At 44.3% G+C, this 68942-nt stretch overlaps 4 protein-coding genes and 1 pseudogene across 9 annotated transcripts; 3 read left to right on the top strand and 2 right to left on the bottom strand.

Annotated features, from left to right (window-relative positions):
- Window positions 1–23768: 23768 nt before the first annotated feature.
- Ppm1g (protein phosphatase, Mg2+/Mn2+ dependent 1G) lies at window positions 23769–51881 on the top strand. Its single transcript, XM_075955627.1, has 10 exons — window positions 23769–24068; window positions 46243–46312; window positions 46589–46674; window positions 47005–47137; window positions 47960–48375; window positions 49203–49349; window positions 49789–50023; window positions 50319–50448; window positions 50693–50795; window positions 51271–51881. The coding sequence occupies exons 1-10, from the start codon at window positions 23949–23951 to the stop codon at window positions 51472–51474; spliced, it is 1644 nt and encodes a 547-aa protein (XP_075811742.1). The 5' UTR covers window positions 23769–23948; the 3' UTR covers window positions 51475–51881.
- On the bottom strand, window positions 42098–42478 carry LOC142839485 (cytochrome b-c1 complex subunit 7 pseudogene; annotated as a pseudogene).
- Window positions 51882–52374: 493 nt separating the features above from the next.
- Window positions 52375–55826, top strand: Znf513 (zinc finger protein 513). 2 transcript variants are annotated; one of them, XM_075955626.1, is made up of 4 exons: window positions 52375–52562; window positions 52813–52968; window positions 53973–54560; window positions 54655–55826. In XM_075955626.1, the coding sequence occupies exons 1-4, from the start codon at window positions 52508–52510 to the stop codon at window positions 55479–55481; spliced, it is 1626 nt and encodes a 541-aa protein (XP_075811741.1). In that variant the 5' UTR covers window positions 52375–52507; the 3' UTR covers window positions 55482–55826. The 2 variants fall into 2 exon arrangements, with proteins under 2 accessions (XP_075811741.1, XP_075811740.1); XM_075955625.1 differs by lacking the exon at window positions 52375–52562 and having other exon boundaries at window positions 52598–52968; window positions 54655–55618.
- Window positions 55827–55888: 62 nt separating this feature from the next.
- Window positions 55889–61426, bottom strand: Snx17 (sorting nexin 17). 2 transcript variants are annotated; one of them, XM_075955629.1, is made up of 15 exons: window positions 61214–61426; window positions 60746–60820; window positions 59768–59885; window positions 59126–59190; window positions 58755–58865; window positions 58561–58651; window positions 58325–58412; window positions 58023–58092; window positions 57687–57779; window positions 57399–57602; window positions 57020–57145; window positions 56825–56902; window positions 56606–56680; window positions 56478–56519; window positions 55889–56392 (listed from the first exon to the last, which is right to left on the bottom strand). In XM_075955629.1, the coding sequence occupies exons 1-15, from the start codon at window positions 61274–61276 to the stop codon at window positions 56279–56281; spliced, it is 1413 nt and encodes a 470-aa protein (XP_075811744.1). In that variant the 5' UTR covers window positions 61277–61426; the 3' UTR covers window positions 55889–56278. The 2 variants fall into 2 exon arrangements, with proteins under 2 accessions (XP_075811744.1, XP_075811743.1); XM_075955628.1 differs by having other exon boundaries at window positions 61080–61389.
- A 142-nt stretch (window positions 61427–61568) lies between these two features.
- On the top strand, window positions 61569–66867 carry Eif2b4 (eukaryotic translation initiation factor 2B subunit delta). 4 transcript variants are annotated; one of them, XM_075955008.1, is made up of 13 exons: window positions 61569–61686; window positions 62052–62095; window positions 62394–62529; window positions 62801–63007; window positions 63373–63455; window positions 63604–63695; window positions 63917–64031; window positions 64217–64293; window positions 64401–64503; window positions 64828–64955; window positions 65074–65251; window positions 66358–66538; window positions 66627–66867. In XM_075955008.1, the coding sequence occupies exons 1-13, from the start codon at window positions 61656–61658 to the stop codon at window positions 66824–66826; spliced, it is 1575 nt and encodes a 524-aa protein (XP_075811123.1). In that variant the 5' UTR covers window positions 61569–61655; the 3' UTR covers window positions 66827–66867. The 4 variants fall into 4 exon arrangements, with proteins under 4 accessions (XP_075811123.1, XP_075811122.1, XP_075811121.1 ...); XM_075955007.1 differs by having other exon boundaries at window positions 62798–63007; XM_075955006.1 differs by lacking the exon at window positions 61569–61686 and having other exon boundaries at window positions 61937–62095.
- The last annotated feature ends 2075 nt before the right edge of the window (window positions 66868–68942 follow it).

Raw genomic sequence — 68942 nt, 5'->3', positions numbered from 1 at the left:
CCTATTTTTGTTTGTTTTTTGTTTTGTCTCCTTTTTTGTTTTGTTTTGTTTTGTTTTGTTTTTCAAGACAGGGTTTCTCTGTGTAACAGTCCTGGCTGTCCTGGAACTCACTTTGTAGACCAGGCTGGCCTCAAACTCACTGAGATCCACCTGTCTCTTGTTTCTGTTTTTTGATACAAGATTTCTTTGCGTAGCCTTGGATGTCCTGGAACTAGCTCTGTAGACCAGGTTAGCCTCCAACTCACAGAGTTCTGTCTCTACCTCCCATGCATCACAACACCCAGCAAACACATTTAAGTGTTTCTTATCTATTTGAGTTCTTCTATTGAGAATTCTCTTTTTAGATCTGAACCCCCTTTTAAAATTAGATTATTTGTTTTAATATATAGTTTCTTGAGTTCCTTATATATTTTGGATATTAGTCCTCTAGGATGTGGAGTTGGTAAAAAAAAAATCTTTTCCCATTCTGTAGGTTGCTTCTTTATCTAATTGATGGTGTCCTTTGCCTTTCAGAAGCTTTCATGAGGTCCCATTTATTGTTATCTTAGAGCCTGTGTGAATGGTGTTCTGTTCAGAAAGTCTTCTCTTATGCCAATGAGTTCAAGGCCATTCCCCAGTTTCTCTTCCATCAGGTTCAATGTATCTGGTTTTACGTTAAGGTCTTTGATTCATTTGGACTCGAGTTTTGTGCAGGGTGATAAGTATGGATCTATTTGCATTCTTCTACATGCCGACATGTTTGACCAGCACTAGTTTGTGAAGATGCAATCTTTTTTTCCAGTGTGTTATTTCTGACTTCTTAATATGTGTGTGGATTTATATCAGGGTCTTCAGTTCAATTCCATTGATCAATGTGTCTGTTTTTAGGACAATACAATGCAGTTTTTATTACTTAGCTCTGTACTATAATTTGAAATCAGGAATGGTAAGACTTCCTGAAGTTCTTTTATTGTTCAGGATTGTTTTAGCCATCCTGTTTTGTTTTGTTTTGTTTTTTCCATATGTAGTTGAGAATTGTCCTGTCAAGGTCTATAAAGAATTGTGTTGGACTTTAATCCCAGCACTAGGAAGATAGAGACAGGCAGATCTCTGTGAGTTTGAGATCAGCCTGGTCTACAGAGTGAGTTCTAGGACTGGCTCTATTAGAAAACCCTGTCTCAAAAAACCAAAAAAAAAAAAAAAAAAAGAATTGTGCTAGAATTTTGATGGGGGTTTCATTGAATTTGTAGACTCCTTTTGGTAGGTGGCCATCTTTACTATGTTGAATTTACTCATCCATGGCAGGGGAGGTTTTTCCATCTCCTGATATCTTCGATTTCTTTCTTCAAGACTTGAAGTTTTAGGCCAGGTGGTGGTGGCACAGGCCTTTAATCCCAGCACTCGGGAGGCAGAGGCAGGAGGATCTTTGTGATTTCAAGGCCAGCCTGGTCTACAAGAGCTAGTTCCAGGACAGGCACCAAAAACTACAGAGAAACCCTGTCTCGAAAATTAAAAAAAAAAAAAAAGACTTGAAGTTTTTAACATACAAGCCTTTTGCTTGCTTGGTCAGAGTTACCGCAAAATATTTTATATTATTAAAGGCTACTGTGAAGTGTTGTTTCCCTAATTCCATTCTTGATCCACTTGTCATTTATAGATAGGAGGACTACCAATTTTTGTTGTTGTTGTTTACCGTGTATCCAGCTACTTTGCTGAAAGTATTTATCAGCTGTAGGAGTTCCCTGGTGGAATTCGTAGGGTCACTTATGTATAAGATTATATCATTTCTAAACAACGATACTTTGACTTCTTTTCCAATCTGTATCTCCTTGATTTCTTTCATTTGTCTTAATTGCTATAACTAAAATTTCAAGTACTATATTGAATAGATACAAAGAGAGTGGAGAACCTTGTCTTGTTCCTGATTTTAGTAGAATTGTTTTGAGTTTCTCTCCATTTAATTTGATGTTGGCACGGGATTACTGTAAATTGCCTTTATTGTGCTGAGGTCTGTTCCTTGTACCCCTATTCTCTCTAAAACTTTTATCATGAAGTGGTGTTGGATTTTGTCAAAGGCCTTTTCTGATCAGGTGGTTTTTTGTTTTTTGAGGGGGGTTGTTTGTTTTTTCAAGACAGGGTTTCTCTGTAGCTTTAGAGCCTGTCCTGGATCTCACTCTTTAGACTAGACTGACCTCGAACTCGTGGAGATCCATCTACCTGTCTCTGCCTACCAAGTGCTGGGATTAAAGGCGTGTGCCACCACTGCCCAACTTGTATTTCAGTTTTTTATATGGTAGATTATCTTTATTGATTTTTCGTATATTGAACCATCCTTGCACTCTGGGGTGAAGCCTGCTAGAACATAGTGGATGATCTTTTTTTATTTGATCTTGGATTTGGTTTGCAAGCATTTTATTGAGTATTTTTGCTTCTATATTCATAAGGGAAATTGATCTATAATTCTTTTTGTTGAGCCTTTATGTGGTTTCAGTATATGGGTAATTATGACCTCATAAAATTAATTGGGCAATGTTCTTTCTGTTTCTAATTTTGGAATAATTTGAGGATTATTGATGTTAACTCTTCTTTAAGAGTCTGTTAGAATTCTGCACTAAAACCATCTGGCTCTGGGGTTTTTTTGGTTGGGAGTTTTTTAATGACCTTTTCTATTTCACTAGGGGTTATAGGTCACTCAAACTGCTTATCTGATCTTGATTTGACTTTGGTAAGTAATACCTATTGAGAAAATGACTCATTTGTTTTAGATTTTCTAATTTGGTGGAGTACAGGTTTTAAAAGTTATGTCCTTATGATTCTTTGGATTTCCTCAGTGTCTGTTGTTATGCCTCCTTTTCTATTTCTGATTTTGTTAATTTGGTTCTCTCTCTCTGTCTCTGTGTGTGTTTGGTTTATAATGTGTTAGCTCCAGAAGTTCTCTGTTTAGTTTTTGTATGGACGACCTGTCCATTGGTGAGAATGTGGTATTAAAGTCTCCTACTATTAATGTGTAGAGGTTAATTAGTGTGGTTTCAAATGCAGTAGTATTTCTTTTACAAGCCTGGGTTCCCTTGTTTGGGGGACATAAATGTTAACAATTGTCATCTTGATGGATTTTTCCTTTGATAAATATGTAGGGTTCTTCCCTATCTTTTTTAAAGATTTATTTATTTATTATGTATACGACATTCTGCCTCCATGTATGCCGGCACGCTAGAAGAGGGCGCCAGATATCATTAAAGATGGTTGTGAGCCACCATGTGGTTGCTGGGAATTGAACTCAGGACCTCTGGAAGAGCAGCCAGTGCTCTTAACCACCGAGCTATATCTCCAGCCCCTTCCCTATCTTTTTTAATTAGTTTTGGTTTGATGTCTATTTTGGTGGATATTAAAATGGCTACACCAGGCCAGGCAGTAGTGACACACGCATTTAATCCCAGCATTTGGGAAGCAGAGGCAAGTGGATCTCTGTAAGTTCGAGGCCAACCTGGTCTACAAAGTGAGTTCCAAGACAGAGAAACTCTGTCTCAAAAAACCAAACCAAACCAAACCAAAAAAAAAAAACAAAACAAAACAAAACAAAAACCCGTACACCAGCTTACTTCCTAGGTCCATGTGCTTGGAATGTATTTTCACAACCCTTTACCCTGAGGTAATGTTTATACTTGATGTTGAGGTGTATTTCTTGGACACAACAGAAGGATGAATCCTGTTTTTTCATCCACTCTGTTCATCTGTGTCTTTTACTGGAGAATTGAGACCACTGATGCTAAGAGAGGTCAATGAGTGAGTGGCATTTGCTGGTTCCTGTTACTTTGTTGTTGGTGGTGGTGGTGTGTGTACACGTGTGTGCACTTCCCTTTTGATGTTGCTGCTGTAAGATTATTAATTTCCTTTTTTCTTCAAGAGTGTAGTTAACTTCCTTAGGTTGGAGTTTTCCTTCTAGCATCTTCTGTAGGGCTGGATTTGTAGATAGATATTGTTTAAATTTGACTTTATTATGGAATATTTTATTTTCTCCATCTATGGTGATTGAAAGTTGCTGGATAGAGTAGTCTGGGCTGGCATTTGTGGACTCATAGAGTCTGTAGAACATCTGTTGAACCCTTCTGGCTTTTAGAGTCTCCCCTAACAGGTCTGCCTTTACATCTTACTTGGCCTTTTCTCCTTGCAACTTGGAATAGTTTTTCTTTGTCCTTTATGTTTAGTGTTTGATTATTATGTGCTGGAGAGACTTTCTTTTCTGGTTCTATCTAGTTGGTGTTCTGTATGCTTCTTGTACCTTTATGGGCATCTCCTTCTTTGATTTAGGAAATTTTTCTTCTGTGGTTTTGTTGAAAGTTTTTTTTCTGGGCCTCTGAGCTGGAATTCTTCTCCGTCCTCTACTTCTATTCTGCTTGGGTTTGGTCTTCTCATACTGTCCCGGATTTTCTACATGTTTTATGCCACATTTTTAGGTTTGGTTTTTTCATAATGTCCCAGATTTTCTAGATGTTTTATGCCACATTTTTAGGTTTGGTCTTCTCATACTGTCCCAGATTTTCTACATGTTTTATGCCACATTTTTAGGTTTGGTCTTTTCATAATGTCCCAGATTTTCTAGATGTTTTATGCCACATTTTTTTTTTCTGAGACAGGATTTCTTTGTTTAACAGCCCTAGCTCTCCTGGAACTCACTCTGTAAACCAGGCTGGCCTCGAACTCACAGAGATCCACCTGTCTCTGCCTCCCAAGTGCGGGGATTAAAGGCGTGCGCCACCACTGCCTAACTACCAGAACATTTTTGGATTTAACATTCTCTCTGACCAAACCTCAACATCAAGGATAAACATTATCTCAGGAAAAAGGGTTGTGAAAATACACTTCTGCTATTGTATCTTCAGTGCCTGAAATTCTCTCTTGCATTCTGTTGGTGAAGTTTGCCTCCGAATTTCCTGTTTGAGCTCCTAAAATTTTCATTTCCAAAATTCCCTCCATCTGTGTTTTCTTTACTGATCTATTTCCATTTTCAGGTCTTGAAGAGTTTTATTCATTTTCTTTAACTGTTTGTTTTCTTGGATTTCTTTAAAGGACATATTCATTACCTCATTAAGAACCTCTATCAACTGCACATAGTTGGTTTTAAGGTCTTATTCTTGTGTTTCAACTAATTTGGAATATTCAGAGCCTGCTGTGATAGGATAGCTGAACTCTAGATAAGACATATTTCCTAACTGATATTGATTGTGCTTTTGTGCTGGTGTCCAAGTTTCTAGGTTTGGGATGATTATAGCTCTAGGTGCTGATTTCTGGGTTTTTCATTGTTGGGTGGATGTTTTGGTCATTGATTTCTGTTTCCTCCCTAGATTTTTCCTGACTCTGATGGCTGTGTGTTGCCTGTTTTCCTCTCTTGCTCAGCTGGTGTGCCCACAGGGAATACCTGCTGGTGTTGAAGGCTGGGATACTTGGATGAGTTTGGTCTCTAGAATCCATGTAAAGGGCTGGAGAGATGGCTCAGGGGGTTGTTGAAGGAGCTGCGGGCTGTGTTCCTGCCACCCGGCTCCCAGCCACTGGCTAGCTTTACCCGAAATAACAACACACAAACTGTATTCTTTTAAACACTACTTGGCCCATTTCTATTAATGTGTGTAGCACCACGAGGTGTGCTTACGAGGAAGATTCTAGCCTACGTCCATCCTGGGTAGGAACTTCATCGTGTCTGCCCTGGAGAACAGAAGCATGGTATCTTACCTCACTTCCTCTTCCTCCCAGCATTCTGTTCTGTTTACTCCACCCACCTAAAGGCTGGCCTATCAAATGGGCCAAGGCGGTTTCTTTATTAGCCAATGACCTTCCTCCATCATTTCCCCTTTTTCTGTTTAAACAAAAAAAGGAAGGCTTTAACTTTAACATAGCAAAATTACATATAACAAAACAGTTATCAAGCAAGAATTACAGTTACAATATTTACATCTATTTTATCTTTTATCATAATAATAGAAAACTATAACTATAACTAACCATTCTTCAACTCCATCAAAGACTCCAAAAGGATATAATATTACCTAAGCGAACAAGAAATAAGCAACTTCCAAACTCTAGAAATGACAGAGACATCTCGCTGCCTGGACAGTCACCCAAAGTTCCTCTGTACCGTTGGGGCATTCATCTTCAGCCTACAGGCACATAGTTTCCAGCATACAGTTCCATGAAGCAGGAAATTTCAAAGGCAGTTCAGTCACTTTCTGCTGTGTCCTGCAGAATGTCTCACAGACTCTTTCATGAATCAGGAAACCCGAAAGATCATCTCACCTTTAGGCAAGTTTAGCAGTCCTCTCTCTGAGGGTTCTCTGTGTCCAGTTTATGCAATAGTCCAGGCAAGAGCAGTTTCTTGCCCAAATGGCTATCAAACTCCATAAGGTACCTCTTTGATGCCCATCTTCTTCTTGAAGTAGATTGGTGCTGCCAGAAGCAGAGTGTCTCATTGTCATGAAAAGTTCTAAGTTATTAAAATATTAAATGTCATATTCTGTAGTCTTCAAAAGATATGAAGAATGCCTATCTAAAATATATCTATGTACAGTGTTTATATTTGGAGGTCATATTGTCCTCATTTATTGCACAGTTGTTCATTGTCTTAGTCTTTAAGTTAGATAGGTATTGAGAATTATATAGATCTAGTCATCTAAGTTTGTCATTTATAATTAGCCTAATCAGGTTCTTTAGATACATATAGATTATATTCAAAGAGCTGCAGAAAATGGCCTTTAATCTAACTCAGAGTTTCGTGGTAGTGAGACACAATTGCTCCTGACAACAATGATCTATTCCCGAGAGAATGTTGAGCACCAAAGACCCTCCACCTGGAGCCTTTCTTTTTGGCAGAACTGGCCTCTGGGCAAAGAAATGCCCATGCCTCAACCACTGACAGAGATACAGGGTATCCGTACATGGATAAAACAGGACTGTCATATCCTGCCAAGACAGGGTAAGATAGTTTGGAAAAGTTTCTTGCCTTTGAAAATGGTATGTCAGTTATGTTAGGCCGTAGCCAAAGTCGGTTGCTTCAACGCTACAAATGTGACTTTGGGTGATTGCCCAGGTAGCTAGTTGTCTCTGTGATTTGTTGCATAATACTATTTCCCTTCTCAAATCTTCGATGGGGTTGATGACTTGGCCAAGTTATTTATTATACAAGACTTAAGCTAGTTAGAATAGGATATTTGTACTTATTGTATATAATTTCATAGTAGGTTTAGAACTCTCTTACTTAAACAAAAGGGGGAGGTGTTGCGGGATCTCCTTCCGCTCCTTCAGCCAATAGCCACTGAGATGCCAGCTCACTGGGGCATGGTCTCTCTCCCTTTAAAAAAGCGGCCACTTCCCTCTGCACTCACTCTGGCTTCTGGTTCTGCTTCCGGCGAGTAGGCTCCATTCCTGATTGTGCAGAGGGTTGTTATCTGGGATGGTGATCTGTAAGTTTTTCCCCTTTAAATAAATAGCTTCTCTATTGGTCATAATTCCAAACTGGTGTGGGATTGTTTGTGATTTACGCCTAGTGGGTAAGAGCATTGTGTGCTCTTCCAAAGGTCCTGAGTTCAATTCCCAGCAACCACATGGTGGCTCATAACCATCTGTAATGAGGTCTGGTGCCCTCTTCTGGCCAGCAGGCATACACACAGACAAAATATTGAATACATAATAAATTAAAAAAAATATTTAAAAAACAAGAAAGAAAAAAGTATAGCTATATATCTCAGGATTTCAACATAATGTTTGAGGAATACAAACATTCAGACCATAGCAATAGGCAATAAACAAATAGCCATTTCTAAAAGAAAAAAAAATCCATGTAAAAGGAATGAATGAGTGAGTAAAGCCAAGTGTGATGGCACAGTGCTGGGGAGATAGAGACTAGAGACTAACATAATCAATAAGCCCTAAGTCCCAGTGAGAGACCCTGTCTCAAAAAAAAACAAAACAAAAAAACCAAAGCTGACAGTTCTTAACCTCCAGCCTACATACATACATACACACACATAAACACGTACACACACACACACTCATGCATGCATATACACACAGGAAAGCTGGAGATTAAGTGGTAAAACATAAGCCTGTGGGAAAGACTTCATATTTCAACTATGACATACATTAGGGTTTTTTGTTTGTTTGTTTTTGTTTTTTGTTTTTGTTTTTTTCGAGGCAGGGTTTCTCTGTAGCTTTGGAGCCTGCCCTGGAACTAGCTCTGTAGACCAGGCTGTCCTCTAACTTCCGAGATCCGCCTGCCTCTGCCTCCCGAGTGCTGGGACTAAAAGCAGACACTATCAACGCCCGGCTATACATTAGGTTTTGAATGGTGATCTTTTCCCAGGTAAGAGATAGTTTACCCAATACTCAGGATGCTGAGTGGCACTAGTGAGCATCTCTCCTACTGGGACATGCAATCACAGGACAGACAACTGGTACCCCACCACACACTGTACTGCTAAGATGCGATGCTTGGTAGATTAAGTGTATTAAGTGCCTTTTCAGGCCAGAGAAATGGTTCGGTGGGGTAAAGGCACTTGCCACCGAGCCCGACGACCTAAATTCAATCCCCAGACCCCAAATGGTAGAGAGACCACAGTCTACAAGTTGTCCTCTGATTTCCACACATATGTGAATGCGGCACATGTGTGAATACATGTGTAGGCACACACATGCACACAAAAGAAACACATAAAATGTAATGAAAAAATGGAATTAGGAGGGATCTTTAAGAGGTGCCTAGGGCTGGGGATGTAACTCAGCAGAGTGCCTTCCCAGCATACACAAAGCCCTAGATTCAATCTCTAGCAGCACATAAGCCAGGCTTGAGGGTGCTCTCAGGTAATCCCAGCATGTGAGAAACAGAAACAGAAGGGTTAGAAGTTCAAACTCATCCTTGGCCACACAGCAAATTCTAGGCTAGCTTGAAACACAGTAGACTCTGGCTCAAAATTACCCACTTGTTCCACACACAGTAACAAAAGAAATCTCTTAGAAGGTGTGAACAAAGGTGTAAAGTTGAAAACAGCCGTGAGTGGGGCTAGCAAGGCAGCTTGGTAGTCGAGAGCATATTGCTGCTCCTCCTACCTCAGATGGCTGACAACCACCTGGACACAGCTCCAGAGGGATCTGATGCCTCTGGCTTCCTTGGTGCCTGTACTCTTGTACATATACCTCACACGCAGACACAATGCATACCCAGAATTAAAATAATAAAAATTGTTATTAAAAAAGAATGACTTTGGGGGCTGGAGAGATGACTCAGAGGTTAAAAGCATTGGCTGTTCTTCCAGAGGTCCTGAGTTCAATTCCCAAGAACCACATGATGGCTCATAGTCATCAGTAATAAGATCTGGTGCCCTCCTCTGACTATGTAGGCATACATGCAGGTAGAACACTGTATACATAGTAAATAACTACATCTTAAAGAAAAAAGAATGGCTTTTCTTTTTAAAATTATGACTCTAGAGACTGAGAAAATACATTAGCAAATATAGTTCATAAACATGGGAGAAACAAGTTCTTTTTTGTTTTGAGACAGTGTCTCACTATGTAGCCCTGACTGGCCTCCAACTCATAGAGATCCACCTGCCTCAGCCTCCTGAGTGCTGGAATTAAAGGCGTGTGCCACCATGCCTGGTTTGAAAGCAAGTTCTTATAAAAATTAAACATAGGACTAACACATGATCTAGGCATTTCTACTCTCCTGTGTACCTCAAGCAACTCGAAAGCAAGGACTCAAACGGAACACCACAAGTACTATTCACAGTGGCCCAAAGTAGAAATACACCAAATGACCGCTGGGGATGAGGAGGTAAAGCTAAGGAGATGGCTCAGGGGTAAAGCTTTTGCACACAAATGTGAGGACCACAGTTCAGATCCCCAGAAACTACGGAAAGGCTGGCAGGTGTTAGTCGTCCACCTGTCATCCCAGAGCTCTGGAGGTGGAGACAGGGACTCTCCAAAGCAAGCTGGCTAGCTAGACTAGCCAAATGGTTAAGCTCTAGGCCCAAGTGAGAGACCCTGCCTCAAAATACAAGGCAGAGAGTGATTGAGGAAGACTCCCTACATCAACCTCTGGCCTTCACATGTACACACATGCATGAACATCTATATATAAAGTGTACCCATACACATGCAAACACACACACATGCATGAACATCTACATATAAAGCCTACTCATACACATGCAAACTCACACACATGCACACTAGTAAGTGTGTAAAATTCTTTTTAAATGGTTAGACAGACAAAATGTGGTATCAATGAATAAACAGAGAGAAGCATGATGGTTCATACCTGTAATTTTTTAAAAATATTTATTTATTTATTATGTATACAATATTCTGTCTGTGTGTATGCCTGCACACAGACCTCACTACAGATGGCTGTGAGCCACCATGTGGTTGCCAGGAACTGAACTCAGGACCTTTCGAAGAGCAGGCAATGCTCTTAACCACTGAGCCATCTCTCCAGCCCCATACCTGTAATTATAGCACTTTGGAGACTGAGCAGAAATAGTATTACAAGTGAGCAGCTACATAGTGAACTAAAGGCCACACTGGGCCAATCCCAAGACTCCCTCTCAAAACAAAACAAAAAAATAAACAAAATATGTGTAAGTAGATGTATACACACATGATGAGAGAGAGAGAGACAGAAAGAGAGAGCTCACATTAGAGTATTATTCAGCCTAGTGGGGCAAAGGCCCCAGAACTCAGGAGGCAGAGGCAGGAGGATCTCTGTGAGTTCGAGGCCAGCCTAGTTCACAGAGCAAGTTCTAGATCAGCCAGAGCTGTTACACAAAGAAACCCTGGCTCAAAAACCCAAAAATAAATAAATAAAAAGAATATTATTCAACCTTAAAAAGGAATGAGATTCTCCTGGGGGCATATGCTAAGTGAAATCAGGTAGACACAGAAGGATAAGCTCTATATAACTCCACTTACATGAAGAACACAGAGTTGTCAAATTCACAGAGACTGAAAGTATAGCTGAACTGGACGAAAGTTTAATGGTAGAGTATTTCCTAGCATGCATGAGGCAATGTCCTGGGCTCCATCCCTAGCACTACAAAAAGAGCAAAAAGAGAAAAGAGAATTAAAAATAACAGAAACCACAATGGTTGTAGTAGTCTTGAAAGTAGAAGAAACAAAGTTATGAATAGAGAATTTAGCTTCAGATGATGAATACATTAAGATGGGTGGTAGTGATGGCCGAATTACAATTTGTAATGTAATTTGAGATGTACCTTTTGTTTCTGAACTGTGTGCTCAAAATGACTAAGATGGCAACATTATTCTGTGTGACTTTACCACAGTAATTAAAAAAAAAGAGTAAGTTGAGGAGACTGCAGGATGGGTCAGCTGGTTAAGGCATTTGTCATCAAGCCTAACGACCTGAGTTTCATTAGGACCCTGGTGCTTAGTAACAGGAGGGAACTGACTCCCTTACGTTGTCCTTTGACTTCCACACTGTGGTGTGATGCACACACACACACACACAATAAATGTAATTTAAAAAATTTAAAGAATAAGTTGAAATGGTAACTGTAGATAATCGTAACAAAATTGCAAGTGTTTACTAGGTAGTTAAAACTTGTTTGTATCTTTTTAAAAATGAGGATAGAGAGCCAGAAAGTGGTGGCACACACCTTTAATCCCAGCACTCTGGAGGCAGAGGCAGGAGAATCTCCGAGCTCAAGGTCAGCCTGGTCTACAGAGTGAGTTCCAGGACAGACAGGGATACACAGAGAAACCCTGTTTCGAAAAACCAAAACCAAAAAAAAAAACCCCTGAGGATAGAAATGCTAAATAACCCTATATTTTATTATTTGGTGTGTGTGTGTGTGTGTGTGTGTGTGTGTGCGCACATCCATGTGCTCCTTTACAGAAGCCAAGGAAGATGTCAGGTGTCCTCCTCCACTGCCCCCTGCCTTATCCCTCAGAGACAGGGTCTCCCACTGAACCTGGAGCTCACTATTTGTTGGAGAGGCTAGCAGCCAGCAAGCCCTAATGATCTTCCTGTCTCTGACCCCACCCCGGTGCTGGGGTTACAGGTCCATATGACCTCACATGGCTTTTTAGGTGGATTCTGGGAATCTGAACTCAAGTCCTTCTCACAGAGCCATCTCCCCAGACCCCTTTCTGGTTTTGAGGCTCATGTATCCCATGTGGTTAAGGATTGTAGTGGGAGCTGTGGGGCTGCATTCTGCCACCCAGCTCCCGCCACCGGCTAGCTTATGCCCGAAATAACAACACACAAACTGTATTCATTTAAACACTGCTTGGCCCATTAGCTCTAGCCCTTACTGGCTAATTCTGATATCCTGATCAACCCATCTCTAATAATCTGTGAGCACCGGTCTTACAAGGAAGATTCTAGCCTACGTCCATCCTGGGTTGGAGCTTCATCGCGTGTGTCTGCCCGGGAGCGGGGCATGGCGTCTCTGCTCCAGAGAGCAGAGCTGTCCATCTGAGCTCACTTCCTCTTCCTCCCAGCATTCTGTTCTGTTTACTCCTCCCACCTATGTTTTAACCTATGAGGGCCAGCCAAGCAGTTTCTTTATTTTTTTTTATTTTTTATTTTTTGGTTTTTTCGAGACAGGGTTTCTCTGTGGTTTTGGAGCCTGTCCTGGAACTAGCTCTTGTAGACCAGGCTGGTCTCGAACTCACAGAGATCCACCTGCCTCTGCCTCCCCAGTGCTAGGATTAAAGGCGTGCACCACCACCGCCCGGCTAGCAGTTTCTTTATTATAATTAACCAATGACCTTCCTCCATCAAAGGATGCCCTTGAATTTCTAATCCTCTGGCTTCCACCTCCAGAGTGGTAGGATCACAAGCATTTGCCAATCACGGTGTGGTGTTAATGATCAAACCCAGGGCTTTGAGCATGTTGGGCAAACACTCTACCAATCCCCTGCCCTCTGTGCTTGTGTGTTTGGAGAAAGATTCTCACTCTATAGGTCATGATGGTCTATAATTCACTATGTAGCCCAGGCTGGCCTCAAACTCACAATGATCCTCCTGCCTCAGACTCCCCCTAGTGCTGGGACTACAGGTATGAGTTACTATGCCCATTTTTAGACTTTATAATAAGTTTAAATGTTGGACCCGGTAGTGGTGGCGCATGCGTTTAATCCCAGCATTTGGGAGACAGAGGCAGGTGAATCCCCATGAGTTCAAGGCCAGCCTGGTCTACAAGAGTTAGTTCCAGGACAGCTAGGATTGTTACACAGAGAAACCCTGTCTTGAAAAATAAAAATAAAACAAAAAATAAGTTTAAATGTTAAAACATTGGGTGCTGGAGAAATGGCTCAGCGGTTAAGAGCACTGACTGCTCTTCCAGAGGATCCGGGTTCAATTCCCAGCACCCACATAGCAGCTCACAACTGTCTGAAAATCCAATTCCAGGAAATCTGACACCTTCACACCAATGCACATAAAATAAGGATAAATAAATCATAAAAAAATGTTAAGACATCAAGGACAATGACTACCATACAGAAACACAACGCTTCAACTGACAAAGGAAAACAAATGGGGGATTGAGAAAAGATTATCAGCCTAATCCAACAGAAGGCAAGAAATGAGAAGGGAGGAAAAGCAAAGTAAGAAACTGTAAGGAGTTGAGCTGGAGAGATGGCTCAGTGGTGAAGAGCTTTACCTGCTCTTCCTAAAGGTCCTGGGTTCAATTTCCAGCAACCACATGGTGGCTCACAACCATCTGTAATGAGATTTGGTGCCCTCTTCTGGCCTTCAGGGACACATGCAGGCAGAACACTGAATACATAATAAGTAAATCTTTTTTTAAAAAAGAAAGAAACTGTAAGGAGAGTCGGGCAGTGGTGGTGCACTCCTTTAATCCCAGCATTCAGAAGGCAGAGGCAGGTGGATCTTTGTGAGTTCGAGGCCAGCCTGGTCTACAAGAGCTAGCTCCAGGACAGGTTTCAAAGCTACAGAGAAACCCTGTCTCGAAAAAAACAAACAAATAAAATAAATAAATAAACAAAAACAAAAACACAGGCTGGAGGCTGGAGAGATGGCTCAGCCATTAAAGGCTAGGCTCACAACCAAAAATATAAGAGTTTAGTTCCCAGAATACACGGCTATATCTCTCCAGCCACCAAAAGAGAAAAAAAAAAGAAAGAAAGAAAGACAGAAAGAAAGAAAAAGAGAAAAAAAAAAACACCAAAAAAAAAGATGGCATGAATGGATTTAAACATGCTAATAACCAACCTGAACATTAAAACACCAATCTCGCTTAGTAAAAGAAAGAAATTCTCAGTTTGGATTTTCTTTTCTTTTTTTTTCGAGAAAGGGTTTCTCTGTAGCTTTGGAGCTTGTTATGGTAGACCAGGTTGGCCTCAAACTCACAGAGATCCAGCTATCTCTGCCTCCTGAGTGCAGGGATTAAAGGCGTGTGCCACCACCACGTGGCACAGTTTGGATTATCTAAAAGTCCAATTGCACATTAGATCAAATGACTTTTAAAATATGATACAGTCTGCTGATACGCACCTATAGTTCTAGCAATTGGGGAGCTTAGGCAGGAGGATCATGGGTTGAGAACCAGCATGGGCTACATTGCAAGACTATGCCTCAAAACAAACAAATAAAACTATAGTAATTAAAAATATGATCCAGGGTTGGAGAGATGGCTCAGTGGTTAAGAGCATCGCCTGCTATTCCAAAGGTCCTGAGTTCAATTCCCGACAACCACATGGTGGCTCATAACCATCTGTAATTAGGTCTGGTGCCCTCTTCTGGCCTGCAGGAATACACGCAGACAGAATATTGTATACATAATAAATAATTATAAAAAAATTAAAATAAAAATATGATCCAGTTAAGTTTAAAGATCCAGCAGTGGCAAGCCAGCCAGGAGACGGGCATCCACAGCAGGAGTGAGAAAATCATCTTGGCAGATGGCACGGGATTCCAGCTGACAGCGTTTCTGCTACTGCTGTTCTTACTTCCTCCTGGAATATAGAGCCAATGGCGCAGTAGAGGAAAGCACTTGTAGCCGAGTGGAGGGCCTGAATTCATTCCCAGAAGCCAGGTACAGCCTGGCTATGATGAAATGACAAGTGGAGACTGCAGGATCGCCTCCACAAGGTGGCAGAAAGAACAAACTTCTGAAAGTGCCCCCCAGCCCCCCCCCCACTAATAATAATACATTAAGTTAAATACACGTGTCAAATGTAGGGCCTTGCTATTGGTTTGTGAGGTCATGTATTATTTGACCATGAGCCTCAATTTTAAGATGTTTTGCCCTGGCCTGGAGGGATGGCTCACCTGTTAAAGGCTAGGCTCACAACCAAAAATATAAGATGTTTTGCCCTAGTGATAACCACAAAGAGCAACAAGGCTTTTCTAAGAAACACACTGCAGACCTGGTCCTGTTGGGCTGGTCAGTCCATCAGACTTAATAAAAGGGTTCTCCAGTCTCAGTAGTGAGCAGGTCAAGAAGTGCTCTTATTCAGGGGTTTTCATGGGTTCTCCTACAGAGTAGTTAACTGTGCCCCCCCCCCGCGCCCTGTTACTCTCATTTTGGCATCTGTTCTTGCTCTAGACCACTGCTGTCCTGGCCTTAACATCCCTTTTTCCAAGCTCTTCACATGCCTCATCCCAATGGACACAAATCTCTTTCTTTCGTGGGTGGAGTATGACAGATCGAATTCGGGTTTTGCACATGTTAATCACCCACACTCTACCACCGAGTTCCCACCTTCTTATTTTATTCTCAAGGTCACAACCTTTGTCCAGGTTCTTCAGTTTAACACGACTCAGCTGCTCAGATTCCTGATATTGCAGGCTCACCCCGACCCCGATTCCAAGAATCTCCAAGCTGTGCCATACCTCAGGGTCCTAATGCCACTGGTAGACGAGGGTATTGAAAGATCTTTCTGTTGTCTGCTCATTTCCACTCCGGATGCTTTCAGAAGAGCCATACTTTACCTCGAGGGGGAGAAACCCTCACCACCCTCAATGCAATGCCAGGAGTCTCCACTGCTACCCAGAATTTGGAGGCTCTGCCTTTGACTGGAACAGCCAGTGAGAGAGCAGTGGTTCCGGCCTGTCTGGCTCCCTGAGGATGAGGTTCAGGCCTTCTTAGTATGGCCCCAGTTTTGTGATCTCCTGTGAGCAAATCCTTGGACCAAACACAGATAGATCACCTAAGAAAAAATAAAGATTTCACAAGATACTTCCATGTTTATTCTTATTGGGAGGGAGGAAATTATCTATTTTTCTTTCAAGGGTACAATCTTGCTATAGGCATCTTTTATATTACTAATAAACAGAAAAGTCCCAGCAATTAAATTGCATTTTGATAAGTGATCATTTTGTATTTTCTTTAGGACAAACACATCTCCTACACAAATGTATAGAGGACCCATTTTCATAGTGATTCCCTTGAGTAAAATCAAACCACAAGATGGATGTCTCACCTTCTAGAAACATAAAAATATAGTTTTTAATATAATGTCTCTCTGGCTTAAAAGTTTCATGTTGGAAAGTTGAGTTTTGTGTACTTGTGAAGCTGAGGCAGGAGAATTGAAAGTTTGAAGTCAGTATGGTTATATGACAAGACTATGTCTCAAAAACCAAAACAGGCCAGGCATACACTTTTAACCCCAGCACTTGGGAGATAGAGACAGATGTAACACTGTGAATTTGAGGCTAGCCTGATCTACATAGTGAGTTCTAGGCTAGACAGGGCTGCATAAAGACCCTGCCTCAAAAATAAATAAATAAATAACCACTCCACAAAAACAAACAAACAAACAAAACCCAAAACAAATAGTTTCACTTTGGGGTATTCGTTCTGTGGTTTTAGGTTTGTAGCCAGGAACAGCCATAAGAGGAGACCAAGATGAGGCCTAAGAAAACAAATTCTATACTAAAGGTGGCGGTGCACATCTGTAACCCCAGCACTCGGGAGGTAGAGGAAGAAGGAGCAGGCTTTTAAGGGCAGTCTAAGCCATGTAGTAAGTGCTGCAGCAAGGACTAGATGAGACCTGCAAGCAACAAAGAACACCAGACCATTTTGTTCTCACAGGTCCTGGAGAGGAGCCGTGCTCGCCTGGCAGTCTCAGGAGGCGGGGAGACTCCCATCTGGGTCAGGTGGAGAACAGCAGCAACACAGAGTAGAGATCCAAAGCTTTGTTGGGGTTCCAAGAGACAGAAAAGGCAGCAGAGTTTGTAGGAAGGGCTCTAGGTTCTGAGGGTGGTCCCTTGGTGCCTGGGATGAGGAATATCGCCTACCATCCTGTAAGGAACTGATAGGGGAGGTTCGGCTCCAGATTGGCCAGTTCGTATATTAAGGGCATGCTCTTGGCTGAGCCCTTCGCTATCTCTAATGACTGGCTAGTTCCGGGTGGGGCTGTCTGTTTCAACAGAAAGTCTTTGAAGTAGCTGAAACACCATGATACACAGAACTTTGAAAATACACACACACACACACACACACACACACACACACACACACACACACAATACAAACATATGCCGGGTGGTGGTGTGGCACTTTCTATGAGTTCGAGGCCAGCGTAGTCTACAGAGGGAGTTCCAGGAGAGTTCCAGAAAAACCCTCTCAAAACCAAACCAATATAAAACAAAAAAGTGAAATATATATATATATATATATATATATATATATATATATATATATATAGAGAGAGAGAGAGAGAGAGAGAAAGAGAGAGAGAACAAAGGGGAAGCTAGCCTAGAGCTCCAGACAAAGACTTTTCCCTTACTCTTCTAGTGACTTCAACATTTTCCATTCCTTCTTAGCTCTAAATCTGTCTCTGGTCTCTGGCTTTCAGTCTCTCTCTGTCTCTCTGTCTGTCTCTGTGTGTTTATGCACATAGAGGTCAGGCACAACCGCAGGTGTCAGCCCTCAGACACCAAGTAGGCGAGGCCAGCCAGTCAGCAAGCCTCCAGGGATCCCTCTCTCCCTCCCATTGCACGGTGGCTGGAATTAGACAGCCCCACCACTGCGTTTGGTCTTTATCTATATAGATTCTGCGTATCTGTACTTAGGGTCTAGCATTTTACCGACTGCTCCCCGCAGGCCTAAATCCTTTTCTGAGATAGGAAGGCATGTATTTCAGACTAGACTTGTTATAGGCAGTGGAGGAGGACCTTAACTGCTCATCCTGTTTCTACCTTCCTAGTGCTGGGAGGATGGGCCTTCACCACCATGCCCAGTGCTGTTTGCCAAGGCTTTGCACTCAACCGACATCTTGTGTTGTAATAAGAGCGTTGGGTGCCGTTCTGTTGTATTAGGAGCGGCGGGGCTGCGTCCTCAGCACCCCGGCCGCCTGCTAGCTTATGCCCGAAATAACAACACACAAACTGTATTCATTTAAACACTGCTTGGCCCATTTCTATCTAGCCCCTTCTAGGCTAATTCTCACATATTAATTTAGCCCATTTCTAATCATCTGTGTGTAGCACCCCAAGGTGCACTTACCAGGAAGATTCTAGCCTACGTCCATCCTGGGTCGGAGCTTCATCATGTGTGCCTCAGAGAGCAGAGCTATGCGTCTTCCCAGGAGAGGGGAGCATGGCGTCTCTGAGCTCACTTCCTCTTCCTCCCAGCAGTCTATTCTGTTTACTCCTCCCACCTATGTTTTAACCTATGAGGGCCAGCCAAGCAGTTTCTTTATTACTTAACCAATGAAATCAACAGATTGATATATGACACTCCCACATCAATCTTGTCACTGAGAGGTATTCCTCCCTGGATCCATCTTTCACTTTTATTCACTCCAGGAAGGAACACACTATCAAAACTGCTATTCTTTTGAGAAGCAGGAGTTTTTTGATTTAACTGTTCGTGTTTTAACAGGATCGGTGACAGATCATGTGCTTTCCATGTATAGTCATCAACTATACAAGACCATCAGCTGGATGTATAGTCCCAATCCTGGAAACAATGCTGCTAGGTTTCCATAGTAACAACCTCACCGGTAATGTTACACAAAAGGGTCAAAAATCAGAGTGAGGAGCCCCAAGAAAAGCCTGAAGGACAAGAGGCTTTGAAGACCTGCTTGCCCCCTTTCAGTTTCTCTGAATTCCTTTAACATCTTTCCTGTTCAGGGTGTTTTCTCAGTCTGTAGTCCATTGCCTTTTGACGATCTTGTATTTTTTTCTTTCCTTTTTTTTTGTTTTTTTTTTTGTTTGTTTGTTTTTGTTTTTTGAGATAGGGTTTCTCTGTGGCTTTGGAGCCTGTCCTGGAACTAGCTCTTGTAGACCAGGCTAGCCTTGAATTCACAGAGATCCGCCTGCCTCTGCCTCCCAAGTGCTGGGATTAAAGGCATGTGCCACCATCGCCCAGCTGATGGTCTTGTATTTCTAAGGCATCTTTAGAAATTATGTTTTAAAAAGATAATATAGAAAGATAGTAAGATGAATATATAAAATACCAACATAGCATATTTTGCATTATATGGACTAACACACTTTTGGATGGTCTTGAGTTTACATTTACAATTGAACTGGTCTCCGAGTATAAAGTTAGAACATTTGGCTTTTGAGGCAATACTGCTTACACTGAGGTCCCTTGAATTCCCGAAATCTGTAAATGTAAGTTCACATTTACAAGCCTCATTCCCCTTCTTCCTTTTTCCAGTGTTGAGCACTGAACCGTGAGCCTCATGTCCCATAGGCAAGTGTTCTACCACTGAGCTGCACTCTAGTCCCTTTGTCTTTTTAAGCACATTCTACTTCCCTTAGGAAAGGCGAATGTAAATAAACAGTTTTTAAAATGATTGACATTTGGCAGTTTTCTTATATTTTTGGTTGTGAGCCTAGCCTTTAACGGCTGAGCCATCCCTCCAGGCCTGGCAGTTTTTTTTAATATTCAACCAATTTGAAAAAAAAATGCCACAGGAAAATCAAAGCAGCATAGCAATCCTTGGATATGTTGTTGTGGGAGCTGCCAAGTGATTCACAGTGGTTATTTTCTGTTCTCAGCCACTGAATCCCATGCCTTTACTCTTTGCTGCTTCCCATGTCTTCCTAATCCTTTGCTATTAAACAAATATGCTGGATGCTATCGAGATTACTTCTCAGGCCAGTCCCTCAAGTACACATGCAGGAACTGGTTCTATCCTACGTTTGATAAACCAGGTTTTGGCAGTTTACACTTTAAAAGGAGTAAAAGATGTGGTTGGTAACTCAAGCCAGTTATCCCAGCACTTGGGAGACACAGGAGAATCAGAAATTCAAGGTTATCCCTGCTCCATAGAGCATTCAAGGCCAGTCAGGATACAGGAGACTCTCAAAGCAAAACAGGAAGAAAAAAAACAATAAGAGAGTCCCAAGATAGACTATGAATATGTGAGCATAATGTCATAATGTTAGCCCTTAGAAGTGCATTATTCTGCTTAGGGAGAAAATGGAGTGTCCCCCAGTTTGCATGTGCCCCTTTAGTGTCTATTACCTCTCTGGGTTTACTGGCTTCCCAGTGCCTCATTTTTTCCCTCCCATCATTATTTTATTAGCTACTTTTGTCTTTCTCTCATTTTGTTTCAGGCAATCCATTTTTTTTGCTGGCAAAATACAGAATAGGATTTTTATTCCATCCTTAGCATTTATATGGATACTTAATAGATGCAGGGTTTTTGTTGTTAATATTTGAAGTTGGCACTTTATTTTTAGGGTTTTGTTTTGCTTGTGACACATTTTTTTTGTTTTTTTTTTTGTTTTTTCGAGACAGGGTTTCTCTGTAGCTTTGGAGCCTGTCCTGGAGCTAGCTCTTGTAGACCAGGCTGGCCTCGAACTCAGAGATCCACCTGCCTCTGCCTCCCGAGTGCTGGGATTAAAAGCGTGTGCCACCACCGCCCAGCTTTTGAGACAATCTTACTGTGTAGCTCAAGCTTGCTCTGGAATACTGGAAGTCCTATTATAAGTAACCCAGGTTGATCTTGCAACCCTTCTACCCCCATCTCTGGTGTACTGGGATATATTCAGCTTTTCTTATTTTGTCTGTTTGTTTGGTTTGGTTTTTCGAGACAGGGTTTCTCTGTGTAACAGTCCTAGCTGTACTGGAACTAGCTCTTTGTAGGCAGAGATCCACCTGTCTCTGCTTTCCGAGTGCTGGGATTAAAGGCATGTGCCACCACTGCCAGGCTAGCTTTTCTTACTTTAAAATTAATCTTAAACCGGGCGATGGTGGCGCACGCCTTTAATCCCAGCACTTGGGAGGCAGAGGCAGGCGGATCTTTGTGAGTTTGAGACCAGCCTGGTCTACAAGAGTTAGTTCCAGGACAGGCTCCAAAACCACAGAGAAACCCTGTCTCAAAAAACCAAAAAAAAAAAAAAAATTAATCTTGAAGATTAAACATCATGCCTCTTTCTTACAGATGAAGAAATCAACCTGAATAACTTATAAAAGAAATCATAGACAGTACATGACAAGGTCTTTACAAGGTCTTTTACAAGGTCTTTAGTCCTTTTGTGTTTATTTTTTTGTGAGACAGGATTTCTCTGTAACAGTCTCAGCCGACCTGGAACTTACTCTGTAGACCAGGCTGGCCTCGAACTCACAGAGATCCACCTGCCTCTGCCTCCCGAGTGCTGGGATTAGAGGCGTGCTGTCATTAAAAGCTTTGAGTTTCTTTATTTTTATACAGGTTCTCCTGTAACCCAGAGTGGAGCTTGATAAGTAGCCAAGGATGACCCTGAGCTCCTGAGCCTCCTGCCTGCACCTTCCAAGTGCCCCGCAGAAGTCACCCTGCTCTCTCTTCAGTGTCACGTTTTTTTTTTATTTTTTTATTTTTTTTATTTTTTCGAGACAGGGTTTCTCCGTAGCTTTTGGTTCCTGTCCTGGAACTAGCTCTTGTAGACCAGGCTGGCCTCGAACTCACAGAGATCCGCCTGCCTCTGCCTCCCGAGTGCTGGGATTAAAGGCGTGCGCCCGGCTTCAGTGTCACGTTTTAAGGCACAAAACAAAGGCCAAGAATAAACAGTAGCAGTGCAGCAGAGTCATTTATATCACACTCCCCCGGTATCATCTTTTCAGAGATCTCACGCAAGCCTCATTCAAATCTACCCTCCTGGCCAGAATTTTCACCATTTTTATATGGAACTATCACTTTAAGCAGGACAGTTTCTCCCCAACTAGTGCACATATCCAAACTGCACCATCTTCTGTTGATGCATCTGAGTCAAAGCTTTGGTGTTATGTATGAACTCAACATTTAAATACTGAGCACACACAGTGTGCTAGGGACACAGGAAGGACAAATGGGGACCCAAACTATCCGAGGGATATTGGAGAACTTGAAAAAGTAGGTTCTGACCATGGGGTGGGTGGAAATGCTGGAAAAGAAAGCTTGGCTTTGGAGGCACAAGAAGGCTAAATGCTGAACCACTGTGGGAAAACGAAGAGACGCAGGAGAGACATTTTAGGACCCATTCAAGAGTTGTGGCGGGGACCAATTCAAGTGATTTCTGATAATTAAAGAATTTAGACTGAAGAGTCAAAATTAATTCTGAGATTTGCTTATTAACTTGAGGGTCTCTCTGTAGCCAAGGCTGGCCTGAAACCTGAAATTTGTGATCTTGCTTTAGCCCCTCAAGTGTTGGGGTTACTGGTATGAGCCATCATGCTGGGCTTTGTTTTTAAGGTAAAATTTATGTATTATGTATGTTTTGCCTGAAGTCCGTGCACCACTTTTCACTAGCATGCCTGGCGCCAGAAGAGGGCGTCTGAGCCCCTGGAATTGAATTGTCATGTGGGTGCAGGAATTGAACCTGGCTAATATGGAACGCTAGTCAGGGGCTTAACTCTATGCGGTCTCTTCAGCCCCCAGTTCTGTTTTCAATGAGTTGATTTCCCTATACGTCGGGGAAATTCTTTCTCTTACATCCTATCTATCAAAACTGCCTGGATTGTCTTTGTGTCTCCATTGCCTGCACCCCAGTCCCAGTCCATCTTTGTCGGATTAAGGGCCTTCTAACCAATCACAGGACCCAGACTCTCCCTGTAGTGAACACTGCACACAGAATCTGACTAGAATCGCAAGAAAAGGCTGCACCAGTACAATGACGTCCGCATTACCCATCTTGATGTGTACGACCACGGCTAGACTGTTCCTGCTAGACTCTCCCACGAGGCCAGGCGGCTTCCTTAATAAGCCTCTCCAAGCTACACTTTCCTCTGTCCTCCAGCCCCGTAAGCGAATTCCCTTTTCCCGTGGCTCAGCGCCACCCGATTGTCTAAATCTACCACCGGCGAGCAGCAGCTTGTTCCCGCCTCTTTGCTCTCGTGTCAGCCAGCAGACTGCACCAAGCATTTCTGCCCTGTATTAACTCGCATTATTTTTCACAGACCGATGTCTCCGTTTCCCTTTGTCAGTTCAGGCCTCACGGAGCCTGGCTAAATACCGCGGAAGCGCAGAACAACGCTCGTCAACTTTAATTGAACCGAATCCCGCAGGGTTTGTCGGAATCGGAGGGCGTGTAGAGGGAGAGACAGGGCCGACAACACCGCGGGACACGACTGGAAGCTCCGGGTCCCACACAAAAGAGACTTCAGGCAAAAACCAGAGCCGGGGAGGCAGGCAGGGTCAGCCAGGAGATGGCCGCACGTTCCCGCCGCTCCCTCGGGCCGCGGCCGTTGGTGGGCGTGGCGACCAGTCTCGCGGGAGCGGCGGTTGGGCGGGCCGTTGTCCCCGAGGGCGGGGCGAGTTGCTAAGGAAATGACCGCCCGCAGCGGCTCACCGTGCCAGCAGGGCGGAGTCTGGAGCAGCGCGTTTCCGCTTCCGCTCTCTCCCCGCTCCCGTCCCGTTACCGCCTCCTGGCCCGCCTCGCGCCTTTCGCCGGCACCTTGCGTCGGCTGCGCAGCCGGGCTAGCTCCTGCCACGCGCGCCCCCGGGGCCCCGGCTCCGGCGCCGGCAAGGGTCGTGTCCCGCTCGCCTGCCCCACAGGCCGCCGGCCAGCCGCCGCCATGGGTGCCTACCTCTCCCAACCTAACACGGTGAAGTGCTCCGGGGACGGGGTTGGCGCCCCGCGCCTCCCGTTGCCCTACGGCTTCTCCGCCATGCAAGGCTGGCGCGTCTCCATGGAGGTGAGGCGACAGGGCCCCAGAGGCTGGCCGCTGCACGGCGAGAGCCTGACAGAGAAAGGGAGCGGGGGAGGGGACGGGGCTCTCCTCGGGCGAGGGTCCCTAACGGGAGCCTGCGGCCACAGTGCGGGAGGCGGCGGCCAGCGCGGGATCCGGGCGGAGAGGGAGCAGCTTGAGCTGGGGGACCGCGGCGCGTTGGCCGGTGGCGCCGAGAGGCTGCCATGTGGGGAGAGGCACCTTCCGCCCACTGGCCGCGGGCTCTCGGTGCCTTCGCGCCATCCTCTGCTGCCAGCCCAGCCCTCCGGGCTCCCAGGCGGCGCGGGGTGTAGTTGTCAGAGCGGAGAGGAAGGGATCGCTGCTTGTTCGTTGATTTGCGGAATAGATGCGGATGACGGGTTCGTTTTTATTCTTCAAATACGTGATGTGGCAGGCCTCTTGGGGCTAGAAACTTGATGGAGGAAAGGAGCCCGGGCGGATAATGTGTTTCCCATTCTTAACCCTTCCTTGAGTTAGCCTTGGACACCTCGTGTTAATTTGCGAGGCTCCGCTTGACCTTCGAGAATTGTCACTCGTTTGTATTCTTTTCGAAACCTTTTACGACCTTTAGGAAAAGCACTGGGCCAGTCACTAGCCTTGCTTTTTTTTTTTTAATTATGCTCATAATTTTTTTTCTCAATTTCTTTAAAACTTACTAAGTTAGCATTCGCCTGTGCTTATAATGTAGTTTACTCGGTTTTCAATCATTTCAGCAAATTGTTTTCGTCACAATCTGTAGATAACTTTTTTTCTTAAAGAAAAATCCACTTTAGATGAAAGGAAAAACAAACATCTGTATTAACAACGTTGAGCAAATGGACGTGAAACTGCATTGAACAGGGAAAACTCGTTGGTAGATGGGAGTTGGAAAGCTTGACAGTAAATGTCTTTGAGAAATTCGGTGAGCTCTAGGTAGAGGGACTAGGTAAATGCTCTAATTATGTCTGGAATTGAGGTTTATCTCCTTAGTAGGTGGGCTTCAGGTAACAACCAAATGCTGTCTCTCTTGGGGATTTTTCTCAAATCCCTCGCTCCTCCCTGTGGTTAACTCTGGAATGACAGTGTGAACTTATTCTCAGACTCAGAATTTATTCTCTCAGCAGCCTCAGATAATGGTCCTAGCATTATCTATACATCTAGATAAACAGTTTCAACAAGGAGAGGGTCATATCCATCGGTCTCATCTGCCTTAGTGCCCACATTTGACAACTTGGAAATTGAGGCCTAAAAGGTTAGGACACTTGTACCTAGATACAAAGAATTGCTATATATTAAGTTGTTTGGGACAGGAGGTGCTAATTTTATAGGTGTCAAACTAATTTCTCGGTGATACACTATAGAACTAAGTGGGTATAGTTAGAGACACCTGGATATAGTTTCAGAAGACGAGCCTTAGGGATGGCCCAGTGGCTAAGAGCACTTGCTGTTCTAGCAGGGGACCAGAGTTTGATTCTCAGCACCAATGTCAAGCAGCTCACAGTCACCTGTTAAATACTGCTCCAGAGAATCCAGTGCCCTCTTCTGGCCTCTGCTACTACCTTATTCTCTCATTGGTTCATTCATTCAAAGTGGGGGATGGGGTCATAGTGTTAGCCTGAGTTAGGTGATGGTGTTTTCTTTTAGTGACTGTCTCATCTCATAGACTTTTGAAGTTTCTATTCCTTGATTTCTATTTCTGTGGGATGAAATATTTTTCCACTTTGTGGGGAACTCTTTCTAGTTTTTTAATTTTAATTTTTTTTAATGAATTGAAGTGCTTGAGTGTTTTCAAACCCAGGGATTCTGTGTTTTTACTTGTCTGCTAAGTATTTCCTTTTGTTTTTTGGTTTCTGCACTGGTGATTAGAGAACTACTTCATTTTTAGTTTAGGGCTGTTTGGTGTGAAGAATTTTGCTTGACTGTTCTTGCGATCATAATCTTAATTCTAAAAGGCAATCAACCTACTTGAGCATTAAAGCCTTCCTGCTATGCTAATCTTGGAGTACTATTTCAGACCCTTTTCTGCTTCATAGATACTTTTCTTTCTAGGTTTGTTTCCTTCCTCAAAGTATCACATAGTATCTTTGCTATTGTAAGAAAAGAACTAAGATACTATGGTTTCTAGTCTCTTAATGAACCTTTTCAGAAAATAAGCTCTTGGCCTAGTAGTCTACATAGCTCAGTGGTCCAGAAAGGTGGGGAAAGGTTGTAGTACATCTTTATCCCTCCTTTCCTAGAGAACAGGCTTGATTCCACCTATTAATGAAGCCCATTTACATTGTTGGCTTGGTCCTAATGACTGAGTTCAGGTAAGGTTAATTAGTATACCTTACAGAGGTTGCTAAAATTCTGAGACATAGATTTTAGTCTTAGACCTGTTTTATTCTTTCTCTTGAAGCAAGGGTGAATGGTAGTCATCAAAAGCTGACATTTTATACTTTCTGCCTGTTTCCTACCCTCTTGCTGTGGAACTGGAATTGGGGGGAGGTGTCAATACCATAGCAAAATGTTTCCTCCTTCATGGTTTGGAGGATCCTACAACTGGTTGAGCTGTGTTCTGTGGGGTTAAGAGTAGGAGGGGGTGCTGAGAAATGTAAACAATTGTGAGGTTTTGGTGGCTGATGAGAAGTCCAGCCTAAAGGCTATGTACTGTTAAAAAGGAAAAGGAATTTTGAGGCTCCTCTGAGAAAAACAAAAACAGTTTTCTATGGAGAATTAGGATTTACAAAATTCAATAACTATTTTTCCTTTTTAAAAGGCTGTGTCAATGTCTTTTTACATTTGTTTCTTGTGTGGGTGTATGCATGTGTCATAGTACACATCAAGAGTTCAAAGGACAGCTCGTGGAAATTTAATCTCCACTTCTTCCATGTGGGTTTTAGGGATTGGCTTGGGTTGCCAGACTTGGTGGCAAGTACCTTTACCTACTGCCACCTCTGCAGCCTTTTGGGGGAGCTGAGGGGAAAAGACAGGAACTTACTATGTAGTTCTGTCAGTTCTGGAATTTGTGGGTTTCCTCCTGTCTCTGTCTCCTGAATATTAGGATTACAGGTATGCCATGCCCTATTTGGTATTGATATGTTTTGAGTTTAATTTTGAGTAGTAGTCATAAAAGATTAATCAAGGGTCTGAAGAGATGATGAAGTAATAGATAAGAGTATTTGATGCTCTTCTAGATGACTCTGATTTGATTCTCAGCACCCATGTGGTGACCTGTAGCCACTTGTAACTCCAGTTCCAGGGGATCTAGCACCTTATCCAGGCCTCCTGAGGCACCAGGTATACATGTAATGTACAGATAAATATTTAGGCAAAATACCCATGCATATAAAGTAAAAACATATTGTAATTGGATGTTTCTCTCCTGCTCACCAGTTCCCAAATAAGCACTCAGAGGCTTAATATTACTTATAAATGCTTGACCCATATAGCTCAGGATTGTTACTAGCCAATTCTTACACTTAAATTAACTCGTATTTCTATTTATGCTTTGCCACTTGGCTCATGGCTTGTTGTCTCATCTTATACATGTCCGGTTTTCTTGGTGGCTGTCTGGCATCTCTTGACTTCACCGTTTCTCCTAGAGTCCTCTGTCTGGATATCCTGCCTATACTTCCTGTCTATCAGCCTATCAATTTTTCATTAACCAATGAGAGTAATACATATTCACAGTAATATATAATCATGGGATTATTATACAGCATTTCCCCCTTTTTGTCTAATCAAAAAGGAAGGTATTTTTCAACATACATAGTAATATATATAAAAACATAAACAGAACGATTATTAAATAGGAATTACAGTTACAATATCCAGTCTATTTGTATTTGACAAAATTAGGGAAAATACCATTTATCTTATTTTTGTGAGTCTAAAGTTTTATATATTATTTACTTTCTATTATAACTCTAACTATTTAGTATTCAACTCCATCAAAGACCCCAGAAAGATGAAATGTTACCCTTACCCAAAGTTCTCTGCAACGTTGGGGCATCCACCTCTGACCGACAGGCCTAGAATTATCTGACAGACTTTCCTGTGAAGCAGGGAATTCTAAGGACTGACCACCTTTTCAAAGTTTGGCAGTTGCCTTTTTGTGTCCTTCTGGTCCAGTTTGGACAGTAACTGTGAGCAACTGAGGCAAGACCAGTTTCTTTGCCCACATGGCTAGATTTTGCCACAAAGAAGACAAGCCCCATATGGACTTTCTTAAATGCCCATAATCCTCTTTGAAGTAATTGTGCTTCCAGAAGCAGACGTGTCTCACAGTCGAGAAAACTTTGGTAAGGTCTTAAAACATTTTAAATGTTATATTCTGTAAGGCTTGGAAGTGTTTGAAGATTGCCTATCTATCTGAAATATCTGATGACCTTGAAAATCTAACATGATTGTAAGTTTGCTATTGTAGATGATTATTAATCTCTATTTCTTAATTTTAATAGAGATTCGCCTGGCTCTGCCTCATGTGCTTAAAAAGCATATTCCACCACCACCCATCATATTGTATTTTTAAATGAGCTGCATAAACATAATATCCTAAAAGAACGGGGTATATATACAGTATAGCAAAAATAATGTTAAATTTATGTCATTAAACCAAAGTCCATACTAATGTAAAATATGTGAGATTAACAGTTGTTTTTTGGATTAAAGTAGATTCAGTAATCTACCCTTTTATCCTATCATTTCTATATCTCCCTTTTTTTTTAAAAAAACAAGATCCCTGAATCTAATCTGCTTTGGTTAGTTTTTTTCCAACCTCCCTAAATGATGACAAACATTCATAATTTATTTTTGGGAATGTGGGCTTAGTTCTCTAAACTACTTCCTTTGGTTGGGGCCACTGGTTATCTTTGTGAAACCCTGAAAAAATTTAAGATTATGATCAAGTCCTGGCTGGAGTATTCTGTGAGACTAGATGGTTTCAGCCAGCATCCTTGAAGCTGTTTCTGGATGGAGAATTCAGAGGAAACTGTAACAGGTACTTTGAGATGTTGGATCGTCTGGCCATTTGTTCATTGGAGATTTTTCAGGGGGGGGGTCTTCCTCAGTGAAACCTGATTTTTTTCTTAACCCAGAGTGAATCCAGAGTCTCTCATTTCCTGTGGAAACAAAAGCATAACTTCTCCCCCAAAGTAACATTGAAGTCAAAATTTATTTTTTGATTTTTTTTTTCAAGACAGGGTTTCTCTGTGTAAACAGCCCTAGCTGTCCTGGAACTAGCTCTTGTAGACCAGGCTGGCCTCGCAGAGATCTGCCTGCCTCTGCCTCCCGAGTACTGGGAATAAAGGCAGGCATGCACCCACCGCCAGCAGCTTCAGTTTTCTTTTTTCTTTCTTTCTTTTTTTTTTCGAGACAGGGTTTCTCTGTAGCTTTTTGGTTCCTGTCCTGGAACTAGCTCTTGTAGACCAGGCTGGCCTCGAACCCACAGAGATCCGCCTGCCTCTGCCTCCCGAGTGCTGGGATTAAAGGCGTGCGCCACCACCGCCTGACAGCTTCAGTTTTCTTAATGGAGAAAATATAAGATGGAGTATCATGAAGTGTGCCTTAGGGTTCTGTTTCAGAGAGGGAATGAATCTATGGTTAAGGAGCATTTTATTACCTGATCCTCAAATGTGTTTTAAAACACCTTCTATTTACTGAACCAGCTCAAAATTCCTTTGTTTAGGGCAGTATTTTTTTTTTTGAATTTTCGAGACAGGGTTTCTCCGTAGCTTTTGATTCCTGTCCTGGAACTAGCTATTGTAGACCAGGCTGGCCTCGAACTCACAGAGATCGCCTGCCTCTGCCTCCCGAGTGCTGGGATTAAAGGTATGCGCCACCACTGCCTGGCTAGAGTAGTATTTTTCAACCTTCCTAATGTACCACCTTTTATTTAATACAATTCCTCATGTTGCTGTGACCCATAACCATAAAATTATTTTCGTTGCTATTTCATAACTGTAATTTTGCTACTGCTGTGAATCGTAAATATTTTTGGAGATAGAGGTTTGTCGAAGGGGTCCTGACCTACAAGTTAAGAATCTATCTGTGGTCTAGGACATAGTCAAACCTTTTTTTTTTTTTTAAATTTATTTGTGTATTTTATGTATATGAATGCTCTATTTGAAATGCTTGCATAACAGAAGAGGGCACCAGATCTCATTACAGATGGTTGTCAGCCACCATGTGGTTGCTGGGATTTGAACTCAGGACCTCTGGAAGAGCAGTCAGTGCTCTTAACTACTGAGTCATCTCTCCAGCCCCGAACTTTTTTTTTTTTTTTTTTTTGAGGCAGAGTTTCTCTGTGTAGCCCTGGCTGTACTGTAATTTACTCTGTAGACTAGGCTGGCCATGAACTCAGATCCACCTACCTCTACCTACAAAGTGCTAGGGTTAAAGTTGTGCTCTACCACTGCCTAATTTTATCTTACATTAATTTACATTGTCTGGTTTGCCTCTTCTGAACATTTTATGAGAATTGAATTGACCTTTTGAGTTAACAAGTTTTATTTTATGTATATGAATATTTTTCTCAAAAACATGTTTGTATACTGTGTACATGCCTGGTTCCCATGGAGAAGAGATCTTCTGGAACGGAAGTTCCAGGTGTTTGTGGGCCACCATGTGGATGCTAAGAATTGTACTGGGGTCCTCTGTAAGAGCAGCAAGTGCTTTTAGTCACTGAGCCATCTTTCCAGCCCTAGAGTTTGTCAGTTTTATTTGAAAATGGTACAATTGGCTGAGTGGTGGTGGCACATGCCTTTAATTCCAGCACTCGAGAGGTAGAGGTAGGCTGATCTCTGTGAGTTCGAGGCCAGCCTGGTCTACAAGAGCTAGTTCCAGGACAGGCTCCAAAGCCACAGAGAAACCCTGTCTTGGAAAAAAACAATGGTACAATGGAGCCCTGCCATCCTAGAGTACTGGTGGTGTTGGTCTCTGGCTCAGGGGAATCTGCAAGAGAAGTATGTGCCATTTACCAGGGGAAACAGAGAGGACGGTGAGATGGTGGCTGGTATGTCACCTTTAACATCAAGCTGCTTTTACTAAGTATAATTTTTAAGTGTTTTTTGTTACATTTCTTTATTCATTCATGTGTATATATGTCTGCATGCTTGTGCCACAATGCCCATTTAGACATCAGAAGACAATTTGCAGGAAGTGGTTCTGTATTTCCTTGATGTTGATTCCTAGTATCAAATTCAGATCATCAGGCTTGGCTGAGTCATCTTGCTGGCCCTAAATTATATATATGTGTGTGTGTGTCTGTATGTATGTGTGTGTATATATATATATATATATATATATATATATATATATATATATATGTTTTTCGAGACAGGGTTTCTCTGTGGTTTTGGAGCCTGTCCTGGAACTAGCTCTTGTAGACCAGGCTGGTCTCGAACTCATAGAGATCCGCCTGCCTCTGCCTCCCAAGTGCTGGGATTAAAGGCGTGCGCCACCACCGCCCGGCTGGCCCTAAATTTTTTTAAGGCAGGGTTCCTCTGTAGGTTAGAGCCTGTTCTGGAGCTCTCTCTATGTAGACCAGGCTGGCCTGAAAGTCACAGAAATTCTCCTGCCTCTGCCTCCCAGTTGCTGGGATTATAGATAGATGTGCGCCACCACCACCTGGCTTAATTTTTTTAAGATTAAATTTTTAAAGATTTTTATAATTTTATTTTATGTGTATGAGTGTTTTGCATATGTGTTTGTATGTGCACCATGTGTCTATCTGGTTCCCATAGAAGTCAGAAGAGAGGCTTGGATACTCTGGAACTTGGGGTGCAAATAGTTGTGAGCCGCCACATTGGTGCTGGAAACCTAATCCAGGTCTTCTTGAGGAACAACAAATGCTCTTAACCAGTAAACTGTTTTCTCCAACCCCCATTTGTAGTTTTAAATGTCATTAAATGTATTGTGACTCAGTCCATTTTTAATAGCTCAATAATATTTCTCTGTAATTTTGTTTCTTTGCTGATAGACGATTATATTTGCACGCTTGCTTATTGTGAATAATGGTGCTCTGCACATGGGTGTACAACTTTCTGTGTGGAAATATACCTTGGGAGTTTACCTAAGAATGGAAATTATATGAGTGATATTAGGAAATGTGTAGATACCCTTTATCTATATCTAGTCATGTTAAAATCCTTGAAATCATTAACGTCTTGTATGCTAATGAACTGAGTGATAACTCGTACACCCTGTGTATCTTTAAGATTAGGGATTGTCACAAGAAAAACAGGTGTAGTAGTAGATGGTTGGCATCCTCTAGGGCATCCTCTGTGATGAAATGCTCAGTAGCAACAGCTCTGGGTTTTATGGTTGCTGAGTCTACTAAGCTCTGGAAAGGGATGTCTTCATTTGAATGGCAGTCACAGAAAATGGACTGAGTGGAGAAGGGAAGGGGGACATGTAAATGGTGGCAATTGATTTATTATTTCTGGTGACTAGTTATGTGGAGTTTCAGCAATCATCCTTAACTTCTGGGGATGGCAGAGGAGCTGGTAGGTTAATGCCAATGGCCATGATTTGATTAATCAGTGCCTGTGTAATACCGAAAGAGGCAGGGAACTTACAATATGTGTGGAGATCACCAGAGGGCATGAAAGCTGAGCCTCACATTCAGTCTGTTGAGATGGTTTGATGATACCCAGCCCTGGGCTCACTAAATGTTTCCCTGAATTCTGTGATTTGCACTAGCAAATTGATTGAACCTAGGGAAGGAGGTGCCGGAACTTCCTGTCTACTGCTTTAGGATTATTTATTTGACGTGTGAGGAAAAGCCTTGAGGTTACAGAAGTGTTTGGTATTGTGAGAATACTACCACTGAGGTATAGCTCCATCCCTTATAGATAAGCTCTTACCAGGGTAAGGAGCTTCTCTTCCTAGTTTGGTTGAATTTTTCTGTCATGAGTGGATTTTAAGTTTTGTCAAATCTTTTTTTTTTTTTAATTTTTGTTTTAGTATGTCTGCATATGCTTACATGTGTGCCTAGGTGCCCACAGGATCCAGAAGGGGGTATAGAATCTCTTGGAGGTAGAATACCAGGTGTTTGTGAGTTCTTTAATGTGGGTTCTAATATTCGAACTCTGATCCTAATAGGGCAGTAAGTGTTCTTAATGGCTGAGTCATCTCTCCAGCCCTGTCAACTGCTCAATTGAATTTTTGCTTTTTTTGCTGGTGGGGGTGTCGGGGGTGGGAGGTATTGAGATAGGATTTCTCTGTGTATCCCTGGATGTCTTGGAACTCATTCTATAGATCAAGGCTGGTCTTTAACTTAAGAGATCTCTCCTGCTTCTGCCTCTGAGTGCTGGAATTAAACTTGTGAGCTGCCACCACCCAGCTTGTTCGTTCTCTCTCTCTCTCTCTCTCTCTCTCTCTCTCTCTCTCTCTCTCTCTCTCTCTCTCTCTCTCTCTCTCTCTCTCTCTCTCACCTGGAGGTTTCTTATCTTGCCTAGTCCTGTAGCCCCTTTTTAAATAACCACTCAGAGGCTTAATCTTAATTATATGCTGTTTGATCTCTTAGGTCAGGCTTATTACTAACTAGCTCTTACAACTTAAATTAACCCATAATTCTTATCTGTGTTTAGCCACATGGCTTGTTACCTTTTCTCAGTAAGGCATTCTCATCTTACTATCTGTATCTAGCTGGTGACTGTATCTCTGCCTTTCCTCTTCCCAGAATTCTTCTGGTCTGGTTGCCCTGCCTGTACTCCCTGCCTGGCTACTGGCCAATCAACATTTTATTAAACCAAATCTTTACAGTGTACAAGAGCACTATCCCGGGGCTGGAGAGATGGCTCAGAGGTTAAGAGCATTGCCTGCTCTTCCAAAGGTCCTGAGTTCAATTCCCAGCAACCACATGATGGTGCATAACCATCTGTAATGGGGTCTGGTGCCCTCTTCTGGCCTGCAAGCATACACACAGACAGAATATTGTATACATAATAAACAAATAAAAGGAAAAGAAAAAGAAATAAAAAAAAGCACTATCCCACAGCATTTTCTTTATTTCTTCTTCCTCCTTTTCTTCCTTTTTAATCTATTAAAATAACCACGTGGCTTTGTAATTGTTCTATACAATTAATGTATGATATACTACATTAATTAATTTTTTTAAATTTATTTATTATGTATATATAGTGTTCTGCATGTGTATCTGCCTGCATTCCAGAAGGGGACACCAGATCTCATTACAGGTGGTGGTGAGCCACCATGTGGTTGCTTGGACTTGAACTCAGGACCTCTGGAAGAGCAACCAGTGCTCTTAACCGCTGAGCCATCTCTCCAGCCCTACATTAATTAATTTTGAATGTTAAGTCTAGTTTATATTCAGGGAATGAATTGCTTTGGTCATTGAGTATAAGCCTTTTAAAGTTGCTGGATTTGGTTGACTACCATTTTGTTGAGTTTTTTTGTTTTTCTGAGATAGGGTTTCTCTACAGAGCCCTGGCTGTCCCGGAACTCACTTTGTAGACCAGGCTGTTCTTGAACTCAGAGATCAGCCTGCCTCAGCCTCCCAAGTGCTAGGGTTAAAGATATGTGTCTCAACCTTGTTGTAATAATAAGTTATCTACCTGTAGTTTCTTTGAGATATATTTGTTTAGTTTTAGTATAAGGGTAATAGGACCTTGTAGAATTAGTTGGAGGTATTTCCTCTTAATCTATGTTTTGGAAATTTGGGAAGAATTGGCACAGGTGTCTCTTGGAATCAACAAAGATTCTTGTATTCAGGATGTCCTGTTAAGATTCTCAAATCCCTTATATAAAATGAGGAGATGTGTTGTTACATGCCTTTAGTCCCAGCATTCTGGAGACAGAGGCAGTCAGATCTCAGGCCAGCCTTGTTTATATAGTGAGTTCCAGGCTAGACAAGGCTACATAGTAAGACCCTGTCTCAAAAACCAAATTATTATTATTATTAATAATAATAATAATAATAATAGTGTTGTTTACATATAATTCAACTGTGCCATCTCATAAAGTTTAAATTGTCTCTAGGTTACTTATGTTGCCCAATTGGACCAATTATAATATTTCTATTTGGTAGAGTTCACCTGGGAAGCCATCTTAGTTTGGACTTGTTGTAGGAAGTTGTGTTCTTTGTTTTCAGATCTTTCTGAGACTGTCCTCACTATTTAACGCAAGTTGACTTCTAACTCAGAACAGTCCTCATGCCTCCCAATACTGGGACTAAAATAGGTGTATGGTGTTGGGCCAAGGTGGCCTCTAATCCCAGCACTCGGGAGGCAGAGGCAGGCATATCTCTCTGTGAGTTCAAGGCCAACCTGGTCTATAAGAGCTAATTCCTTAACAACTAGATAGGACTATTAACACAGAGAAACCTGTCTCAAAAAACCAAAACAAAAAACAAAAAAAAACCCAAAACAAACAAATTAACTAAAAATAGGTGTATGACTAACACTTCTGGCTAAGTGTTTTTTTTTCTTTTTCTTTTTTTTGTTTGTTTGTTTGTTTTTGGTTTTTCAAGACAGGGTTTCTCTGAGTAGTCCTGGCTGGCCTCGAACTCGGAGATCCACCTGCCTCTGCCTCCCAGGTGCACACCATTGCCAGGTTCTGGCTAGGTGTTTTAATTGTGTACATTCTAAAGCTAAATGTGATAGTGTATGTTTGTAATCCTAGCACTTGAGAAGTTGAGGCAGGAATTCAAGGATTATCTATGTGACACAAAACCCCATTTCAGAAGGAAAAGAACAATGCATTTTGTAGTGTTCAATATATTCACACTTGTGTAATTAGTTTTCAGAACCCTTCATTCTGGAAAGCTGGAAGTCTGTAATCACAGACAGTTCTCAGTCCCTGGTACACTCTTTTATGCTCTGAATGACTTTTTTTTTTTTATTTTAAATGGTAGGAAAATTGAGATGTTATTCCATTATGTAGCCCTAAACGACCTAGGATTATCTACTTGTATCAGGCTCTCCTTGTACTTGCCATAATCTTTGTGCCTCTGCCTCCCAAGTGTTAGGATTAGAGGTATGTACCACTGTGCCTGGTTTAATTTTTATTTTTCATCAAATACAAATAAAAATAAATATATAAAATAAAAATGCATATAGTGTGTGTGCATGTGTTTGTACAGTATCTCCCTACTCAGTGTGGTGGTATGCATGTGTTTGAATATCTGCCAGAAAACTGGCATCAGATGGTTTCCTGTGTCTCCTTGAATCTCCTTGCCATCTTATTTTTTGAAACGTTGCTCACTGAACCCTGAGGTCATCCATTTGGATCTTCCTATCTCTGCCTCTCATCCCCATACACCCAGGGTTTGGATTACAGAGAGATTGCTGCCCAGTTGTTTTGTTTTCTGAGACAGGTTCTCACTTATGTAGCCCTGTGCTGACTGGCTTTTATGTGAGTACTGGGAATCAGTTGCATGGTAACATTTTACCAACTGAGCCATCTTTCCAGGCTGAATGCACCTAATTTTTAAATATATATATATATTAGGGCTGTTTGGTTTATTTGTTTATTATTAAATGTATTTGCTGTTTCTTATGTGTGTGTATGGAGAGCCATGCACAGGCCACAGTGTACATAATGAAGGTCAGAGGATAACTCGTGTCTGTTCTCTCCTTCCATGTGGGACCCATAAACCCAATATCAGATCATCAGGCTTAGTGGCAAGTACCTTTACCTACTGAGCCATCTCAGTAGCCTGTAGTCCAAATTTCTAATTGGCCTTAATATAAACCTGACGTCAGATATTAAGGGGTGAAAACTAAAAGATCAAAGAAGCAGATCTGCCAGCTACTAGTCTCTACGAAATCTTCAAGCCAAATGGGGTATCCGTCTCTACAAGTCCTCAAACCAAATCCCTTGAGTTTCTGTATCTTCCCCATCTTATATTCCTCTCTCTGCCTAGCCATATCCCTTCCTGTCTCTACCTCCCTAGTGCTGAGATTAAAGGCATGTGACTCTCAAATACTGGGATTAAAGGTGTGAGCCATCACTGCCTGACTCTTTTCCTCTTTGAAGATGAGTCAATCTTGTGAGCCCAGGGTGGTCTTGAACTCACAGAGATCTGTCTACCTCTGCCTCCCAAGTGCTGGGATTAAAGATGTTTTTCACCACTGCCTGGCCTCTATGGCTAACTAGATGCTTGCTCCACACTCTGATCCTCAGACAAGCTTTATTTGTTACAGCGCAAGCAAAATACCAAGCCCTTTTGTTTGGTTATTTGACATTGGGTCCAGTGTAGTGTAGGCTGCTCTCAAACTCACTGTATAGTTGAAGATGTTTGTTTCTCTGTGTGGTCAGCTCTAGCTGTCCTGGAACTTGCTTTGTAGATCAGGTTGACCTTGAACTCATAGAGCTCTGCCTGCCTCTGCCCCCTGAGTGCAGAGAGTAAAGGCATATGCCGCCACCACCCACCTTATTGTTCTTATTGGAGACTTCTGTGTTCCTATTTGGAGGAGTACTGAAGTGGAATAGACAGCCTCAAGAACAATCAGTTGAAAGTATAGAAGTATAGTTCTTCACTAAATTCAAGAGAACCTGAAACAGTGACAACATGGTTTGTACTTGTCAGTTCTTCAAAGTACTAGAGAATGAAGCCTGCAAAAAGGTTGTTTGGATTGCTCGTAACGTAGTTTTGCTGTAAATGAAATGTTGATAGAGAAGGATTTGAGATCAGGACTTAAATAAGAAATGTTAGTCTAGGAAGAGAAGAACTAGAAATAAAGGAAAGTTTAGAGAAGTAGGGAAAAACTCTTGAGGTAGAATACTGAAGATGAAGTATTTCTGCTAAGGGAACAATAATGTGAGAGGTTAGCCTTTCAGCCAAGTGTGAGAGAGTAGCACTGGAGAACTTGGACAGTGTGGGAAGACTTCAGACTAGCTGTGTACACAGATTACACACACTCACAAATGCTGAATCAAAGTCGTGGCCACAGTCAACATGATCTCATACATTTTGTGACCAACAGTACTTAGTGTTTCTGATTCAGGACTGACTAAAGAAAGCAGTTGGCAGTTATACAAGGTTGGATGAGTTTTCTAGATTGCTAAGAGATAGTGTCGAAATACTTGGCTGTGGTTCAGAAAAGGACAAAAAAGCCCAGGGTAAAGATTCTGAGTAAAGATGTAAGTGAAATTAAAGTTCTTAGAGAAGGTGGAATAATTCCAAATAATAACTTAGATCTATATTCTCATTGAAAGTGAAAAAGTAATGTAGAATCATTCTAGGAACTAAGACCTGGATATGAGATGAATCTATTGTGGGCATTTCTCTTTAAGAAAAAGGATAGGCAAGAAAAGTGTGAACCAAGTGCCAATTTTCAGAGCAGAATATCTGTATAGCAAATGGCATTTTACAATTTTGTGTCATCTTGGTGACTGTCCTAGATAAAATGGTTAAACCATTACTGTTATTACATATTATAAAAGAGTATAAAATTGACACAAGGAAGTTCCCAGAAGATCATTTAGTACAGTCCACCCTTTCCTCTGTATCAGCTAATCCTGCCAACCTCTTGGAAAAGGCTAACTAAAGTGACGTATCCTGTTATTCCAGCACTTTCGGGGATGAGACAGGAGAACCATGAGTTTGAGGATAGCCATGTAATGGGGACCCTATCTCAAAAACAGAACAAAGCTGGCCTGGCATGGTGGTGCACACCTTTAATCCCAGCACTTGCCGGGGGGGGGGAGGTCAGAAGCAAGTTGTTGAGTTTGAAGACAGCCAGGACTATATAGAAAGACACTCTCTTGAAAAAACAACCAACCAAGAAAACAAGAACAAAAACCATAGCAAAACAAAAATTTGGGAGAGGGGGAACGTGGCTATGTTGAATATGTATTAATCTCCCTAATTGAACCCAAAATACTTACTTCTTGATGTTATTCTTTAAAGAATACAGCATATCAAGTATTTTTATAGTATTTACATTGAATTAAATAATGTGAGTAATCTAGAAGTGATTTAAAGTGTACAGATAGGGCCAGACATGGTGGTGAATGAATACCTTTGATCCGGCACTCAGGATCTGCAGAGGATATGCAGAGGCAGACAGATCTGCATAGTAAGTTCCAGGCCAGCCATGGCTGCATAGTGAGGATCCTGTCTCATAAACAACAACAACAACAACAAAAAATTCAAGTATATAGGAGGATCTGTGTAGATGGTTGCATTTTGTGAAAGGGACTGGAGCATATGTAGATTTAGTATTAACAAAGTGTTCTAGAAAATTAGTATGCCATAGATACCAAGAAAATGGCCCTCTGTGGTAGAGTGGTACCCAAGGTCTTGGCTTGTCATTATTTAGATTGGGGAAAAAAAGGTTATTATTCTATAGAAAATTAAGTGTATGTTGAAAAATAGAAAAAAATATTATTCATCCCCTGCTTTTAAGTTTAATATATTGTCTTCCAAGCACTAAATATACCTTTTACTTTTTTCTTTATTAATTTAATATATTGTGAACTTATTTCTCTAACACACATGAATCATTTTTTTTTTTTTTTTTTTGGTTTTTCAAGACAGGGTTTCTCTGTGGTTTTGGAGCCTGTCCCGGAACTAGCTCTTGTAGACCAGGCTGGTCTCGAACTCACAGAGATCCTCCTGCCTCTGCCTCCCAAGTGCTGGGATTAAAGGCGTGCGCCACCACCGCCCGGCCATGAATCATTTTTTGTGTACATAAACATACCTTTAATACTATTCAATCTGTCGTTCATTACTTTTTTTCTGCTGTGTAGTACTCCATTGTGTAAATGTACCACATTTTTCTTATCCATTCTTTGATTGAGGGGCATTTAGGTTGTTTTCAGGTTCTGGCTATGACAAAGCTGCTATGAACATAGTTGAGCACATGTCCTTGTGGCATGATTAAGCATCCTTTGGATATATACCCAAAAGTGGTATTACTGGATCTTGAGAAAGGTTGTTTCCTAATTTTCTGAGAAATCACCACACTGACATCCAAAGGGGTTGTGCCAGCTTGCATTCCCACCAGCAGTGCAGAAGTGTTCCCTTTTCCCCACAGCCTCTCCAGCATAAGTTGTCATCAGTGTTTTTGATCTTGGCCATTCTTGCAGGTGTAAGGTGGAATCTCAGAGTTGTTTTGATTTGCATTTCTCTGATGACTTAAGGATGTTGAACATTTCCTTAAGTGTCTTTCAGCCATTTTAGATTCCTCTGTTGAGAGTTTTCTGTTTAGGTCTGTACTCCATTTTTTATTGGATTATAATTTGGAGATCAGACCTCTGTCTGATGTGGGGTTAGTGAAGATCTTTTCCCATTCTGTAGGCTGTCATTTTGTCTTGTTGACCATGTCCTTTGCTTTACAGAAGCTTTTCAGTCTCAGGAGGTCCCATTCATTAATTGTTTCTCTCAGTGTCTGTGCTGCTGGGTCCTATTTAGGAAGTGGTTCCTTGTGCCAATGCATTCAAGTGTACTTCCCACTTTCTCTTCTATAAGGTTCAGTGTGGCTGGCTTTATGTTGAGGTCTTTGATCCATTTGGACTTGAGTTTTGTGCATGGTGATAGATATGGATCTATTTTCATTCTGCTACATGTTGATATCCAGTTATGCCAGCACCACTTGTTAAATATGCTTTTTTTTCATTTGATATTTTTTGCTTCTTTATCAAAGAGCAGGTGTTCGAAAATGTGTGGATTGATACCCGGGTCTTCTGTTTGGTTCCATTGGTTCTCCTGTCTGTTCTTATTCCAATATCAGGCTGTTTTCAGTACTGTAGCTCTGTAGAAGAGTTTGAAGTCAGGGACTGTGTTGCCTCCAGAAGTTCTGTTATTGCACAGGATTGTTTTGGCTGTTCTGGGTTTTTTGCTTTTCCATATTAAGTTAAGTACCGTTCTTTCAAGATCTTTAAAGAATTTTGCTGGGATTTTGATGGGCAATACGTTGAATCTGTAGCAAACCCAGTTTAAAATTGCTTTTGTTATTCAACAATGCTATAATAAGTTGTTTTGCTTTCTCTTGTGAACTTCTTGCTGTGTTTCCCTAGCTGACCTTAAGATCATGGCAAGTCTCCCACTTCAGCCTCCCAAGTGCTAGGATTATAGGCATATACTGCCATGTTCAGCATTTAAATTTAAATATTCTCATGCATATACTTCCTGCATCCTAGTCTAATTATTTTCATAAAACAATTGTCAAATTTCTAGATCACTTTAGAAAAGTTTTAAAGATTTCTATGTATATGTATATGTCTATGTCTGTATGAGTTTATGCCATGTATGTGCAAGTACCTATGGAGGCCAAAAATAGGCATTGGATCCCTTGGAGTTGGAATCACAGGTAATTGTGAGTCTCAGCAGGGTACTGGGAAATGAACCCCAGTACTGTGTAAGAGCAGCAAGTGCATTTTAACTGAGGATTTCTCCAGCCCTAACCTTAGAAACTTTGATAAATGTTAGCAAGTTGTTCTCCAAGAAACTTAATTTACAACCTGGTTGTTTGGGCTATAAGAAGGTGTTTCTGCTTCACTCTTACTGCCACTGGATATTATTACTTTCTAATTCTAATTTTGTACAAAAGGATATTTCTGCTTTAGTGTTTAAACTGGACTCCAGTGGTCATTGAACTGATTTTAATGTTACTTAAATGTGAACAGACATGGTGGGACATGGCTTTATCCCAGCACCTGGGAAGCAGAGGCAGGCGGATCTGTGAGTTAGAGGCCAGCCTGGTCCACAGAGGGAGCTCTAGGACAGCCAGGGCTACACAGAGAAACACTATCTCAAAAATGAACAAAACAAATTTTATGTTAACAAACAAAACTACAAAATTAGCAGGATTATAAAACCAATATTAAAATGATACAATTGTACATGTCAGAATTGGATGGTCCTCAGGAATTAGTGGTAACTGCTGAGGTAGAAGCTCTTAGGGGTTAGCATGCATACACTTACCCTGTGTTTATCCGATGTTAGTTCAGTTCTACTGCTTTTCTGTAATTCAAGCTAGTTCTCCATTAGGGTGTTGAGTATGTGGGACAGGGCCTACTCTAGTCCAGATGGTTCTTTTTTTTTTTAAATTAGAAAATTCCAAGAATGGCTTCAATACACATTTATTTAAAGTGAGGCATCTGCAGAACAAATAATTCTTAAATTGTGATTCAGGTTGAAACAACTTCATAAAAATATGCTGAGACCAGGCACATCCACAGATCTCAACTACAAGATCACTTCTTTGCCTATTCTTCTTTCTCTTTTCTTTCCCAAATAACTTCTTTCAGATAGGGTTTAAGGTAGAATTTGTCCTTCTCATATTTTGTCCACTGCTCCTTAGGCAAGATCTGATGCCGCATGCTCAGGTCCAGGGCTCTCTTAATTCGAAACATTCTGTCATTATAAAGATGCTCAGGAAGCCTTCTTATGGCTTCTTCCACATCTTCAGTCTCATGTAGTGTATCATCTCGCATTAAACCCAGTTTGTTGCCGGGCGGTGGTGGCGCACGTGCCTTTAATCCCAGCACTCGGGAGGCAGAGGCAGGTGGATCTCTGTGAGTTCGAGGCCAGCCTGGTCTACAAGAGCTAGTTCCAGGACAGGCTCCAAAAAACCCACAGAGAAACCCTGTCTCGAAAACAAACAAACAAACAAAAAACCCAGTTTGTTGAATCCAGCAGCATTATAATACCATTTTCGGGGCTGGAGAGATGGCTCAGAGGTTAAGAGCACTGCCTGGTCTTCCAAAGGTCCTGAGTTCAATTCCCAGCAACCACATGGTGACTCACAACCATCTGTAATGAGGTCTGGTGTCCTCTTCTGGCCTGCAGGCATACACGCAGACAGAATACTGTATACTTAATAAATAAATAAATAAATGTTTTTTAACAAATTGCCATTTTTGAAAACCATCCAGCAGGTCTGCCCGCCATCATGACCTGAGATCGAAGCCCAGACAGTTCTTGAACTTACTGCAGTTCTCTTACTTTAGCCTCCTCAAGTGCTGGGTTACAATACAAGCCAGCTTGCCTATTAGCGCTTCCTATATAGTATGTATTTATCTCACTGGAAAATTTTTCATGAATCACTTGACCTTGTCTCCTTTTGTTTGTTGATTTAGCCCAAACATGGAACACATTCAGGCACATAATAGATTCTCAAATATTTGATTAGTAACTGCATTCTTAGGAACGTTGATGTTTGAGATGATGCAGAGCAATAGGTAATCCTAAATACAAATGAGAATGCTCTTACATGATAAGAAGAGAGTAGGAAAGTCTAGGAAGATAAACACTGGCTTAGGGGAAGACTAGCTATTGTGACCCATAGGGGAGTCGTGGAAGAGGGAGAATGTGACCTTTGCTCTGTGGTACTTAACTAAGTCCTGGAGATGAGACAAAACACTGCAGTTGATGATGACCATAGATATGCTATTTGTTTCTAGGACCTTTGTATTGGTGACATGAAAGGGGGAAATTCCTTTTTCGATGTCTTTCTTCCCTACCTTATGTTTTATTTTCTTAGCCAAGAACTATGCCATAGTCTTAGTTCAGCTCCAATAAAAGAATTACTACATTCAGATTTTTCAGTATTGATAAAATTTTAAAATGCTGATGTCTGAAAGAGGAAGGAGAAATATGATTGAAATTAACTCACCTGACAGGCGGTGGTGACGCACACCTTTAATCCCAGTACTCGGGAGGCAGAGGCAGGTGGATGTCTGAGTTTGAGGACAGCCTGGTCTATAGAGTGAGTTCCAGGACAGCCAGGGCTACACAGAGACGCTGTCTCGACTCCCCCCCCCCCCCCAAATTAACTCACGCAAGGTAAGTAACCACTAACAGTGCTTATTAGCATTTATCCCTTCTGTTTGAAGAGAGTATCTGTAAGGAAGCTTTAGTATATACCTTTGGGTATATAGCCAAAAGTGGTATTGCTGGGTCTTGAGGAAGGCTGTCTGTCTCCTAATTTTCTGAGAAATCACCACACTGACATCCAAAGGGGTTGTGCCAGCTTGCATTCCCACCAGCAGTGCAGAAGTGTTCCCTTTCCCCACAGCCTCTCCAGCATAAGTTGTCATCAGTGTTTTTGTTCTTAGCCATTCTTACAGGTGTAAGATGGAATCTCAGAGTTGTTTTGATTTGCATTTCTCTGATGACTAAGGATGTTGAACATTTCCTTAAGTGTCTTTCAGCCATTTTAGATTCCTCTGTTGAGAGTTTTCTGTTTAGGTCTGTACCCCCTTTTTTATTGGATTATTTGTTCTTTTGATGACCAATTTCTTGAATTCTTTGTATATTTTGGAGATTAGCCCTCTGTCTGATGTGGGGTTGGTGAAGATCTTTTCCCATTCTGTAGGCTGCCATTTTGTTTTGTTAACTGTGTCCTTTGCTTTACAGAAGCTTCTCAGTTTCAGGAGGTCCCATTTATTAATTGTTTCTCTCAGTGTCTGTGCTATTGGGGTTATATTTAGGAAGTGTGGCTGGTTTTATGTTGAGGTCTTTCTCTCAGTGTCTGTGCTATTGGGGTTATATTTAGGAAGTGTGGCATGGTTTTATGTTGAGTTTTGTGCATGGTGATAGATATGGGTCTATTCATTTTTCTACATGTTGATATCCAGTTTTGCCAGCACCACTTGTTAAATATGCTTTATGTTGAGGTCCTTGAGCCACTTGGACTTGAGTTTTCTGCAAGGCAATAGATATGGATCTTTTTTTTTTTTTTTTGGTTTTTTTTCGAGACAGGGTTTCTCTGTAGTTTTGGAGCCTGTCCTGGAACTAGCTCTTGTAGACCAGGCTGGTCTCGAACTCACAGAGATCCGCCTGCCTCTGCCTCCCGAGTGCTGGGATTAAAGGCGTGCGCCACCACCGCCCGGCGATATGGATCTATTTGCAATCTTCTACATGTTAACATCCAGTCAAATGCCAGCACCATTTGTTAAAGATGTTTTCCTTTTTCCATTTTATCATTTTGACTTTGTCAAAAACCAGTTGTTCATATGTGCATGTATTAATGTCAGGGACTTCACTTCAATTGCATTGTTCACCTGTATGTTTTTGTACCAATACCAAGCTGTTTTTATTACTATAGCTCTATAGTAGAGCTTGAGGTCAGGGATAGTGATGCCTCCAGAAGTTCCTTTATTGTACAGGATTGCTTTAACTATTATGGGTTTTTTTGTTTTTCCATGTGACATTGAGTAATGTTTTTTCAAGGTCTGTGAAGAATTATGTTGGGATTTTGATGGGGATTGCATTGAATCTGTAGATTGCGTTTGGTAAGATTGCCATTTTTGTTATGTCGACCCTACCTGTCCAAGAACATAGGAGATCTTGCTATTTTCTGATGTCTTCTTCAGTTTCTTTCTTAAGAGACTTAAAGTTTTTGTTATACAGGTCTTTTACTTGTTTGGTTAGAGCTACCCCAAGATATTTATATTTGTGGCTATTGTGAAGGGTAATGTTCCTCTGATTTTTTTCTCTTGGCCTGTCTATAATTTGTGTATAGGAGGCTGTAACTTTATTGTTTAAATCTCCTGTATTGTTTAGTTTGGAGGGAGGGTATTCCCAAGCTGTGATAGCATGTGTGGTCAGAAGACAACTTCTGGGAGTTGGTTATTTTCCTTCTACCATGCCTGTGGGTCCTGGTGCTCAAATTCAAGTATATAGCCTTGGCAGCAAGCATGTTTACTCTCTCAGCTATCACATGGACCCGAAGTAACTGTAAAGAGCCTGTATTTCGATTCTATAGCTTGGAAGGGTCAGGCCTACATTTACTAAACATCCAGTAACCAAATATTCTTCTCTGGATCAAGATCTAGAGAAAATGCTATATTACAGAGGTGATGATCTGAGTATGCTTTTCTTTGTTTGTTTGTTTTTTGCTTTTGTGTTTGTTTTGTTTTTCAAGACAGGGTTTCTGTGTGGCTTTGAAGCCTCTCCTGGAACTAGCTCTTGTAGACCAGGCTGGCTTCGAACTCACCAAGATCCACCTTCCTCTGCCTCCCAAGTGCTGGGATTAAAGGTGTGCACCACCATCTGGCGAATCTGCTTTTCTTATTCCTTTTGTTCCCTTCTTTGCCTTCCTCTCCTATATTTTTATCAACCTATCTAACTTTCTCATTTCTAGTCCATGTTTGCCCAGCCAAAGAAGGATTGTGCTGTGAAGATAGGAAAGCACCTTGTGGCCTGAAATATAGGAGAAATGGCTTTAAACTTGAGACATGCTGATTATGTTCTTTCTTCTTCTAGGATGCTCATAACTGTATTCCTGAGCTGGACAACGAGACAGCCATGTTTTCTGTCTACGATGGACATGGAGGTAACTTTAGCAGATCTTATTGGTAACCCTAGACTTTAACGGGCAAGAGAAGGGATGCTTTTGTTCTTTTACTTTCCAGGCTTGAACTAAATATAATAGGTAAGGAAAACTCAAGGGATATGTTAATATACTCCTCAGAGAAATGATATTGAAATCTGTTGTCCGGGTCAGACTTTCTCATTGTTCTACAGCTAGGTCTCAGGTATGTTAAGGTGTTTATCACCTGTGTCCTTGCATGTGGGCAGCGTTGTTTTGTTAATAAAACCTTTCTTTTAGGTGAGGAAGTTGCCTTGTACTGTGCCAAATATCTTCCTGATATTATCAAAGATCAGAAGGCCTACAAGGAAGGCAAGCTACAGAAGGTCTGTCTTTCTACACTGTTAATTTTCCACCTTAATTCTTGGAGGGTTCTCCCTCATTTTCTAACCTTTGGCTTCTCTTTGCTCTCTAGCTATTGATTATCTATTGCATTTTTTCCTCAGAGTCCTATGTTCAAAACAGCTTCTTCCCAGTTGGATATTTTCAGAATTACCTTATCCTCGGGTCTCTAAACCATTTTCTCTATTTGTGTGTATCTTAGTGGGATTGATCACTCCTGAATTTGCATCCCAACTGTGTGCTTGTGAATGTGTATATTAGGTAGTTCATTTGTACCCACTACTTTTGTCTTACACTACCTTACTTAAATTCAGGCTTTAGAAGATGCCTTCTTGGCTATTGATGCCAAATTGACCACAGAGGAAGTCATTAAGGAACTGGCACAGATTGCAGGGAGACCCACAGAAGACGAGGATGATAAAGAAAAAGTAGCAGATGAAGATGATGGTGAGTGTGGCATCCTGTTAGAGAGAAATAAACAGCTTATTATCCGTTCTAATAAAGGATGTCTTCCTAAGGACCAGGGGAACTTTCACATTAAGAACCCTATATGCCCGGGCGGTGGTGGCACACGCCTTTAATCCCAGCACTCGGGAGGCAGAGGCAGTTGGATCTCTGTGAGTTCGAGACCAGCCTGGTCTACGAGAGCTAGTTCCAGGACAGGCTCCAAAACCACAGAGAAACCCTGTCTCGAAAAACCAAAAAAAAAAAAAAAAAACCCTATATGGTATTCTATATTATATGTTGCTGTAGCAAAGAGACTCGATCTTTGTCTAGTGCATAGCTCTAAGCATTTTTGCATATATCGTGTTTTGTTATTTTGATGTGGTTTTCCTGGTTCATATATATATATATATATATATATATATATATATATATATATGTTATATATACACCTATGTTATATATTATGTATGTTTTTTTTTTTAAGGCTGGGGCGGTTATTAGCCTTGATAGCCAGATATTACAACTTAATCCTTCCAAACTAATATATGGGCTATCTGGGTCCTCAGTGTAAAGGTTTCAAGTTAACAATACAAATGAGAGGTACAATAGGGAAATAAACTGGTGTTCCTCGGACTCAGAAAGACCAGAAGAAGACTATTGAGGAGACAGTGAGACTTGATTAGTGAGTGGAGCCTCATAAGTGGGAGGTAATCGGGAAGTGCATCGTCACGTCACAGGAGGTGTTGAACTAGTTAAAGGGACTGATATGATAGCCTGTGAGGAGTCTGGGCTGGGGGCGCTGATTTAGCCTCTTCCCTGCAGTGGACAATGAGGAGGCTGCACTGCTGCATGAAGAGGCTACCATGACTATTGAAGAGTTGCTGACACGATACGGGCAGAACTGTCAGAAGGGACCTACCCACGCCAAATCTGGAACTGGGACAGGCGACGAACCAGGGCCTCAGGGCCTCAATGGGGAGGCCGGACCTGAGGACCCATCTAGGGAAACTCCTTCCCAGGAAAATGGCCCCATAGCCAAAGGTCACACAGGCCTTTCCTCTAACTCGGAACATGAGACTGAGGCAGGCCAAATTGGTGAGCCTGGTACTGCTACTGGTGAGGCTGGACCTTCCTGCTCTTCAGCCTCTGACAAGCTGCCTCGAGTTGCTAAGTCCAAGTTCTTTGAGGACAGTGAGGATGAATCAGATGAGGCGGAGGAGGAAGAGGATGACAGTGAGGTAAGGGCTGTGAAGCTGCAGTGAGGGCTGTGTAATGCCATCCCTAGCCTCAACTCTTGTCAAGTTTGTACTATATTTTGCATGTATGTGTGTTTTCATGCTTGTCTGTTGAGGTCAGAGGATATATAACTTGTGTGAGTCAGTTCTCTGCTTCTCTCATGTAAGTCCCGGGGGTTCAATATCAGCTTATCAGGCTTGCCAGCCAGGACCTAATTTACCCTCTTCATTTCCCAAGACTCGCTGCATTCTAAGCTGCCTTTGAGTGCATTGTCTTGGACCTTTAACCCCCTTTTCTTTTGTTGATTTAAAATTCAGAAGAATAAATTAAGATTTAAAAATGAACATTTATTTAATTTTGTGTGTACCTGAGTGCCAGGGCATGCTCTTAGAAGCTAGAGGACAACTTGAGGGTTAGCTTTCTCCTGCCATGTGAGTTCTGAAGACTGAACCTAGGTCACTAGGCTTTACCCAGAGCCAGTTCGCTGGCAATAAAGTGATTTATTTCTGGCCTTTCAGGATCTGTCTCCTAGAGAGAGAATAGGAAGGCAGTTTTTATTAGTTTGGGTATTTAGGTGTCTCCTTTTCCCAACAATTTATTCTCTGGAAGGTATTCTGACTGGCTGCTTTGATCTTGCCCAGGACTTGTTTTGTTGATGACATCTGTGCCCAGTTCAAAATGTCAATTTATCATGCTTATCCTAGTCTCTCTGCTGCCCCAGATTTTCATGACAACATTGGTTATATCTTTTGAGTCTATGTTGAGGAAGAGGGGCAGAGTGGGGGTATCTTAGTATCCCAGTCTCAGTATCATGGAATCTTCCTGGTAGGAATGCAGTGAGGAAGAGGATGGCTACAGCAGTGAGGAGGCAGAGAACGAGGAAGATGAGGATGATACTGAGGAGGCTGAAGAGGATGATGAAGAGGAGGAGGAGGAAGAAGAGATGATGGTACCTGGAATGGAAGGCAAAGAAGAGGTGTGTGGAGGCGGGAACTGTTGATTTTGGAAAGAACAAGAAACAAGTGTAAATCTCCTGATTTGATTTTAAGAAGTATATCCCCTTGCTATTTTAGTCTTGTCTTTGTTTGTTTGTTTTTGTTTTTCAAGATAGTGTTTCTCTGTAACTTTGGAGCCTGCCCTGAAACTCACTCTGTAGACCAGGCTGGCCTCGAACTCCCAGAGATTCACCTGCCTCTGCCTTCTGAGTGCTGGGATTAAAGACTTGCACCACCACCCTTGGCAATATTTTAGTCTTTAATATAGGAGTATTAATTCTACAAGAGAAATCTGGATAGAATTGCCTTTAAGATGGCAAGGAAACATGCTGTCTCTGGACAGCTCTTTAGTATAGATGATTGGTGAGGAGTGTGCTCGTGCCTAGACACTCCCACAAGGCTCCCTTTCTTCCTCTTAAGCCTGGTTCTGACAGCGGCACAACAGCAGTGGTGGCTCTGATACGGGGGAAGCAGTTGATTGTGGCCAATGCAGGAGACTCTCGCTGTGTGGTGTCGGAAGCTGGCAAAGCTTTAGATATGTCTTACGACCATAAACCAGAAGATGAAGTGGAGCTGGCACGCATCAAGAATGCTGGTGGCAAGGTCACGATGGATGGGCGTGTCAATGGAGGCCTCAACCTCTCCAGGGCCATTGGTAAGGACTAAGAAGCTATAAGGAAATCTTGGGGTCTCGCCTTCTGTCCCAGATTACCTAACATTCTAAGCCCTGTGCCGTTCAGAATAATCGAAAACATCTTTGTGAAATAGTGAAGTTATAGTTCTCACTGTCCTGGATGTTTTAAAAAAAAAAAAGGCAGATGAGGTCTGTTCTGATAGCAGGTCTGAAACTAGAAAAGCTAGAACTTAGTTCTTTATTCCACTAAGTCATGGACCTGCCTCTAATATACGTTTGGAAAGCGTTCAAACTGCTGGCCATTCTTACCTTTCAGGAGACCATTTCTACAAGAGGAACAAAAACTTGCCACCTGAGGAACAGATGATTTCTGCCCTTCCTGACATCAAGGTGCTGACTCTTACTGATGACCATGAATTCATGGTCATTGCTTGCGATGGCATCTGGTGAGCACTGGTGAATACCCTTAAATGCCCTTCTGCAACCTTACTTTAAGGCTTGGAGCTACAGTAGGGGGCAGTAGCTTCAAGGTCAGCTTCTCAGTGAATTAAAGTCACAGAAGCCTTAAGGCAGAGCTGAGGAACATTTTTTCAGGTGTTAACATTGGCCTGCATCAGTATTGCTGCCTACATGACTCTTTGCTCTGCCTTGGTGGGACTAAGAATTCTGTCTGTCATTTTTTGACCCCAGGAATGTGATGAGCAGCCAGGAGGTTGTAGACTTTATTCAATCAAAGATCAGCCAACGTGATGAAAATGGGGAACTTCGATTATTGTCCTCCATTGTGGAAGAGGTGAGTCTGAAGTTAGAGGAGGATACACAGCCACAACTTTTTTTTTTTTTAAGATTTTATTTATTATGTATACAGTATTCTGCCTGCAGGCCAGAAGAGGGCACCAGATCTTATTACAGATGGTTGTGAGCCACCATGTGGTTGCTGGGAATTGAACTCAGGACCTCTGGGAGAGCAGTCAGTGCTCTTAACCGCTGAGCCACCTCTCCAGCCCCACAGCCACAACTTTTTTCTCTCTGAGCTGAGACTTAAGGCTGGGAGTGGTTTTAATCACCCACAGACACTAGAAGACCTTGATTAAAAAGTTGCATCTTTCGTCGTGTCCCTGATGTAACAAGTGTCAGTTTCATAATATCTGCTGCCCATTCCTTCCCTTCTGTAACCCTGTGTCAGCAAGGCCAGGCCTTCCTGTGGTGCTCTAGGTTCCCAGGAAAGGGTTCAAACCTTGTGCTAAACTGCCTCAACCTTTTTGTAGCTGCTGGATCAGTGCCTGGCACCAGACACTTCTGGGGACGGTACAGGATGTGACAACATGACATGCATCATCATTTGCTTCAAGCCCCGAAATACAGCAGAGCTCCAGCCAGAGTGTGGCAAGAGGAAACTCGGGGAGGCGCTCTCCGCCGAGGGAGCTGAAGAGAATGGCAACAGTGACAAGAAGAAGGCCAAGCGGGACTAGCAGTTGTCCTGACCCTGCCCACCAGGACTGTTCTCTGAGCCCTTGGACCCAAGACTGAGTTTTGTCTTTTTCTTTTAGCCTTAGCAGTGGTTATGAGGTGTGCAGGGGGAGCTGGGTGGCTTTCCTCAGCCCATTCCAAAGAGGGCTCTCCCTCCACGCGGCAGCCTGGGAGCCTCTGCTGTCCTCTTCAGCCTCATCTTTACTCGGGCTCATCGACGTCGGTTCTGTGCCTGTGCTCTGTTGTGTTGGAGGGACGGACTAGTAGTTCTGATTTTTACTCTGTGAACACTTTATTTAAGGACATTCTTTTTTATTGGCGGCTCTGTGACCCCTAGCCGCTTGCACCCGCTCTCTGTTGTACACTTTCGAGCAACACTTTTTCAGACTAAAGGCCAAACAAAATCTAATCGTGCCCACAGTGTCCTTTTTTACTCTCCTACCTTGGCCCCAAACTGGGTCACACGGGGGAGCACATGGGGAGCTCTTGGTGTGTGCCTGCGAGTCAATCCCGCGCGTTTGGCAGGGGGCAGAGAGTGGGAAGCAGGAGCTAAGCCTGCCTGTTGGAGGCAGCCCGGGCACCTCTCACTCTCAGGTGCAACTTCCTAGTTTCGTACGCAGAGGGGGCTGGGTACCTTCTGCCTGGCTGGCTGGTCGGTTTACTCCTGCAGCCTCCAATTGGTCGGCTAGCAGAGCATCACAATCACTTCCCGGTCACGCTGCGTCCGCGTTCCCGTTTTCATCCCACGAACTACGCGTCCCGTGCGGCTGTGCGGCGGCGGAAGCGGAAGTGGGTACGGAGGTACCAGCTGGTCTCCGGAGGGGGATAGGGGGCTCCATGAATGGAAGCGGCGGCGGCGGCGGGAGCGACCTGAGCTTGGCTCCGGGGCCAGGGCCGGGGGCTGCCCAGGGCCCGCACTGGTGTATGGGGGCGGCTCCTGGACCCTGAAAGCGAGGGTCGGCGACTGGGCCGAACTGGGAGGGGCGGGGCCGGGCGGCCTCGGGCCGGAGGCGCGTCGGGCTGGAGCCGGTCACGATGCCCCGGAGGAAGCAAAGCCACCCGCAGCCCGTGAAATGCGAGGGGGTCAAAGGTCAGGGGTCAGGGGCCTTGAGCGGGGAGGAACAGGGGTGGGGTCAGTAGAGTGGGCTCAGGTCTGGGTGGAGAGGGACTCCTGAGGTTTTGGAGGCGGATGATCTGGGCTCACATCTACCTCCAAAGTATTAAGGGAACCTGAGAGGGTCAGCGAGTATGGGAAGTGCAGTTTACAATGGCTGGCTCCCTGGTTCGGATTATGAGCACGGCTTGGGAGGGAGAGTCCACAAACTCCGTCCTCTCTTTAGTGGATACTGAAGATTCCTTCGACGAAGGACCTGGGGCCCTGGTGTTGGAGAGTGATTTGCTACTAGGCCAAGATCTGGAGTTTGAGGAGGAAGAGGAAGAGGAGGAAGGTGACGGCCACAACGACCAGCTCATGGGTTTTGAGAGAGACTCCGAAGGTGTGTTTAGGGGTCGTGGTTAAGGATTAGTGGCTATTAGTGGTGACTCAAGTCTTTTAGAAGTCAGCGTCAGTGACCAAGACACCACTTCCTGCTACAATGTAGGACTGGCTTGGTTTCCCACTTGATTACTTGGTTTGCTTAAGGGTCCCTCAGCAGCATCATTTTGCTGCGGCGAAGTTCTGGGTCCGGGTTGAGTGTCATGAATACAAAGATGAGTGACCATGGTCAGAGTTAGTGCCCTTTTAATAACCTTGCCCCTCGCCCCATTCCTTGTATGTACTCCTCAGGAGATGCCTGGAAGGGACTTCTGTAAATAAGCTAGTCTTTGACCTGTAGCGGCAGATCCTTTGTACTAAAAGGTTGCCATTTCCACTCTTTTCTTCCCCAAATATTTTTAAGACGGAGAGTAAACGAACCCCCATATAAAAGAATCTACTAGCCAGGCAGCAGTGGCGCACGCCTTTAATCCCAGCACTCGGAAGGCAGAGGCAGGCGGATCTCTGTGAGTTCGAGGCCAACCTGGTCTACAAGAGCTAGTGCCAGGACAGGCTCCAAAGCCACGGAGAAACCCTGTCTCGAAAAACAATGTAATTTGCATTACATTGTTTCCACTTGCTCCAAATTGTACCGCCTTGAGATGGGTTTCATTTTATTGTCAGCTGTGCTTACTAAAAGGGTCTCAGGGACTTTTGTATTTTTACTTTATCTCAAGAATTAATGCTGTCAGCCTGTACCCCTTCTTCAAGTCCTTGATCTTTTCCATTTAGCAGAAACGGTGTGTGTGGGTCAACCTTATTGTCAGTAGTTAGGCTCAAAGAGGTAGACAGATGGAGTGTCTATAGGGAAACAGATTCCTGGGAGAGATCTAAAAGGTTTTGTTTTTATAAAATGAAGGGTGGGGCTGCTAAGTGCGGCCATAAGGGAGAAATGACAATTTGGAACTTAGACTTCCAAACCATGTTGTTTTTTTTTTTTCCTCCCCCTTATTTCTGTCTCACCAGGAGACTCTCAGGGGGCCAGACCTGGACTTCCCTATGGGCTGAGTGACGACGAGTCTGGGGGCGGCCGGGCATTAAGTGCGGAGAGTGAAGTTGAAGAACCAGCCAGGGGTCCAGGGGAGGCCAGGGGTGAGAGGCCAGGCCCAGCCTGCCAGCTGTGTGGGGGGCCGACAGGTGAGGGGCCGTGTTGTGGGGCAGGAGGGCCGGGTGGGGGGCCCCCGCTGCCCCCACGGCTTCTGTACTCATGCCGCCTCTGCGCCTTCGTGTCCCACTACTCGAGCCACCTGAAGCGGCACATGCAGACACACAGCGGGGAGAAGCCGTTCCGCTGTGGCCGCTGCCCCTACGCCTCAGCCCAGCTCGTCAACCTGACACGACATACCCGCACCCATACTGGCGAGAAGCCCTACCGCTGTCCCCACTGCCCCTTTGCCTGCAGCAGCCTGGGCAACCTGAGGCGGCATCAGCGCACCCACACGGGGCCTCCCACTCCTCCCTGCCCGACCTGTGGCTTCCGATGCTGTGCTCCACGACCAACCCGGCCTCCCAGTCCCACAGAGCAGGAGGGGACAATGCCCCGGCGATCTGAAGGTAAGCAGACCAGCAGAGATCCTGGGGCGTGGGACGTGGGTGGGTAGTAAGATGGATACTTGGAGTCATAGCCCATGTCTCATTGTTCCCACAGATGCTCTGCTCCTTCCAGACTTGAGCCTCCATGTGCCACCAGGTGGTACCAGCTACCTACCAGACTGTGGACAGCTACGGGGTGAAGGGGAGGGTTTGTGTGGAACTGGAACAGAACCACTGCCAGAGCTGCTGTTCCCTTGGACCTGCCGGGGTTGTGGACAAGAACTGGAGGAGGGTGAGGGCAGCAGGTTGGGAACTGCCATGTGTGGGCGTTGCATGCGAGGAGAGGCTGGAGGGGGTGCCAGTGGGGGACCCCAGGGCCCCAGTGACAAAGGCTTCGCCTGTAGTCTCTGCCCTTTTGCCACTCACTATCCCAACCACCTGGCTCGGCACATGAAGACCCACAGTGGTGAGAAACCCTTCCGCTGTGCCCGCTGTCCCTATGCCTCTGCTCATCTGGATAACCTGAAACGGCACCAGCGTGTCCACACAGGAGAGAAGCCCTACAAGTGCCCCCTCTGTCCGTACGCCTGTGGAAACCTGGCCAACCTCAAGCGTCATGGTCGCATCCACTCTGGTGACAAACCTTTTCGGTGTAGCCTCTGCAACTACAGCTGCAACCAGAGTATGAACCTCAAACGTCATATGCTGCGCCATACGGGCGAGAAGCCCTTCCGCTGTGCCACCTGCGCCTACACCACAGGCCACTGGGACAACTACAAGCGCCATCAGAAAGTGCATGGCCATGGTGGGGCAGGAGGACCTGGTCTCTCTGCCCCGGAGGGCTGGGCCCCACCTCATAGCCCACCCTCTGTTATGAGCACTCGGGGGCCGGCAGCCCTGGGTGCTACTGGTAGCAGGGCTCTCCATACAGACTCACCTTGAACTAGGTTCTTTTACCTGGGGTCCTAGGAATTAGCCCTGACTCTCCTGCATTTTATACAAATGGACTAGAAACCACCTTCCCCTTCCTCCCCCGCTGGCCAGGGGCTCCACACAGACTAACCTAGGCGCTATATGGACTAGCCTCAATCAAATGAGCAGGGGGCCATATGGACCAGGGGGCCTGGTCTTGGCTCATGTACTTAATTTAATGAGCTCAGTGATTAGGACCTTGGATTCACTGTCACTGTTCCCAGGGGCCATGGATATGAATTGGTTGGGGACTGCCCAGCCTCTCACCTGTTTTAACTTATTTCAGTGCTTTATAATAAAGGAAACACTAACAAAGCCATGTCTATGCTGAATTGGCAATGGCACACAGGCCTTACCCTTAGTGAGGGAACCAGAGGTAGGCAGCAGTCAGGCTGAGTTTAATGATGGGGAGTTGGTCAGACCATTCACAGACCTCTGCCCACCCTTTGCCCATGGCCTGGCCCTAAAAAGCCAGAGACAGCCCATGGGGAGCACTAGCTCCTCCCCAAGGCAAGCAGTCCTGGTCCCTTGGACTTTGTGCAAAATACTAAATGCTAATTTGGCATAAAGAGCCAGCTCTGAAAAAGAGTGATCTTTTGTGTAGCCAGCCCAGGAAAAGGAAGGTAGATTAGGAGGCCCCTGGCCAAAAGGAAAAAAAAAAGTAGGAAGGGAGTAGGAAAAGACTCCCCTAACTTGGGAGCATAGGCACAGGGCAAGTTTGTGTAAATTTCCTCTGGGGTAGAGGGCAGACATCCAGGCAGCTGAGATTACAGATCCTCATCTCCAATGCCCTCGAAGGCGAAATTGCCATGGACGGCACTGGCACTGGCATCTGTGCTGGGACTGCCAATTCCCCGCAAGCTCACGGCACTCAGCTTACTCTGTAACAGAGGTGGGAGGAGGGTCAGAGGGCAGCAGCCTGTGTGCCAGCCCCTTGCAGTCAACCTCACCAACCCAGTAACTCACTGAGAGTTTGACCATGGATTCCCGGCTGGCGTCTGGTGACTCCTGGGAAGAGGAGGCAGATCAGTTAGGTTTAGGAACGGATGGGAAGGCAGGGCTAGGAGCCAAGGCACTGATGGACATTAACTTACGAGCAATGGTGGAGACTTCACTGCTTGCTGGCTGTCTGAACGTTTCAGGGTACCCCCTACTCGCCGACGCAGCATCTAAGGACAGATCCAAAATGTTGCTAAAGGGCAGAAACCTCCTCAGAGCCCAGCCTCTTCCCCTTCCTCCCAAGAGAAACCTCATTCCCAGAACACAACAGGAGAGCACGGCCACACAACTGCTTGGCCTCTGGTGCCATTTACCTTCCTGATACTGCCCCCGGACTTCTTCACCATCAGCTCGTCCACCATGGACTGCAAGCAGATGCTCATCATAATAGCCTGAGGGGAAGAAGCTCAGCCTGATTAGAGATACTATCCCTAGCCAGATCTCCTAACAAGGGCTCCCATTCACAAGGAGTCCTGGAAGCTTAGACTTAGGGACCTATGGGCTCACACCTGTGGGCTGGTGATGGTGACCCACTGTAGCCGGTCCTTGCTCATGAGGTATTCGAAAGCCAGTTCCAGACGCACCTCACCCCGACCCCGGCTAGGACTGCTCGTGCTTCCACTGGGGAGTGGCACCTAAAAGAGGAATAGGACTCGGGCTGACTTCACTGTGGTCAGGTTGTGGACCTCTGCAGCCTGGGATCGCATCTCAGAAGGCCTTCCCTCTCATCCCAAGTCACAGAAGAAAGTCAGGTGTGCTAATCCTAAGCCTTGAAAAGCTGAGGCAGGAGGATCATGAGTTCAAGGATAACTGGCCTACATAGTTCCAGGTCAGTAATAGGGACTTGACTAGAAGTTGTCTCAAAAGCAGAAACAAAACTCAACTTACAGAGGAGGTGACCCGCCAGCATCGCATGCGGGTAACCCGGAAAGAGCCTTCACGGAGTTGCTGGCCAGGCAGTCGCAGCTGGAGACTGAGCTCACTGTTGCCTGCGCTGACTACCACAGGGCAGTCCTTCTCTGGAAAGTCAGCCACACAGGCATCAAAGCGCAGGTAGCCATAGTGCCGCAGGGTTTGGGCCAGTCGTAAGAACTGAAAGATGGTCACCGAGCGTGCTTAGTCACGAGGGGGTAGCGCAGACTTGGCTGTTCAGGGGAGACAGGGCAAAAAGCTCACCTCCTTCTTGGAGACTTTGTCTTGCAGAGATTTGAGCTGCCGGTGCTGCTCTTTGGTGACCAGGATCCACCCATGCTCAATATCAGACACTGTCTACATACAGCAGAGACAATGAATGAGGCTGGGGCTTCAATGCAGTAATCAACATGAGTTGAGAAGCAACTGCGTGAGACCCTGATTTTATCAGTTCAGAGAGGCGGAGTGTGCTAGGAGCTCTGATCATGTTCTACGAACTTCCCCGTGAACGGGGACCAAAGACATGGAAGGAGTTTTCTTGGGAAAATGGAGTACCATAGTCATTTCAGGGCAAGGGTTCTGACGTAGCTCTAAGCTCACCTGAGCATAAAGCAGGTTCAGGCCAACCCGGTTCTCCATGACATCGTCGTCATAGGCAGAGTCCCAGTAACTGTGAGGCCAAGGGGTGGAAAAGAGTAAGGGGGCTACGCTGGGGTAAGGGGGTAAGGCAAAGGCAGGATGGAAATGGGAAAACAGAAGTAATTGCAACTATGGGCTAATTCACTGTAGTACACTGGAAGGAGGATGGGAGGTGTGGGTAAAACATCCAGCATTACTCCCTTGGCCAGATGAAGCCCCCCTCAGCATGTGGCCAGCAATCCAACCCAGGCCCAGGCCCTGACCTCTTTCTTAGCACAATCTTGTACTCATGACTCCGAAGACTGGTGACAGATACATAAGGCAGCTCAAACTCCTGCAGCTTCCGTACAACTGTGGATTAAAAAAGAAAAGTGTGGTCAGACTAAAGAGGAAGGGAAACCAATGGAAGTGCTTTGAGGAAATGTTCCCTTCTGACAAGAGGCAGACGGAACTCACTGCCAGAAGCAGTGCTCAAGCGGTAAGGGCCAGAGACACTCACAAGAAAAGGCTCCATCCTCTTTTTCTCGAACAAGGAAGAGACTAAAATACCCGATCAAGTCATCCGGAAGATCCAGCTTTGCAGCCACAGCCTGGGAACAGGAAGTACAGCTTATCCAACCGGCTAGTTCCAGTGCAGGACTTGGTGCTCAGTGGGCAGAGGGGCTGCACTAAACGTCTAAACGTGCATCTCACCTCCAGGACATCTTCAGTCTGGTCAGACGTTAACACATTGACCAGAACTTTCTGTCCATTGCTGAGCAGCACTTCCAAGGAAACCTCCTCTGTGGGGACTTGCTGTGTCTCCTGTATGGACAAGACAAGGACGGGAGGCACTACCTTATTAGTGTAGGCCTAGGGTCCTGCTTAGATGCACCCTAACTTCCTAACCCCGCTGGTGTGGTTCTTAAACTCAGACTGGACTTCTGAATTTCAGTGGTGCAACAGAAGCTTTGTTCCATTAAAAAAAAAAAAAAAACAAAAAACTTCTTTTGAATGCCAGATAATAACCTTGTAATTAAAATGACATGGTCCCCCATCAGGTCTTTCTCTTAAATAGGGGTTACCTGTTGGGCCCGACGTAGAAAACTATTAAAGGTCTCACTGCTCCCAAGCAATGGGTCTTGCCGAACTGTGGGGTCAAGAGAATGATATCATAGTAACTTAGGACTCACTCTTGGCTTCCCCAAGTCCTCTTCTTCGTAAGTACCCCAACCCCATTTCCTGGGCTGATGGTGGCCTGCCATATCCCCCAGCTGGCCTCACCTCACACACAGTTTGTATAAATTCTTCACCTGCCCTACCCTTGGCTGCCATCTAGTTGAGTCCAGTCTACAGAACTAGGGAAATAACAATGACGTTAACCTAAAGCATATCTGATACAAAGTTCTCCCCGCCCATCTAAATTACTCCTAAAACTAGTGTTACAGCCAGGCGGTGGTGGCACACGCCTGTAATTCCAGCATTTGGGAAACGGGCAGGCAGATGTCTCTGAGTTTGAGGACAGCCAAAGCTATACGGAGAAACCCTGTCTTTAAAAAACAGCTAGTGTTCTACTAGTAATTCCAGGTTGCTTTACTAGTCTGGAGTTTCAAATCCGTGAGGGCACTTTACTAATTAGGGAACATCAGACAGGAGGCTTTCTAACTATGACAGAGCCACCTGACTTACTCTCTTCCCAGGGTCCTCGAGCTCATCCATCCACTCACCAGCTTGCATGTATTTCTCTAACTGCTCTCGCCTCTGTTCTACCTCTGCAGGTGTCAGAGAGAAAAGCTTCTTTGGGGGGAACGCAGGAAGCACATTGGCCCCATACTCCTTCCGAAGCTATGTGGAGAGAGAGAGAAAGAGAAAATTCTTCACGTAAGCGGATAAGTGGCAATTGAGACTTGCCAAGTCCTGAGTTCCCCTCTCCAAGTGGTCATCTGAGGAAAGATGACTTTGGAAGAGTCAGGATCTCATGGATCCTGGGTATAAATTCTTAGATATATTAATATGTATAAGCACCTCCACACTGTAGGTGGGTTTTCATGGTCCAGGAGCCCCTTCGATGTCTCTAACAAGACTGTTTACTGAACCCTCACAGGAAGTAGACAACATTTACAGGGAACATCCATGCGCACAAATAATAAAGTCACAGTATACTCACACAGTGTATGGAAGGGACTTTGCTAATTGTCTAGTTTTCATTTGGAGAAATTAGGTAACTTGCTCAGGACTAACAACTAGCTGTCAGTAGAAGGAGGGCTGTCTACCGAGTACCGTGAGGAATGGAAACATTTTATCACAGATACAAGACTATCCGAACAGTTACTCATGAAAGAAGCCTAGAACGATTGAAGGAATCAGTGAACGGTTTGCAGTAAGGAGGGAAACGAATTTCAAAGTTCTAGGTTGGAGTGACAGAAGGAACGTGCTTGGGCTAATTGGCTTCGTTTTGGCTTTTTTTTTTTCATGCAGGGGCAAAGGATGAAAAAGCAGTTCAGAAAAGAAGGAAGGTGGGCGTGATTATAGGGAGGAGCAGGTACTGTGGGACAACTTGCTTAGGGAGGTCCCCCGGAATGTCATGCTAACAAGACACTTCTTCCACTGTGGCAGGGGTTAAAGGTGAATGCAGTGAAAGGGGACTAATGTCCATGAGTATGGAAGGGCTTGAAGCTGCATCTAGATAGGGGTTCTCCTCCCACCTGCTCGTGCAGCCCCAGGAGCTGGCTGTAGCGCACCCGACAGTGCAGGACTCCATTCACGTGAATGTTATAGGCCTGAGGACACAAAAGCAGGCAAACAGCTCAGGGTCGAAGTCCGAATCACCTCTTGCCCCCAGAAGCCTGGCCGTCTGCGCAACGTGCAGAAACTTCCCAGGACGTGGCCTGTTTTCTCTTCCCCCCGGGGCCAGGTTCCAAGCAGAAGGCCCAGTGCTGGGGAAATTCGGGCGCTTGTGCGGCAGTCTCCCTCCCGGAGATGACAGTAATGCCCACCACCAGTCGCGGCCTGGCCGGGGAAAGGAATCGCCCAAAGAACCTATTGGAGCTTGGGATGACTTCTGTACGAAGCTGAGACGTGAGATGGCTTCCAGGGAGGTTCGAAGGCTGGAGGCCGCTCCGAGGGCTCCGGCCCGTTATCCCCGCCCCGGCCCAGCTCTAGCAGCTCCTCACCACGTAGGCGGAGCCGCCGCTGTCCCCGCTGCGGGACTCGGTTTCAGGAATGGAAAAGTGCATGTTCCCTAAGGCAGAGCTCCGGACTACCAGGGCCGTAGCGGCTCTGTTCGCTCGCCTCCGCCACTCAGCGCGTCTCCGCAGCCCAGCTCGCCATTTTGGGGGGCCTGAACTCCGAGGTGGGAAGGCTGTAGGACGTAGGCTCTGCGAGCAGCCACCTCGGCATGCTGGGAGCTGTAGTCGAGGGCCAAAGACTATCCTAATTGGTAGCCCAAAGTCCTATGGTCCTCACCACGACCCGTAGTCCGGGGCGGGACCCAGTGCACGCCGGAAGTTGTAGTCCTCTGGGGATTAACTCCGCCGGAGGCGGCAGAGGAGTCTGTAACCCAGGTGGCGCTGTAGTTTGAGTGACCTCGGCGGGAGGAGCCTAGGACCGACAGTCATGGCTGCGGTGGCGGTGGCCGTTCGCGAAGGTAAGTGAAAGGCTGGATGCACCAACTGGTACAGGGGCAGATGATCGTCTGGTCGCTAGTGCGGAGCCCTGAGTGCCTTTGGGCCTTGCCTCCCAGTTTCTGCGCATCCCCGGACTGGTTTATATGATCTAGGGCGCAGCTCGGTGCTGTTTGCCGGCTGTTCCCAGAAGGGTGACTGACCCTTTTCCTCCCCCGCCCGTCCTTTGATCCTGCCGCGCAGTGCGTCCCCACGCGGAACCCGGAGCGCCTGGCGCCGGGCCCCCGAGCTGTGGTCATGCCAACCCAGCAGCCTACTGCGCCGACAAGTCTCCCCAAGCCCTCCCGGAGCCTCTCTGGCTCACTTTGTGCCCTGTTTTCTGATGCAGAGTCCAGATCCGAGATGAAAACAGAACTTTCTCCTCGGCCAGGGGTAAGTGAGGGAGACCTCCCAAGTCGCCTGTCAAGCGCTGCATAGAAAGCTGTGTCACCTTTCAGCCCCGTCTCCCGTCCCTTTTCAGTTCATTTCTCAGTAGAACCAGAATTTTACAGAGTTTAACAGTATGTAACTATGGCTCTGAAGAAGTTTCTCTCCGTATGAGATGTAGACTTGTAACAGAAGTCAGAAAGGATTAGGGACTTAACCTTGTGGGAATCTAGTACGCATCCAGTAGTGTTGATACACCTTTGGCATTGCCTGGGGAAGAGCAGTTACTGTGTCTATGTCTCAGGCAGCGGGGCGGGAGATGACCCAAGAAGAGAAGCTTCAGCTTCGGAAAGAAAAGAAACAGCAGAAGAAGAAGCGGAAGGAGGAAAAGGGGGCAGACCAAGACGCTGGCTCTACCGTATCTGCAGCTCAGCGGCAAGGTGCGGCGACTCTTTAAAGACCTGGGGTAGGACGCTGGTTGAGGGATTTGGTGGGGAAGACAGAACAAAGTTGATCTGAGCAAGTACAGAAGAGATTATGTGGGAGGCAGAGACAAATGGGGCCAGCCTAGTCTACACAGTGAATTCCAGGCCAGCCAGTGATATATAAAGTGACAAAAAAAAAAAAGGTGGTGGCGGGGAGAGGGATGGGGAGAACATTGGTTGGGACAGAGACCATCCTTAAGCTTGGACTTCTTCCTGTCTTTAGTAGACCCAACCAGAGAACTCCCAGGACCCGGTAGTCAGTCGGGAGGCACTGCTGGGGAGAAAGTTCCAGCTGGCCGGAGTAAGGCCGAACTTCGTGCTGAAAGGAGAGCCAAGCAGGAGGCAGAGCGGGCCCTGAAACAGGCAAGGAAAGGGGAACAAGAAGGGCCCCCTCCTCAGGCCTGCCCCAGTACAGCTGGAGAAGCCTCAGCAGGTATCTTCTTTTCTTGTTAAAACTCCAATTTCTCCAACTTCTTGTGCCAGCATGGACTCCCATTCTTACCTTAGGAGACAGAGTTTGAACTTTTTCTGTTGACTCTTCCTGCTCCATCTTCCCAACTTATTAATTTCCTGCTATCCCATATGCACTAAAAACACATGTCAAGGCCAGGCAGTGGTGGCTCACACCTTTAACTACAGCACTTGGGATCCTGGGGCAGGCAGATCTCAGTTCAAGCCCAGCCTGGTCTACAGAGTGAGTTCCAGGACAGTCAGAACTGTTACACAGAGAAACCCCGTCTCAAAAAACCAAAAGTAAAATAAAACAAAAACAAAAAAAACCATCCCATTAACTTCCAGGTGTGAAGCGCCTCCCGGAGCCCACCCAGGTCAACGACCCCTCACCTCCAAGGAGGCTTACTAGAAAGCCAGAGAGACAGCAGGTAGGGAGTGCCGAAGTGCCCTAGCAAAGTAAAGGGCTGGAAACACCCTGAGCAGTGGGGTCAAAGAAGTGAGTTTACTTTCTTTCCAGCTCTGTCCCGGAAGTTTTGAACTCTGAACTATTGGTCACATTCCTTTGGTTTTGTCAAGGTTCCTACACGAAAGGATTATGGATCCAAAGTCAGTCTCTTCTCCCATCTACCCCAGTACAGCAGACAAAACTCCTTGACCCAGTACATGAGGTAGGATCTTAGGGAAATTGTTCTAAGTCTAGGGGGTTGAGGAACCCAGTGTTAAAAGTAGCTGGAAATTAGAGATAACGTTGGGGGGGGTGTACAACTCAGGGTCAATCTACAGGAATCGGGGAGTCTGTACTAGTGAAGAGGGTTCCTTCTCATCAGGGGCATGGGGCAAGAGGCACTCAAGTTCCCTTAAAAAGTATGTGACACCACCATCCCATCAGCGTCCCATCCTCTGTGATCCACCCAGCCATGGTGCGACTCGGTCTGCAGTACTCCCAGGGCCTCGTCAGTGGCTCCAATGCCCGGTGCATCGCACTCCTCCACGCCTTGCAGCAGGTATGTCCTGTTCTCTGTCTCTACCTGACTCTGCAGGACTACCCAGCATGTCTCCCCAAAGTCATCTCTGGGGCAGAGAAGTAACAACTCACACGCTGAACACTTTCCTAATGAAGCTTGCCTCTGCCCCGTTTCAAAGACCTTCATTAGGGGGCATTTTGCTGATCTGAGTGTGTATTCTTTAGGTGATTCAGGATTACACAACACCTCCCAGTGAGGAACTCTCCAGGGATCTTGTAAATAAATTAAAACCCTACATCAGGTGAGCACAGCCGTGCAGGGCCTTTATTTATGCCCATCACTATTTTCATCCTGCTGTTCTCTTTAAGTCCTAACCAGTTGCACAAACTTGAGGTATTGTTGTTGCAGCTTCCTGGCCCAGTGCCGCCCCCTGTCGGCAAGCATGTGCAACGCCATCAAGTTCCTTAACAAGGAAATCACTGGCATGAGCAGCTCCAAGCGGGAAGAGGAGGTGATGAAGGGTTCTGGGAACGGGAAAGGCATGTGCCTGTGGTTAGGATAAACAGCACATTCCAAACTCTCAAAAGACATGTGTTGGCATGCCACATGACCCTAGTCACTGCCTAGGGAAGTGACTTGCGCTCTTGGCATATTGGGGCCCAGTTCAGGCCCATTGTTATGTATTTATTCAAGCATATGGCATGATTTTTGCTTTGAGATAGTCTATGTAGTCTCGATTGTGTCCTGGATCTTGTGTCTGTGTAGTCTCGATTGTGTCCTGCTTCCTGAGCACTGGGATCAAAGGTGTGTGCCACCATGCTCTCTTGACACTTAGGCCAAGTCAGAACTTAGAGAAGCCATCGATCGGTATATGCAAGAGAAGATCGTGCTTGCAGCTCAGGCAATTTCACGATTTGCTTCTAAGAAGATCAGTAATGGGGACGTGATCCTGGTATATGGATGGTATGGTCAACACCTGACTGAGAAAACTGGGGAGGGGAACGGTCAGAGAAATGCCTGCCCCTTGCCTTTGTAAACAGGCTGGCCACCAGTTAGTCACACTTTTCTCCTCCATATCTAGCTCCTCTCTAGTGTCACGGATTCTTCAGGAAGCATGGGTTGAGGGTAAGCAGTTTCGAGTGGTGGTGGTGGACAGCCGGCCCCGACTTGAGGGAAGGCACATGCTCCGTTCTCTTGTCCGTGCTGGGGTCCCAACTTCCTACCTGCTGATTCCTGCAGCCTCCTATGTACTCCCAGAGGTGAGGGTTCTCACAAAAAAGGAACTTTGAGGATAAAGGGAAAGAGTGTAGTAATACAGGCATAATCTTTTATTCTTTTTTTTTTACATTTATTTATTATTCATTTTGAAGGAGGAGGGGAGTGAAGGATGTGAGGGGTGGGGGTTGACAAAGGCAGAATGCTCTGGCTCCATGTGGAGTCAGAGAACACCTTTTGGAAGAGTCAGTTTTCTTTCCACCATTTACATCCTGAGGATAGAACTCAGATGGTCAGGGTCGGCAATGACTTCACCCATTGAGCCATATCATGGCCCTTGCCTTTTTATTATTATGGCCTTGTTATATTATTATAATTATTGTTTTCTTGAGACAGGGTTTCTCATGTAACCTATTTATTTATTTTGGAGACAGGTTCTCATTATGTAGTCCTGGCTGGCCTGGACTCAGAGCTCTGCTTGCCTTTGCCTCCCGAGTACTGGGATTGAAGGTATAAACCACCAAACCCAACATCTTTTATCCTTAATAGAAAAAAGCAACTAGCTGCCCTGTATAACCTGGTAATCTCAGCACTTGGGAGGCAGAGGCAGGTAGATCTGAGTTCAAGACCAGCCTGGTCTACAGAGTTCCAGAACAGCCAGGACTACACAGAGAAACCCTGCCTTGAAAAACCAAAAAAAAGTAGGGGAGAGGGGGCTGGAGAGATGGCCCAGAGGTTAAGAGTACTGGCTATGCTTCCAGAGATCCTGAGTTCAGTTCCCAGCAACCACATCGTGGCTCACAACCATCTATAATGAGATCTGGTGTCCTCTTCTGGTGCGCAGGCAAAACACTGCATAAATAATAAGTAGATAGATAGATGATAGATAGATAAAAGAAAAATTCAACTGCTCCATGCAACAGCACAGTCTAGTTATTAGAAGAAATCCTATTAATGTAGTAGCCACTAAAAGGAACAGGGCAGTTTCCCTGTTCTGGGATGATACAAGATGGCAGGGTGTTCTCTTAAGAGCAGCCAACATGATTTGTTCCTTAGTGCTGCTGTTCTGCACAGTAGCAGGGGACCTTGTTATATACTGATAGAACATGACATTTTTTTCTTCCCTTTCCTCATTGTCTAAAACAAACAGGTTTCCAAGGTGCTATTGGGAGCTCACGCACTCCTGGCCAATGGATCTGTGATGTCTCGGGTAGGGACGGCACAGTTGGCCCTCGTAGCTCGAGCACATAATGTTCCAGTACTGGTCTGCTGTGAAACATACAAGTTCTGTGAACGTGTGCAGACTGATGCCTTTGTCTCTAACGAGCTAGGTGAGTAGAGTAGAACTGAGGTTTTCAGGTACCGGAGAAGCCTTGAGGGGGAGGGGAAGTTAAACCGTGCCACTTCTCTTCATGGCAGATGACCCCGATGATCTGCAGTGTAAGCGGGGAGAACAGGTGGTCTTGGCGAACTGGCAGAACCATCCATCGCTCCGGTTATTGAATCTGGTCTATGATGTGACTCCCCCTGAGCTCGTGGATCTGGTGATCACAGAACTGGGCATGATCCCTTGTAGCTCTGTGCCTGTTGTCCTTCGAGTCAAGAGCAGTGACCAGTGAAAGGGAGCAAGGGCCAATAAAAACTTACCCGATCGCCATAACTCTACTGGCTTTGTATTTCTTTGAGCATCTCTACCCTCATCATCCACTGTGAAGCTCTCTGTGGAAACCCTTCTCGGGTGGTGCTGGGAGCATGATGGTTTGTGTAGGCATCAAATGTATTCACAGGCCAGGCATGGTGGCACAGGCAGAGCTTTCCTTAATCCCAGATGGGGTGGCCAGTCTCTGTAAAACCAAAGGCCAGGCTGGTCTACATTGTCAGTTCCAGGCTAGCTAGGGTCACAAAATGAAACCTTGTTTCAAAAACAACTACTAGGGCTGCAGAAGTAGCTCACTGACTAATTTCCAGAGGACCTGTGTTCAACTCAGCATCCATAGTGGCTCTCGTCTATCTGTACTTCCAGTTCCAGAACATCCAACACCCTCTTCTGACCTCAGGTGTGCATATGGTGCCCATACACAGACAATGGGAACACACATAAAATAACAGCTGGACATGGTAGCGCACGTCTTTTTTTTTTTTTTTTTTTTTGGTTTTTCGAGACAGGGTTTCTCTGTAGCTTTGGTGCCAGTCCCGGAACTAGCTCTTGTAGACCAGGCTGGCCTCGAACTCCCAGAGATCCGCCTGCCTCTGCCTCCCGAGTGCTGGGATTAAAGGCGTGCGCCACCACCGCCCGGCGGTAGCGCACGTCTTTAATCCCACCACCCAGCATTCAGGAGGCAAATGCAAGAAGAGCTTGAGGTCAGCAAAATTCCAGGACTACGTAAAGAAACTAAACCTCAAAAATAAAAACCTAAATATAGTTATAATTTTTTTTAAAGATTTATTTATTTATTTTGTATACAGCATTCTGCCTCCATGTATGCCCGCACGCCAGAAGAGGGCACCAGATCTCTTTACAGATGGTTGTGAGCCACCATGTGGTTGCTGGGAATTGAACTCAGGATCTCTGGAAGAGCAGCCAGTGCTCTTAACCTCTGGGCCATCTCTCCAGCCCCTATAATATTTTTTTTAGATTTTATCTATATAGTGTTTTGCCTGCATGTATGCCTGCCGTCCAGAAGAGGACACCAGATCTTATAGATGGTTGTGAGCCACCATGTGGTTGCTGGAAATTGAACACAGGACTTCTGGAAGGGCAGCCAGTGCTGAGCTATCTCTCCAGCCCCTTAAATAATTTTTAAAAAAACTATTTTTTAAACAAATAAAAAATTATTTGTGCCAGGCAATGGTGACACACACCTTTAATCCCGTCACTTGGGAGGCAGAGGTAGATGGATCTCAGTGAGTTCGAGGACAGCCAGGACTGTTACAAAGAAACTCTGTGTCGAAAAACCAAAACCAAAAATAAAATAAAAACAAAAAATTTGTAAAAGGCCGGTTTTGATGGCTAACACTGGTAGGATTTGCTGAAGGAGGTAAAGGCAAGAGGATCACAAGTTCAAGGCCAGCCTGAGCTACACATTTACCCAGCATTGGAGAGGCAGGGGAAGGCTAACCTCTGTGAATCCAAAGCCAGCCTGGTCTACAGAGTGAGTTCCAGGACAGCCAGGGCTACACAGAGAAAGCCTGTATCTAAACACATCTTTCTGACTCTTAAAGGTGAGGAAAGGGAGTCACAGAGAGGTTAGGTTACTCAGCCAAGACCACTCAGATGAGGCACAAAGAACTCACTTAACACAGTTGCTCACGTGGTCACAAGCAGTCTGAATCCAAATCTATAAGTTTGTTTTGTTTTGGCCAGGGTTTTATGAAGCCTAGGGCTGTGGACAAGGACAACCTTGTGCCTGAAGTGACACACCTTAAATCCCATCAATCAGGTAGCAGAGACAGATTTCTGAATCTGAGACCAGTCTGAGCTACATAGTTAGATCCTAGCTACAAAATTATTTTAAAATAAAGTTATAAGTCATTGTTTGCTTCCTGAAACAAAGCAATATGAAGTACCTTGACCCATTTAGGGGTTGCTACCATAAGGCAGATATGAAATTACCGGGCCTAAAGAAATGACTTAAGTGACACCACTTAACTTTCTGAGACATTGTCTGATACCAGGAATGTGGCTCATAACTATCTACGTCCAGTTTCAGGGAATCTGATGCCCTTAGAACTCCA

This window comes from Microtus pennsylvanicus, chromosome 21, assembly GCF_037038515.1.
Source record: "Microtus pennsylvanicus isolate mMicPen1 chromosome 21, mMicPen1.hap1, whole genome shotgun sequence".
Lineage (NCBI taxonomy): Eukaryota > Metazoa > Chordata > Mammalia > Rodentia > Cricetidae > Microtus > Microtus pennsylvanicus.
The sequence above is the reverse complement of the archived record's forward strand: the minus strand, read 5'-3'. Positions and strand labels throughout refer to the sequence as shown.

Bases quoted from the DNA above. Each gene is read 5' to 3' on its own strand.
- Ppm1g (XM_075955627.1), top strand. From the start codon at position 23,949: ATGGGTGCCTACCTCTCCCAACCTAACACGGTGAAGTGCTCCGGGGAC. The intron at 46,313-46,588 runs GTAACTTTAGCA...CCTTTCTTTTAG, and splicing joins TGTCTACGATGGACATGGAG to GTGAGGAAGTTGCCTTGTAC. The intron at 47,138-47,959 runs GTGAGTGTGGCA...TCTTCCCTGCAG, and splicing joins AGTAGCAGATGAAGATGATG to TGGACAATGAGGAGGCTGCA.
- Znf513 (XM_075955625.1), top strand. From the start codon at position 52,740: ATGGCTGGCTCCCTGGTTCGGATTATGAGCACGGCTTGGGAGGGAGAG. The intron at 52,969-53,972 runs GTGTGTTTAGGG...CTGTCTCACCAG, and splicing joins TTTTGAGAGAGACTCCGAAG to GAGACTCTCAGGGGGCCAGA. The intron at 54,561-54,654 runs GTAAGCAGACCA...TTGTTCCCACAG, and splicing joins AATGCCCCGGCGATCTGAAG to ATGCTCTGCTCCTTCCAGAC.
- Snx17 (XM_075955629.1), bottom strand. From the start codon at position 61,276: ATGCACTTTTCCATTCCTGAAACCGAGTCCCGCAGCGGGGACAGCGGC. The intron at 60,821-61,213 runs GTGAGGAGCTGC...TTGTGTCCTCAG, and splicing joins GCGGCGGCTCCGCCTACGTG to GCCTATAACATTCACGTGAA. The intron at 57,603-57,686 runs GTGAGCTTTTTG...ACCATCTTTCAG, and splicing joins ACAAAGTCTCCAAGAAGGAG to TTCTTACGACTGGCCCAAAC.
- Eif2b4 (XM_075955005.1), top strand. From the start codon at position 61,961: ATGCCAACCCAGCAGCCTACTGCGCCGACAAGTCTCCCCAAGCCCTCC. The intron at 63,696-63,916 runs GTAGGATCTTAG...CCATCCCATCAG, and splicing joins TCCTTGACCCAGTACATGAG to CGTCCCATCCTCTGTGATCC. The intron at 64,032-64,216 runs GTATGTCCTGTT...TGTATTCTTTAG, and splicing joins TCCTCCACGCCTTGCAGCAG to GTGATTCAGGATTACACAAC.